At 44.7% G+C, this 72,089-nt stretch overlaps 1 protein-coding gene and 1 long non-coding RNA gene across 2 annotated transcripts; both read left to right on the top strand.

Annotated features, from left to right (window-relative positions):
- The first annotated feature begins 35,780 nt into the window (after positions 1-35,780).
- Positions 35,781-37,122, top strand: LOC132469800 (uncharacterized). Its single transcript, XM_060067870.1, has 2 exons — positions 35,781-36,711; positions 36,748-37,122. Exons 1-2 carry the CDS (start codon positions 36,405-36,407, stop codon positions 37,110-37,112), a joined length of 672 nt encoding a protein of 223 aa, XP_059923853.1. The 5' UTR covers positions 35,781-36,404; the 3' UTR covers positions 37,113-37,122.
- Positions 37,123-54,333: 17,211 nt separating this feature from the next.
- Positions 54,334-58,399, top strand: LOC132469123 (uncharacterized). The gene is made up of 3 exons (XR_009528360.1): positions 54,334-54,596; positions 55,608-55,812; positions 58,034-58,399. It is a non-coding gene; the product is annotated as an uncharacterized LOC132469123 (long non-coding RNA).
- Positions 58,400-72,089: the final 13,690 nt, after the last annotated feature.

Below are 72,089 nucleotides of genomic sequence, written 5' to 3'. Positions count from 1 at the left end.
TCTCTCTCTCTCTCTCTCTCTCTCTCTCTCTCTCTCTCTCTCTCTCTCTCTCTCTCAGGGCTGCAGCACTCGCATTGGGTTGTCATGCCTTTTGATCCATCATCTATTTTTAAAACCGTCTCTTTTCTGACTCTTCCTCTTTCTTTAGATATGGGGGCGGGAGGGAGGAAAAAACAAATGTCTTCAACAACCGCCTGTCGGATGAACCGCAGAAACGTCAAAGGAAAACTGAGGCTAGCCATCTTGGGAAGGTGACAAAAAGAATACATTCAGCATCATGACATATTTTTAAAAATGGCTATCCCACGTCCGCCAAATTGCTCAAAGATACAGTGTCCCAGTCCTCACTGTGGCTGGTCTAACAATTTTCCATTAAGATCTATGTGTTAGCAAATTATAGCAATGGGGTCCCTATCACAACAGGCCAGTGTTGGAATACAATGTAGGATTCTGGTTTGGAAAGAGTACGGACTCTTTCTTTGGAGACATGTTTGTGCCTGTACCCTGTATGACTCCCGTTAGTAACCTCAATGTGTCTTCTTCTTCTGTGACCAGGTCATCACAACACAACCGCATTATCTCAATTATTATAAAAAGAAAATGGTGAACAAAGCAATAACGTAGACTAATGGGTTGCTGTGGAACTGGAAGCAATTGCTGTCCATTTTCATTTGATTTAGTGTTGATTTTTCCATTGACAAATGTGTCGTTGGATTTACCATCAGGTCATATCATGCAGGAAGGTTTGAAAACAGACTTGTCCCACATATTTTTCACAGTAAATTCTCAGGGCCCGTTTACACGAGGACGTTTGCGGGTAAAAACAACAAAATATTTTATCGGAAGTGCCTTTCGTTTAGACAGTGTTTTTGGGGCTTAAAAACGCTAAAATCTGAAACCATCCTCCAGAGTGGAAACTTCGATACGCTCCGCCGTAGCGTTTCCGTCTACACTGCCAAGACGCAAAAAACTCTGCTCAGATCTGCTCACGGCGCGTACGCGTTTACGTCACATACATGCGCCAGTACAGGGAAATAAACAAACATGTTGGATTATTTCCATGCGTCGGACCGTCAACCTGCAGAACCAAAAGTGAAGATGCGACGCCACTTCTGTGTCTTCTGTTCAGACCGTCATCATGTCAACATAGGCTACGTTTACACGATGACGGTCTGAACAGAAGACCCAAAAGTGGCGTCGCGTATTCACTTTTTATTCCGCGTTTAGACAAGCGTTTTCGGGAGGAAATCTGCGTGCATACGGTGACGCAAAAGTGTGTGGAATTCGATTGGGTATGCATGCCAGGCGGCTAGGTGGTGCTGTGATACACTATCACACAACACCGCCATGTCTGAGCGCATGCGTAGAATCTTCCTTCTTCTCTTATCCGTGCCGCAAAAACCAAAAAGATCCTTCTCTGTTCAGTAATTCTGTCTGTACATATCCTGTATATTTCGTGGAAAGACTCCTGTACGCTTGTTAAAGCTGCCAGAGCAGCTTGAAGGTCCGACGCATGGAAATAATCTGACATGTTTGTTCATTTCCTTGTACTGGCACATGTATGTGACGTAAACGCGTACGCGACGTGAGCAGGTCTGAGCAGTGTTTTGCGTCTTGGCAGTGTAGACGGAAATGCTACGGCGGAGCGTATTCAACTTTTCCACTCTGGAGGGTGGTTTCAGATTTATGCGTTTTCATGCCCCAAAAACGCTGTCACTGTCTAAACGAAAGGCACTTCCGATAAAATATTTTGTCGTTTTTACCCGCAAATCTTGTTTTTGATCTGTTGTGATATTGTGTTTTTCACTAATGGCATTGCGTAACTGTTCCACCAATCCAGTTCCCTTTGTTATGTTTAAATTATCCATGGGTTAGAGTCAGTGTAGCATTTTGGCAAAATAGAGACTACTTCCAACGAGTCTATAGGTATGGCATGTGTTTGGAGAAAAATGCAGCTAATTATAATTTATCTACTCTGCAGTTCTGTAAGGAAAATGGTGTGTACTCAGGCAGTGTGTAGAATCTTTTAACGCCTCTCATCCGCAAGAGCACAGCCTCTCCGTCTCCTTCTCTCTCTTTCTCTCTCTTCCTTTGGGTAGCGCCGTCTCATCCATCTTTCCACTCTGCCATCTGTAATGAGCTAAGCAGCCGAGTGTAAGCAGCTTCATAGATAATGAGGCCCGATTCCCCTAGTGCGCGCCAAACAGAGCCCCGCGACTTTAATTCCGCGCCATAGCTACTGTCTGGAAATGGAAGCCAACAGGAAATGAAAACAAGTGGGGGATAGATAGAGGGGAGGGGAAGGGGTGTTGGGAGAGAGAATGAGGCCTCTTGTCTTACCCAACACAGATCACATTGCATCCGAAAAATTAGATTCAGAAAATGACATGATTCAGGGAAAACTTACCACTGTTTTTCCCAAACACCTAAAGAAAGACTTTTATCCAAAGAGGCAGTATTGTGTGCACATAAATACAAACAAACGTGTTTGAATGGCTGCAGATTGGAGGCTGCTGGTTGGTTGCGTAGGCCTCTGTGCTTGTTTTTTCTTCTTGGAGGATATCTCCTTAATAGCCTCATTATTCAACACCACGGCCTGGCTTGAGCACCCAGCAGGCCAACGTAATGAGGCCATGACTATATACTGGAATATCATTTCACCATGCTACTGGCTTCATGTATTTATTTATTCATGCTTTGGATTCTATTGTGATTATTCAGTGCTATTATAAATTATGTATTTGTTCTGAATCAATATTAAACAGCTTTTAAGGACAAATCTGCTTGACTGAGGGTTGTGCCGTTAATTAATAAGGGTAAGGAGAAGGCAGCATCTCTCTCTCTCGCTCTCTCCTATTATTTATGTGCTCATTGCTTACACTGAAACCTGCAATGCTTCTTCAGGTTCTTCCTTTGTTCCTGTGGTTGTCGTTGTTTTCTGTTCTATTTCGTTACCGTGAAGCTCATCAAGTGAGCTCATCGGGTGGGGAGAATGTCTCATAGAGCAGCGAGTCTGCCATCCTTTCCAGATCTCATCTCTGAGAGCGCAGTACTGGGAGAAACATTTAGTTATTCTGTTTGCAGCAAAAAGGAATCTCTCTCTCTCTCTCTCTCTCTCTCTCGCTCTCTCTCTCCACTCTATGTGTGTGTAATGCGTGGTATATAATTCATGCTCTGACTACATTCGCTAGAGAGGTGATGAGCAGAGACTCATTAGGACTGTGACATTATGGGATGTATTTCCCTCTGACTGATTTGACTGGCCACATTAATGAGAGGTTTATGGAGAGAAGCGCTCACAATAGAACATGGCTGTCTTTGTTTCATGTGTTGGATTTATTGTGGTGGGGGGGTGGGGGTGAGACTATCACTGTCTCACCTTCACCCTCTCTTGTCCGTCTGTCCTTTCATCTCGGACCCTGTCTACCTCTACAGCCTACTATAATCACGCAACCCGGTATCACGCGATTTCGTGCTCATGCGCACAAACGTTATTAATCTATTGAATCGTGTCCCAGATTACGATTGTCCGACTTTTTTAGTGCTACACAGAACGAAATGTAAACAAATGCATTCTGAATGGGAGCGTTCTCCGACTATTGACGTGCTCCACAAAACGAAACGAGAGAGAGAAAGAGAGAAAGGGATAGTAGGCTACAGTGCACCCTCTAGTTATATATCTGTATATATTATTATCTAGTTATATATATGTCAACATTTCTGATTTGTAAGCAGACCTCCTCAAAAACGACGTTAATTGTCGGAGAACACTCCCATTCAGAATGCATTGGTTTACATTTCGTTCTGTGCAGCACTAAAAAAGTCGGACAATCGTGATCTGGGACACGATGCGCACAGATTAACGTTTGTGCGCATGAGCACGAAACCGCGTGATACCGGGTTGAATCACCACGGTGTAATCACAGCACGCAAAATTATATCAGTATTGCACCCCCCAACACTTGCCACACTTTTTCCAAAGGACTAGGGACACTCTTTTGATTTTACATCACCCCCCCCCCCCCCCGCAAGACAATCACACATAAACTTAAACACTTTCACACTGACACATCAGACACGTACCGTTCGACCCTCCTGTCTATAAGTGTCACCCATTTACATAGCCTGGCTCCGGTGTACGTCGCCATTAGCGTGCGAGCGTGTAAGTGTGAGGAGCGCAGGGGCCCTAGCTGTCGCTGGCACTCCAATGGCGTCAATAAAAAAACAGAAAAAAAACCTGGGAAACGCCATCTGCCACCTGTTTGTGCTGCTGTTGTTATGGCAATGTGACAGATAACATGGCTGTCAAGTACCCGGATCTCTTTTGAAACAGACGTAGATCAGCTCAAAGACCAACCCCCCCCCCCCCCCCCCCCCCACACCAGCTATTCTCGGCTGACGCAGAAATAAAACAGGAAACTAATTTCAGTAAATCCTGATCAGGCTCTCAGGCTAGGGATGGTGTGCGTGTGTGTGTGTGTTTTTGTTTGTGTGTGTGTTTGTGAGTGTTTTTGTGCGCGCATGCACCCTGGGTTGACAAAAAATAAAATAATGCTGCTGACTACTAATGGGTGTTTTGAAGAATTTGTTGGTCTTTTTTCGTGTTTTGAGAGACTCAAGGTCATAATCACGGATATGTGTTAAAAAATGCATGAATGTTACATGACTGTGTTAGTGTTACACGTACACATACTCCCACCAGATGTCCCATGTGTCTCACGGTGGGAGTCCATGCTTCACGGGCCCCCCGTCATCTCTTGATAGACAACTCCTTTCCTCCGTCCGTCCCTCCCTCTCTCCCTCCTTCACTCTGTAGCTACCTTCATGCCTCCCTCCTTCCCTCCCTCTTGCTGTGCAGACCAGCATTTCACCCTTGCTGTATTGATCCGTAAAGGAAGGAGACAAAAGGGTGTGTGGATGCTGTGCTGGGGGTGGGCGGACTTTAATGTGGATATCACAATCAAGAAGGTGGCAGAGATGGGAGCATTCCCTCGCTGTCACTAAGCTATCAAATTTGAGCATAACCGCGATGACCCTCACAAAAGATGCCATTGAACTGCTGTTGTGTTATCACATCCCCCCCCCCCCCCCGGGCGATATAATTTCCTTCATCAATACTACAAAATGTGTTGAGTAGAGCACAGACCACTACCAAGGAATCAGCTCTATTGAAAGGGGCCTGGCTTGGAGGGAGTCAATTGGTTGAGTCTGACACCCCACAAAGGCCCCAGTAAGAGACTTTGAAGAACAGGAGGTGTGCAGGAATGGGGGAGGTCACCAAGCAATCATCATGAACCCTTAACAAACCAGGATCATTCAGGATGTTTTTGTGTTCTACCGCAAATCAATGAGAAGTTATACAACATTTTGGTGATCGTCAGGTTAAAAGTCACACTCCCTTCTGGCAGATCGGCGTGAAAAGTAAAAAAAAGTCAGTGCTTAATTGAGGTGATATCACAAGGCTTTAAAAATGATAAACTGTGGCATTTGTTTGTTAGATGGAAATATTTGTACCGAGGAACTCGGGTGTCAGCTGGTGGATTTCATAATTGAAAAGGATTTAATAAGGCTCAATTTTAAACAGGAAAATCCAAGGTGCGTGTCAAGGGACACATTTTTTCACCTGGATCAGTATGAAAAACCTTCCTTGCAAGGGCGTAGATTTGCATGGGGACCAGGGGTCGTGTCCCCACCAATGTCAAATGAGGACTGAAATGTCCCAAACAATATTCAAGTTGAAACGGAAAAAAAAGCACCTCATGCGGTGCACAAAGGGTTAAATTCCCACTTCGGTACCGCCTCCCAACATTCTTCTTCCTTTTTACACTGCCCAGCCGGTTTGGTCGCGGCTTCTCGCAAGGAAAATTCCTCTGCGTCTTTCTCGTATGACGCATCATCTCTCCCCGTCTTCGTTTAATGCGCCTGCATCACCTTCTCTTCCCATGATGGTTAGCAGCTCACGGTTTTCACTGTCTTATCTGGTTATCACTGATTATCACTTGCTTGCTACATCCTATATAATCCAGATAACCCAACAGACACACGCAACCACGCATGCACAATCAGGTCAGTATTCAGCGCATGAATTTGGGGAAAATAGTGAAATGGCAATTATAAAAACAACAATCTATCGCTTGTCTCTGTCTCGACAATGCAGCAACACCTCTAGGCAAGCCCCTCACATACCTACAGCAGCAGGTATGTGAAATGCTTCTTCGCTTAGGCTGCAAGGTTTGTAATTCAACTTTCTTCATCGTTATTACAATTGTATCCCCGTCATTCAAAAGAAGGGGGTGTAATCTATTTAACTCCCCCCCCCCCCCCCCCCCACACACACACACATATTCCTAGGCTAGCCTACTTCAATTTTTTCCAGATGTTTTTAGGTGTTAGCTAAAGCAAAACGCTTCCATTAGTGTGTTTCAGCGTAATATGTTAAAATTGGGGACTCCACAGTGAGGTGATTCCTTATAACAAATGCATCGGGGAAATCTCTGAAGGGGGGGAAATCGCTGTATCTGTGTCACAGTTCTCTGGAAATTGTGACAGATGGAAGCAATTTCTTTAGGTTTCTGAGAAACCATTTTTTACTCCTTGGATGGAGGAAATAAAATTACTGCCTCCAGTACACAGCCAATTCCTGGTAATGTGGAAATATTGCGTGAGACACACTCCATTTCAATCTCCCACATGCAAGCGTATCTGTGTGACAATACACACATTATGTTGTACCTTGTTTCAACACATGTGGAGTTTTCCATATTAGGATGTTGTTGCCCCCGAAAAGACAGATGTGTCTGTTAATGCTCTTGAATTTCATGCATAGGCCATGCATGTTCTGGATCATAGGCAAAGCAACTAAACCATATGGAAACACAACCAACTCCACATAGAATTATCGAAACAAGGTCTAATACATTATGCTATTTTAGGGCACAGATATATCACATAAAGCAAATGATACATAGGGGCCACATGAAAATTCCCAATTATACCTCTGCTTTTCAAGCCGGATGTGGACAATGTTTGCTTCCTTCTCCTTTTAAACCTACACCAGCCATCTGCCTACATATTTGACGTGCAGTACTTTGTTTGAACAACTTATGCGCGACTCATGCTCCAGGTCAATTGCCTCTTTGGACCCAACTCTATAGTATTAACCTGAAAACATCCAAGTATTCTCTTAAGGGAATCGTAAGGTTTCTGAGTTTCTTTTGTTCATGCATTTTTTTTATCATTTATGTGCCATCCCTCTTTAATATTCAAAGCGTGCCACGTATCAAGGGTCCTTACCGGTAGCTGTACTGTGGGTCAAGACACTCCAGGTTGGAGTGTACATCATTATCTATTGATGCATGCCTGGCCTGACTGAAAACTGCTTCTCACTGCGGCTTCCTAATCTGTGCTGCCCAACATAGTTTGGGTGTTGCCTGGGACAGAGCACCCAAACACCTATTAAAGACTTTCACAGCTGCACCCAAATCCTCACTGGCTCTTATTTGGACAGTTACAGATGACCATCAGAGGCCGATGCAGATGATGAATGTACAGCCAGAACGTTCTGTTTTAGGTCTCTCTCCCTCTCTCCTTCCAGATCTCTGAGAGTGCAACGTGGGCACTGGGGAGTAACATTTACTCATTCTGTGTTTTCTCTCTCTCTCTCTCTCTCTCTCTCTCTCTCTCTCTCTCTCTCTCTCTCTCTCTCTCATTGTAATCCTATCTAGGCCAGCAGAAGACACTGGAGATTTGGCTCCCTCATCTTGGTATGCATGGGTAAACATGAAAACAAGGCGGGTAGTGGTACAAGAAGCAGGTTCCCCCCTGCACACCTTTTAGAATGACTGCATCCCTGCACCCCGCAAAACCCTTACACTATATTTTGTTTCTTTGACAAAGTTACATTTTGTCAATTTAACCCTGCAGTGCTGCAGCATGCAGAAAAAAGTTATGTTTCTCTTATCCAAATGGAAAGGACTGTTCCCAGGGCCTTACGTTCCAAGGGCCCTACGTTCCCAGGGCCCTAGGTTCCCAGGGTCCTAGGTTGTGATTACCGGTCAGCGGTGCTCCCATTTGGCTGTCCTTGGGATTCCAACAGAAAATAGGTCATTTTTATGTTAATGCATTTTTTATCAGTTTGCAGATTGTCTGAACACAGTAATTCCACTTTATGGTTATTTAGTGTTCTTTCAACCAAAGATATCAAAGGTTAATGTTTTTGCTGGATATAACTCCAATAAATTAGAACTGTTGATGTCAGACCTATTTCCAAGTTAATTATAGAAGTTGTCATTCCTGCCATTCGTTCACGTGAGTTCAATCGCAGTAGTTTGCGTCTTCTCATGCTCACACAAGGTGTATCTTGTGGTGGATGTACTTTTTCTGCTCTGACTTAGCCCCCCACTTGGGAGGTCTTTTGTTTTCTTCTGCACATAACTTTGGCATCGCAGTGCCATTCAGGGCTATGAAAAGGCTTTTTCATTTTAATCACCTCACACGCTTGTTTGTCACACAACCAGAGAGGAAAATCTCCCAGAACCTCCTGAAGAGGAGTTGCAATAAAGCATATTGAACACTATGTCTGCAAAAAAGATTAGAGGATTTACGTAAGCTTTTTATAAGCAACGATATAACAATGGTTTTTAGTAAGTAATTCTAGCAAAGCTTTTTGGCAAGTTTGGTTTGAGATCTTTTATTTTTGGTCTCATAAATGTATCCATGTTTTCAAAATGATATGATCACCATGTATATCATGTTACAATTTTAGATTTTGATTATTACACTTCATGCAGTCTTTGCCTTTGTGGTCACGGATATTTTTAAGTTATTGAAAGTTATTGAAAACAAAATGTAGGCTGTTACAAAACAAAAATGTAAATTTATGTCAATGTACATTAATTTGTAAAGCACATTTAAAAAAACAACAGTTGACCAAAGTGCTAAAAAACAAAAAAACAACAACAACAATAAAACATGTAACAATCATACATTTGTGACGACGATAATAACAGTAACAATAGTGATAACAATGATAATGGCTAGACGCTGCCACAATGCAATGAATCAATGTGCCATCAGGATCAAAAGACTAAAAGATGAGGTAAAAGAAAGGTTATACTGAATTAAAGGCAATAGAGTAGAGATGAGTTCTAAGATTTGATTTAAAAATAGCTACAGAGGGGGACAATTTAACATGCAGTGGCAAGCTATTCCATAGTTTAGTGGCAACAGCAGCAAATGCCCAATGTCCTCTACATTTGTGTTTAGGTTTGGGAGCAGCCAGTAAGTGCAGGTCAGAGGATCTGTAGGACAGCTACAGTCAGCAAAGCAGGGCAAACAAGATGCTAAGTAGCATCATCAGTATGAACAAAGGCACTGATTTGGTTCCCTGCTGTGACCCACATTTCCCTTTAGTGGGTGTATTCAGATACGAGACAAATAACAGGAAGGAAAATTTTTGTTTTACATTGTATGCAATATCTTTACATTTTTGCTTTTAAAAAATCGAATTTATTTTTCTCGTTTTTGCCAGTTCAAAACGAGCTCATTAATGCTTCATGTCTTAGTCTGACTAATGTGGTGTCATGCGTTTCACATCAAACACTGAATAATAGCATGAGTCACATGCTTACATCCTATACTGGTAATGGGTTGCAGCGGTTTTGTTCACGTTGCTGTATATGTCAGAGAAGGATATTAACTCCCAAATTAGTTTAAAGCCATCTGCAGGGAGTCGACAGATTAACACTGTGTGGATGGATGTGTGTGTCTCTGTGCTTCCTTCTTTCCACCTTCTTGTGACTGCTTGACTGCTAATCAATATCTCCCCCGCCAGCACTTAAACCATTAATATCACTCCTGGTGTCGGTGTCACAAAAACTGAGGCGAGGTGTAAGAGTTGCATACTTTCTGGTTTAACGGCTGGGTCGGGGTAACACATGCGCAAGGTGTCATATATTGAAATGAGATCACAGAGCTGTTGCTGCATGTCTCGTTAACCTGAGGCCATGTTAATACCATTATTCCTTTGCTGGTACTTCCTTCTTCATTCCGTCGCATAATTGTGTGTACGGCACTCTTCGTTCGTAATGTTAGAAAGACTAGGCTACATTGAACCTCTCGATAAGAAATGGCTAGATGAAATGTGCAGCCAGAACCTGCCCCTATAGTCTCCATACATTGTGTGTATATGTGATTATGTGAGCACTCACAAATTAGGAAATGTGTGTGAAGTGAGATTTTGTGCGCGCGCGTTGGTTAGGGAGTGAGAGCAACGAGTCTGTGTTTAAGGCCCCGTCCACACGAAGCCGAAATGGGCGAAAACGATCCGGTTTCGTTTGATGCGGTTCAGGAATATCTCCGTAGAGACAGAGTCATTGGGAAACCACATTGAGCTGTAGAAAAGCTGTAGTACTAAATATTCAAGGCGCTGGTTCTCCACAGAAAAAAATTGGAGCACATCAAGCCTGCGCACATCCAGCCTGCGCGCTGTATACAAACATTCAGTCACGAGGAGATTCAACCTATTAAAATGAGCAAAAATACTTTTTAATGTACAGTTAGTAATTACATTTATCAAGGGGCTTTATTTAAAGCTACAAAAATAATACAAATAAAATAATCAATAAAAAATTCAACGCAACTCTGACGTCCCCCAGCTGGTGGGGGGCTAATGACATCATCGTTTGCGTTTCAGGCGTCCACACGACTCCTAACACTAAACCGCGTAGGTCCTGATAGATTTGAAACAACCTCCGAGGGTTCAGAAATGTGCGGTTTTGGACACCGGATTCGCCGACTCCGTCTCGACGGTCAGCCGAAACGCACAAGACTTACGCCCCGTGCCCACTACCTCCGTCAGTTGTCCGTTGCCCATTGACTTTGAATGGGGACGGACGTGCAATGCATTGTGGATCCGTCCGTTCGTTTGGAGCATTCGCCACCGTCACGCCTCGTGCCCACTGCACCGTCAGTCAACGGACGTGGGAAGGCGTGGCTGACGGATGGGGGAGTAGTCTTTGCAGAGGCATCCGTCAGCCAATCAAATCGCTTCGCCGGGTTCTTCCCGCTTCTTCCTGCTTGTTGCGAGGCAAGATGACGCGCTTTCCCGCTTTCCAGTATCGTCAGAGCCCGAGTCGCGTCACAGTGCTTAAATTTGCATACGCGATCTGATTGGATGACGGAACCGTCGCTGCCGAAAAAGTTGAAAATTGTTCAACTTTCTGACGGTGGCGAACGCTCCAACTGAACGGACGGATCCACAATGCATTGCGCGTCCGTCCCCATGCAAAGTCAATGGGCAACGGACAACTGACGGAGGCAGTGGGCACGGGGTGTCAGAAAGTTGAAAAATGTTCAACTTTTTCGGCAGCGACGGTTCCGTCATCCAATCAGATCACGTATGCAAATTTAAGCACTGTGACGCGACTCGGGCTCTGACGATACTGGAAAGCGGGAAAGCGGGTCATCTTGCCTCGCAACAAGCAGGAAGAAGCGGGAAGAACCCGGCGAAGCGATTTGATTGGCTGACGGATGCCTCTGCAAAGACTACTCCCCCATCCGTCAGCCACGCCTTCCCACGTCCGTTGACTGACGGTGCAGTGGGCACGAGGCGTTATGCGGTTTCACCCAAAAATCGGGTCCGTGTGGACGGGGCCTAAATGACAGTTAATGTGTGTGTGTGTGTGTGTGTGTGTGTGTGTGTGTGTGTGTGTGTGTGTGTGTGTGTGTGTGTGTGTGTGTGTGTGTTTGTGTGTGTGCGCTCCCGAATGCTGAAACAATCGAATCCAGCTTCTGTAGTTTTTCTCCGTCAGCGATATTTACAGAATGAATGCAAGTAAACAACAGAGGGAGACGGACGTCCTCCAGCTCTGATTAACCTTTACGATATGATGCCTCTGCCCTATAAACAATAGCAACACTGGGCATATCACATACCGGTATATCACATACCGCAATACCTTTTTTTCCCCTCAATTTCATCTCACACACACACACACACACACACACACACACACACACACACACACACACAGGCATGCACACTCATATTCCTTCTGTTACTTATTGATATAAATGTGTGTAGTAGACGTAGAGGGCTATAAATCAGCGAGAGATGATCGCCCAGGCAGGAGAGCTCGGTGCATAGCTTGGAGGCTCATCGGGGATGGCTGATTGTGGTTCCAGACAGCCAACGTCTTGATCCCCCTCACATTGTGTGAGGGCACCTGGCGCCGCCTCACTCGAATATGCTCAGATTCCGCTAAATGAGCCTTTTTCCCCCCTTCTACAACAATACAAAGAGGGGCCTGCCCATTGCAGGCAATTTCCCCGGGAATGCAGCTTAGTATTATTACCAGACAACCGTCCCTGAGCCCGGGCCAACGGGATGGTTATCGGCTCCAGCAGCTTCTTGTTTTGAGTATTATTCATTCTGATTATTTTGCAGAAGACTTTGGATTAAAATAGGGCTTTTATTGTCAGCTGGGGAGGGGGAAGCAGTGGATTTACCACATCTAGCCATCTCTCTCTCTCTCTCTGGCTCTTTCTCTACTTCTCCTTTTCGTCCCTCGATCTCTCATCAATGAGAGCCGTGCACATGTCAGGTTGAAATCAGAGCATCAACGTCCCGCTGCCCAAAAAAAAGGCACCAGATTTGTTAGACTGTGCTGCACCGCGCCACTGATTGCAAGCCCATCTGTGTGGCAGCTCGGCCCCCACTATTCAAGCTAATCACCATGACTGGCGGCGCTGCACGGCCAGGAGGGGGCGATCTGCAAGGCCTCAGACCGGGATGGAGGAACAGATGTGAAGCCTTAGCTTGGATGACAAGGGGATAGAAAGGAGCAAGGAGGCTGCTTACACCAAAAATGAGAATAGAGTCAAAGAAAAGCTGTGTAAAAGTTTCAAAGATGGTAGTTACAGACGGGGGTGGGCGTTAGATGACGATCGTTAGATTTGGCACAATTGCATCTGTTTGAAGGCAAATTCCTTTGACCCCGTTAAAATGCACCTGGCTCTACTGAAGCATATTCACAGTTTGTGCAGGTTCAGAAATTCCCGTTGGCATCTTATAGTAACTACATGATACAAAACGTAGACTGCCTTCGCACAGATATTGCACGTTTAGTGGCATTGGTGTTATTGGGTTGTGGTACAACTTGAAATTTAATTACTTGGAGTAATTTTATATTCATTATGGGGAATGATGAAATGTGCTTTTTTTTTAAAAAACTATCCCTGACAAAGTATCCCACTGTGATAATACACTTTAAGAAGGATTTATCAGGTTTCAACATTACTGTCTACACTGGATAATACAAACAGTTGCTCATTTATTTAACTGATGACGAACAGTGCAGAACAACATGGAGCATTTAGCTCATCTCAAAAAAGTAGGTATTAAGAATAGGCTGAGCCATTGAAATGTTGGCGAAACAATGAAAAGAGAAAATAAACGTTCTTGTAACGACAGAGTTTGAGTTTTTTTCAAATATTTCTCATCTCGACGGCTCACATTATACCATTGTTCCTCCTCTTATCTGTCAGGTCTTCTGTCAAATTGTAATCCTTGTATCTGTCCAAGGACAGCCGAATGGCTTTCTCCCAAAGGCTTTGATGTCATTCCTGCCCTTTAGAGATGTGTGTGTGTGGGGGGGGGGGGGGGGGGGGACGACTTCCGGAAGCAGACTGAGGCAGGGAGGAACATAAAACATGATTGTGAGTACGATTGATGCATTAGAGCCCAGCCCTATATCCTTTCATCAACCCCACCCTCGCCTTTTATTTTTATGTTTCACTCAACCTCCTGCTATAGGTGTGCTTGAACGACCTCCACCTGAAGATGGACACACACACACACACACACACACACAGACACACACACACACAGCAGTCCCTCTCTATCTCAAGAGACGGCATGGCCACCCTGTACTATGTAAAGAGTTTTCATCTGAGCAGGGGTATGCAGAGGCATGGCCTACCAGCAACACATATGATTAAGAGCAAGGAAGAGAACGGAGAAGAAGGGGTTGAATTAGTGTCCCATTAGTGAGAATTCATTCCATGGCTGTGTAATGGGCTTGAGGGGGACCAGAGTCTGGAGGTTTTAGGAGGACTAGAGTCTGGGGGTTGCAGGAGAACTAGAGTCTGGAGGTCGTAGGGGATCTAGATTATGGAGGTTGTAGGGGGAATAGTCTGGAGGTTGGAAGGGACTATAGCAGAGGTTAATAGGCTCTGTGCACAACTCTAGAAGCGAACTTCCGGTGTCGCCAGGTGTCGGCATACTAGTTTCCGGTCTACTTCCCGTATCAGTTACCACGGCAACTATAAATAGTAAAAAGATGGAAAACCCAACCAAACAACGGAAATTTAATGTTGGAAGACTTCACAAGCTTCAACGGAGTGAAGGCGGATCAAACCAACACTGCTGTGTACCGTTGTGCTCAGCTTCCAGCTGGTATAATGGCAGTTTAAGTTCGGGCGCAGTGGATACAGAAGATCAGGAGGACGGGGTTTGAAGTCACCAACCACACGAAGGTGTGCAGTCGGCATTTCGACAACAAGTTGATCACATCAACTGGAAAAGGGTTACGGGTCCTTTTGCCCAACTCAGTGTCTTCTTTGTTCAACTGGAACAACTTCATCGCAAGGCAAACACGGGCTGGTGTGTGGGAGCGAAGAGAGAGACCGGCGAGTCCCGAGCCTTGCTCCGACCCCGAAGAGCCTGAGCTACCCGTTCCGTACAGTGCTACTAGTACAGTGTGTGTTGACCGTGAGCACTACAGTGCTATACAAAAAGAGACATTTTAGTGGAGTTTGAGGCAATGTGAAGCTGGTGTGTTTGTCTGTGTGCGGCTCACGTGCCTGCACTGTGTTGGGGCCGTGGTGGGCGCTCTCGGCTGGAGCTTTCTGCGTGTTGTGGTGGCTGACGAGGAAAGTGCGCTTGTGTGTACATTTGTGCTGTTTTTTTTAAATATACATGTTTGTATTGATTATTTGATTAAACATATGACCTCAGCTAAATCCCCCCACGGACACTGTTATAAAAGAAACAGGCGTTAACGGTTTGTTTATAACGGTTGGTTTATCGCTGGCTTTAACATACACTCAAGCTGTGAGGCTTCTCTGATTTCTTCATGGACCTGTGGCACAATGCTCTGATAATCACCTCCGATGTTCCCTTATCTTTGCTAGAAACTAAAAAATGGACACACGTTAGTACAGTTAGTACAACAACGGCAGTTAAATGTCCCATGACATGCTATTTTATGTATTCTTTAATATAGGTATTAGTGGGCAACTAACACAGTATTCAAAGACGTTCCCTAAATTCAGCCGTGGTGCAGAGTTACAGCCACTCCGAGCCAGTCGCACATTGAGCTTCCCCCAAATGCGCTGTTTCGGTGGGCGTGTCAAGGAGGAGGGTGGGGGTGTGGCCCTGAGCAGCTTGCAGCCACCATGCGCTCTGTTTACAGTGGATGTATCGCAATGGCGAGCCGCACACAGCCTTTAGCCGTGTTCTGTAAATATTCTAGAACACACGGGAGTCCTGGAGCTCTATATCTAAATATTATCATATAGCCTACACAGATATCTATATCATATAATATATATTATCACGGCCAAAAGCTGTGTGAGCCGATATTATGAATCTCAAACGACCGCGTTGGGTTCTCCGACGTTCCTGGTTCTTCAACGTCCACATCAATGTGAATACACACACTGTAACGCAAGTGTTTCTTGTCGGTTCTTTGACGTGTCTTGTATTTCCACAACGAGACTGTCGCGGGGGTTATCTGAGCCATGGTTGAGAAGGAATTGGGGGGAAGGAACTTTGATTTGACTCGCTGAAGTACATGAACTGCGACATGCCGCCGGTTGCCGCGAGGCACCATCGCCCGGCAGCGGGCAGCCGGCAGCGCGCGGTTCAGTCGACTTCAGGTTGATGTGAAAGTGGAAGAACCAGAGACGTCGCAGAACCCGACAAAGTCGTTTGTGATTCATAATATCGTCTGGAGGCGCACACAATATGTTATATGATATATAGATATCTATTATTTAGATATAGAGCTCCAGGACTGTAACGCAAGTGTTGTACACTTCCTTGTTATTTGGATAACCGTTCTGCTGTTGGTGTGATGGCGCATAACACGTCGGACTCTCGTATCTGGTATTTCTACAACGAGACTCGTATTGGGGGTTATCTCAGCCAAGGTTGAGAATGAATTGGGGGGAAGGAACTTTGGCTTTGACTCCCTCAAGAACATGAACCACGACATGGAGGAGAAAGGGATTGTTGGCGGCGAATGTCTCCCGCTTGAGCCCCGCTGAGGGACATAAGCGCTGCCCGGCAAAGATCCCTTTCTCCTCCTTGTCGTGGTTCATGTTCTTGAGGGAGTCAAAGCCAAAGTTCCTTCCCCCCAATTCATTCTCAACCTTGGCTGAGATAACCCCCAATACGAGTCTCGTTGTAGAAATACCAGATACGAGAGTCCGACGTGTTGCGCCATCACACCAACAGCAGAACGGTTATCCAAATAACAAGGAAGTGTACAACACTTGCGTTACAGTCCTGGAGCTCTATATCTAAATAATATCATATAATACATAGATATCTATATCATATAACATATTGTGTGCGCCTCCAGACGATATTATGAATCACAAACGACTTTGTCGGGTTCTGCGACGTCTCTGGTTCTTCCACTTTCACATCAACCTGAAGTCGACTGAACCGCGCGCTGCCTGCGGCCGGCTGCCCGCTGCCGGGCGATGGTGCCTCGCGGCAACCGGCGGCATGTCGCAGTTCATGTACTTCACCGAGTCAAACCAAAGTTCCTTTCCCCCAATTCCTTCTCAACCATGGCTTAGATAACCCCCACGACAGTCTCGTTGTGTGTGTGTGTATTCACACACACACATGTGGCGCTCGCACGGTCGAGTCTCATTGGCGGGCCAACGTCTCTGGGCGGGCCAGGCAGAGTAAGGGGAGGAGCTGAGATTCCTCATGACGTCATGAGCACAGATTTCCAAATCAGCGCGCTTGAGCCTCCGTTTTTTCAAAGGCGAGCAGAACAGCTAGTGCTCGTTTTACACCAAACGCAAGTTTTAGCCACTGGGGGACCATAGGCAGGCTAGGGGAACTCATATTTATGTTAGAAAACCTCATAAATTGAGATTTTCATGTCATGGGACCTTTAAGTGTTTTAAATACAGAAAAAAATGTTGCGAACAAAATGTTGTCGCGAACAAAGCTGGTAGTCTGTTACCTACCCTCAAAGTTATGCAAATAACTCGAAATATAGAGCTTAAATCATTTTTCCCGCTTGCTTGTAGGTGCAAGGGAACTAGCACCAACAATGCGGTGAACATCGTTAACATTTATTGTCGGTAGGTCTTGGAGACATCTAGAAAAGCCAGACATGTTCACGCTATGGACTGGGTCAGTAAGTAGACTAGAATGCCGACACCGTCAGTTGACTTCTGGGTTCTAGTGCACAGAGCCTATTGGAACCAAGAGTCTAGACTTGTAGGGGGACTAGAGTCTGGAGGTTATAAGGGACTAGAGCAGAGGCTATAAGGGACTAGAGCAGGTCTTGTAGGGGGACTAGAGCAGAGGTTATAAGGGACTAGAGCAGGTGTTGTAGGGGGACTAGGGCAGAGAGTATAAGGGACTAGAGCAGAGGTTATAAGGGACTAGAGCAAATGTTGTAGGGGGACTAGAGCAAAGGTTATAATGGACTAGAGCAGATGTTGTAGGGGGACAAGAGCAGAAGTTATAAGGGAATAGAGCAGAGGTTATAGGGGACTAGAGCAGAGGCTTAGGGTACTAGAGCAGAGGCTATAAGGGACTAGAGCAGAGGTTGTAGGGGACTAGAGCAGCCCCCTACAACCTCTAGACATTTTCATAAACAATTTTTTCAAAGCAAACCCTTTCATGTTAGATATGAATCATGGGAGCCCGCCAAACATTGAATTGCACCAACGTCTAAATAATATCATTTACTTTCATCTAGTTTCCCCGAAAATCTAATCATTTATCGAATTTGGCTATTTAATGAAAATCTGGTTAAAAATTCTCCCCAGAGCTGTAAACCCCAGTCAGTAAATGCAGTCAGGTGCACACCAGGTGTATAGAATAATTACCATGGCTGTATGGACGAGCTAGCACTTCTGCTGAAGGATTGATCTCTAAAGCTGCGCACACACTGGCTGACGGCGCTCAGCTCATCCTGCTCTAGTTGCTCCAGAGGGGCATCATTGAAATGTCAATAATTTCAGTCTGTTTCACAGTAAAGACACCACGATCCGCCTGATTGTATTTACTTAAAGGGAAACTTCACCCATTTCCATTAAGCTTTGTATCGTTAGAAACCCACTCATATTTTTGAATGGTCATGCATCATTCCCTTATTTTCTGGAGAGACTGGAGAGATCCGTATCGATCTTCAACACTTCCTGTTTAAGATGACACAATATGACGATTTTTGCGTAGAAGTAAATAGGAAGTGTAAGAGGGGAGGATTCTCGCAAGACTACAACCACTAGTCCCACCCCTCTATAGGGGGTGGGACCCACTGACGCTACAGACCTATTAGCAGTGTTGCCAACTTAGCGATTTTGTCGCTATATTTAGCTACTTTTCAGACCCCTTTGGTGACTTTTGGCGACTTTTTGAGGTGAAAGCACTATCGCTATTACCTCTTCACAACGAGCACCGGGTGCCTGCGCGGCCCCTCCCCGTCTCAAAGCACTTACAGGCAGCCCAGTCCTCGTGCAGCAGTCCCTCCCAGCTGCTTTGTTAGCAGGAGCTAACAGGAGACGTTCACGCCTCAGCATCCAGACTGCAAATGAATCCGCGTCCCGGCCAGCAAGCCGCCGCCGACTGATCCCGGACCCTGACGTACAGTCAGAGCGGGAAAATGTTATATTTTCGTTGTATAAATAAAATAATAAATCGCTTTGTTACATTGACTCACACTGCCTCCGGCTCAGTCACTTCACCTCACCTCGTTCACTGTGTGTGTTTGTGTCTTTACCATGTCGCAGTCAAAACTTTACCAACAAAAATATTGGAAAGAGTGGGAAGCAAACACTGCTTTTAAGGGCTGGTTAAAGCCGTTTATTGTAGACTATAAACGAGCATACTGTAGCTATTGCAAGGTCGATTTCTGTGCCAAACTCAGTGATGTGAAGAAACACAGTTCAACCCAAAAGCATATTCAAAAGGCAAAGCCTTACAGTTCAGCTCAAACAACGCTGCCATTTATGGTAAGCAAAATTGGGACTAAGCAAAAAAAGAAAATTGTGTTTTTTTTATACTTCCAGTTATGCAAATTAGGCAATGACGTCATCTAGCGACTTCTAGCGACTTTTAGGAGAGCCAATAGCTACTTTCCTTCCTGAAGAGTTGGCAACACTGCCTATTAGAGCCAGTGGCGTGGCGTGGGGATTTTTTTTGAGGAAGCCAAGTGAGGCCAAACCTTTAGAGAAAATAGTAGCCTCCGTTGCAGCTTGGATGTATTTAATGCAACTACAAGAGCTATTTGAGCGCCTGGTCATTTACTAGGACTTACACATGCCTGTATCTGACACAGTACAGACACACACACACACACACACACACACACACACACACACACACACACACACACACACAGTAAGCCTACTCCTAAACATCTCATTAAATTATGCATTTTATTATAAATGCAACCCCTCCCCGACCGAAATGCACAAGCCGCTAGTAGTCAAAGAATCGACAGCGCGGCTGTCGGCTATTTCAAGTTTCATGTTCACGTGTAACACGACTCACACAATCACACTATTTGATAATATCAAATCAAAAAGCCACATGTTATTTATCATATTATGATAAATAACATGTGGCTTTTTGATTTACCGTGCCTCTCGATTGCCCGGGACAAGTTGGGAAGGTCCACGAATCCTGTAGTGACCCAGGGATTGTTGAGGGAGCACGAATCCTTGTCAAAAAGAAGACATGGCCAGCAAAATAGTCGCTGAGGTTTGCTGCTGCCAGCTAGCCACTCCGTTCGTGTATAGTTTTCTTCATTGAACGTCCGAAAGAAGCCTTGCTTTCTCTCCACGCGCAGTTTCAGCTTCGGTGTTGGCCTGCCATCGGATTTTATTTTGATTCGCTGCTGTTGTGGTAGTTTGGTAAAATTATTATTAAGTAAATAATCTAAATCTCCACCCTCCATAACTGCATTTGCTAAGTAGGCTACTCAAAAATGAGAACAATTCAAACATGCTATTTTCGCGCTATTTGTTTTGTTATTGATTTTTCGGTGACGTTGATAATGATGCTTTGATTTGATTGGTGTGAAGCCAAGGGCTTCACACCAATCCTTTGGCACCCTCCTGACACCCTCCCGACCAATCAGAGGAGGGCAGTGTCATGACGGTAGCCTCACCTGATTGGTCAATTCTTTCTTTTTTTTTCACCAAGGGATGCCAGCTCGGTCTGGCTTCCTCGCAGTGTGCAGTGTTGTGTTTCGCCGCGTCTTCAGTATAGAGTGGCGAAGTCACGCCCTTTCCGGTAGGGCTCATGGGACCTATGAGATCGAAAAATATGAATGGGTGTCAATGGAGAGAAAATAATTATTTTCTGGTCCCGGTCTTTATATGCCCTGGATTACACATATGTTGTTTGTGGATTTAAAGGATAATTTTTCATGCAAAGAGTTCGACCGTTTATTGTGCAATTGTTCAGATAAAGGCTGTAGAGAAAACACAACGAGAAAGACTACACGGCTCGTATGTGACGTCACGCTCCCTGCGACTGGCGTGGAGAAGACCGACAATCTTCCCATCGGCATAACTGAAACTCTGCACGTGCCCCGATTTATAATGGTTTTCACCTCTTTCGATGCTTTTATCCTCCCCTTGGAAAAAGCGGTGAAGTGGGGCAGAGAGATCGCCATCTCTGTGCCGAGTTCCAAGGGCGGGTGTGGTGACGTATATCATATGCGTCGAGAGCAGCGAAGAGCTGTAGTTCACAAAGCGGCCTCACATAAAACCTAAAATTATCAAACTTCTTCACGAACATTTTTAGTTTTCTTTGCATTAAAAATTATCATTTAAATCCACAAACAACATATGTGTAATCCAGGGCACATAAAGACTGGGACCAGAAAATAATTATTTTCTCTCCATTGACACCCATTCATATTTTTCGATCTCATAGGTCCCATGAGCCCTACCGGAAGGGGCGTGACTTCGCCACTCTATAAAACAGGGGCGCAGTATCGCGCATTGTGAAATTGTCAATGAGAGGAGAAAAATGGGGAAGAAATGACAGCAACACAGCAAAAAATAATTGACGAAACTGTTAATATAAATGTTTTTATTGGATGACAACTACAGCCTAAAAAAACAGGGAAGCCTGGCTTCCCTTGGCCTCCGGGAGAAAACGCCACTGATTAGAGCAGTGCCAGTGGGTGGGACTTCACCAGCAGAAACTAACAACCACAGCGTCTGAAGCTAAGCTAAGAGAGGCTGTTGATAAAACTGAAGTACAATGGCGGAGGGTACTGGATCTGACATAGAAGATGGCACCATGCAAAAGTTCACCATTTCGAAAGAAATACAAACGAGGACTACCGTATTTTCCGCACTATAAGGCGCACCGGATTATAAGGCGCACCTTCAATGAATGGCCTATTTTAGAACTGTTTTCATGTATAGGGCGCACCGGATTATAAGGCGCATAGAATAGAAGATACTGTAGTCAAACGTTTGACTGGGGTTGCGTCATGCATCGACTAGATGGAGCTGTGCTAAAGGGAATGTCAGCAAAACAGTCTGATAAAGTCAAACTTTATTAAGCGTTCCGACAACTCTGTTCACTCCCATGGTAACGATGTTCAAACGTTAAAGGCACCCAGTGCAACTTTATGTAAACATTCAATGAAAAATAAACATTCAATTTCTAGTCTTTTTTACACGTAGTAAGTTTCAATAACTCCATACCATTACATATCGACATTCAAGGAGCAAAGATGAGACGTCGTTGTGTGGTGAGAACTGATAGAAAATCGTACACAACAACAATCGCCGGTGGGGAGAAGCCATTTTTCCATTGACTGGAAGCCTGCTTTATTTATTGTAGGTTACAAAAAATAAAGAAAATGGCGGCATTGTTGTTGTTATCGATTTTGTATCAGTTCTCACCACACAACGACGTCTCATCTTTGCTGCTTAAATGTCGGTATGTAATAGTATGGAGTTATTGAAACTTACTACGTGTAAAAAAGACAAGAAATTGAATGTTTATTTTTAAGCCTCGAAAGTTGCACTGGGTGCCTTTAATGTGCATATTAACAATATCTCCCAGCCTTGTTCAGTTGCAAACACGTAAAAGAAACACAGTCTGATACCTGCATAACTCATGTTCAGTTACGTATAACACGTAAAGCTCACTTCTTCAGTTCATTCCCCGTCCACGAGTCCCTCGAATTCTTCTTCTTCAGTGTCCGAATTGAACAGTTGGGCGAGTACGGCATCCAACATGCCCGGTGTTGTGCCGAATTTCGACCCCCCCCGCATATTACGACCCCCCTTCGCGTGAACGCGCATTAGCTTATTGTCAACGCCCCATACTTTCATTTAGTTCGAGGCGCTCTTCCTTCCGACAATATTAGTCTAAATTAGTGTTTAAATTCTATCACAACATCACAAGTTGAGCAACTTATCACAGAAAGCGATGGCGTATTTTAGATTGTAAGTTTGAAGACGAACACATGTACGCTACAACATTCACGATAATGAACTACGAGAGCACTTAAATACGTAATAGTTAAAAGTAATACATTGATGCATTATGTTATTTACTCATATTAATTTTGACAACCTCTTTGTAGCCTACCCTGGAAAGCAAATTTAACTGTGACTGATCCAAAACTAAGGAAATCCTTTACTAGGTACAGACTCAGTGAGCACAGCCTCGCCTTCGAGAGAGTGGATATTGGATATATTATATACATATTTTCGATATATTGAATACATACTGTATATACTGGATATATTCAATATCCAGCCAATTTAGCCTGCCATATTCATCACCCATCTCCTATTTCTTGTTTGTTATCACCACAACCGTACTGTGCCTTTTTTAAATATTACCTATATATAATGGATTACCCGTGCATCGACCTGTTTGCCTGACTAACGTAGTCTCCGACTCCTAGCCTGCTCCCTGCCTGGACTTCGCCTACCCATCAAATTTCCTGTGTATGACCTCCTGCCTGTCCCTTGACCCATCTCCAGCCTCCTTCTTGGGAATTGTGTTAATAAACATTCTATCATGCTCTGCGCTTGAGACCTATTCTTGACATCCTTCGTATTCATTACAGTCAGGTTATTATCACAAAAATGTAAATGTATACGTTACTTTTGTACTTGCACCAAACTTTACTTCTTGTCTTCTGGTATTTTTGGCCACAAGACATTGTGGCTACTTTACAAGGGTGTGGGTTTTTTCTACAGGGAACAGTTGTAGGGCTCATTAATGTAATGTGTGTTCAACTTTGATATCTGTTGATGTTACATAGGATTTCTGAAAGGAAGTCTATTCTAGAATATTCCTCAAAGTCAGAAGTTGTTAATTGCAATTACTTCATGCATACATATACATATGTACATCCATACACATATTCATAATATGTACTGTTCATTATATTGACATGGTAGGCATCAACACTGGGAGCATTTTGAATGAGTGAGTAATTCTGCCTGCATGAATTGGCTGTCAGAATACAACGCCCCCCCCCCACCTGCCAAATGTCCCCTGTTATGATTACACGTCTGACATTTCTACAGTCACATCCAGTGAAAAAAAAAATTGAAGTGTCTCAGACTTTGCAAACAAGAAATAGGAGGGGAGGTTGAAATACGGCAGGCTAAATTGCCTGCCAGAATACAACCCCCCCCCCGCCAAATGTCCCCTGTTATGACTACACGTCTGAAATTTCTACAGTCACATCCAGTGACCTAACGATGTAACCCCAAGTGTCTCAGACTTTGCAAACAAGAAATAGGAGGGGGGTGATGAATATGGCTGGCTAAATTGGCTGGATATTGAATATATCCAGTATATATATATATATTCAATATATATTCAATATATCCAAAATATATATTGTATATATTGAATATATATTGAATATATATTGAATATATCCAATATCCTTCACAGGCCACCACAGGCCTGTGAGTTGTCACTCACCTAAACTCTCGTGATAATTGGAGAAAGGTCACCTGAAGTTCCAAGCCGAAGACTTCATAACGAAGAAATAGGAGTGGGGTGATGAATATGGCAGGCTAAATTGGCTGGATATTGAATATATCCAGTATATACAGTATATATTCAATATATCGAAAATATATATTGGATATATTCAATATATATCCAATATATCCAATATCCTTCACTCTCTCGAAGGCGAGGCTGTACTCACTGAGGTTGAATCCCATTACTTGGCTCGCTTCAAAATCTCAGCCCTAACCCTCAGGGGGCAGGCGAGGCATGAGGAGAGCGAGGCAAAGTTGGCGGAATGGTGGAGAAGATGTGATTCTCCACCATTCTCTCAAAAGCTGAGAGAGAGTGTGTGTGTGTGTGTGTGTGTGTGTATTTTTAGGTGTGCGTGTGTGTGTATTTTTAGATGCGTGTGTGTGTATTTTTAGATGTGTGGTTCAGTGTTTCTTATTTAAATAAAGTGTTTCTTCTGAAGTGTTCTTGTTCATAACCAATTATTATCTAAGGGTGCACTCACACTAGGCCATCTGGCCGTGGCCGTGGCCGTTTTAGCACCTAACCGTGCTCAAATCTGCCAGTGTGAGTGTGGCCAGTCTGGCCAGGCCGGGCCAATTTGGCCACTTGGGAGAGGTGTGCTGCTACGGCACGGGCCGCTACGGTACAGATGCTAATGAGCCGACACGCGCTACGCAACCTGAGCTGGATGACGTATAGTCAATGCGACGACCACGGACATAATAAAGGCGACAAGCCTTCTTTCCCATTAAACGGTAAACATCGCGTCAAGCGGTTCAACTGTTGGCTTGTTCTCTGTGTTGTTGTCCATTGTTGTTAAAACTCTGACTGGCGGCAGACTTTATTATGGTCCATGCAGCGGACGCTTGGTGATGACGTGTTACGACGTGATGACGTATGTACAAGAGCCTTCCGTGGCCAGGCCACAGCTGCGACGGCCAACGGCCACGGCCAGATGGCCTAGTGTGAGTGCAGGCCAGAGAACAATGGGGCCATTTGAGCACGGTTAGGTGTGAAAACGGCCAACGGCCACGGCCAGATGGCCTAGTGTGAGTGCACCCTAATACCACCTTTAACATGTAGCTAAGTGACATTCAAAATAAAGGTATATTACGAGGGACAAATAGTATTTATTTATTTTTAACACTTAATTTAAACATGCCAATTACAAAATATAAATACAATTTCAGGTTAAACATCTTTACAATGGGTCTTGCTCGTTGCCCGAGACAATGGCAGCCAGTCTGTCTCTTGTAACATTACCAGGGGTCTGGTTATCTGCTAGGGGGCACGGGGAGGCCATGATGACGTCACAGGGTAGGGTTGTCCCATTTGGTAGGGGATCGGTTAGGGGTAGCAATGAGGGGTAGCAATGAGCATGAGCAATGAGGGTTAGGGTTGAGATGTAGGGTTGAGACAGTGAGCAAAGAAACGGGATTGGGCCTGAGTCTGTACCTAGTAAAGGATTTCCTTAGTTTTGGATCAGTCACAGTTAAATGTGCTTTCCAGGGTAGGCTACCAAGAGGTTGTCAAAATTAATATGAGTAAATAACATAATGCATAAATGTATTACTTTTAACTATTAAGTATTTAAGTGCTCTCGTACTTCATTATCGTGAATGTTGTAGCGTATGGGTCGTCGGAGGCTCCATTGCGATGTGTTCGTCTTCAAACTTACAATCTAAAATATGCCATCGCTTTCTGTGATAAGTTGCTCAACTTGTGATGTTGTGATAGAATATAAACACTAATTTAGACTAATATTGTCGGAAGGAAGAGCGCCTCGAATTAAATGAAAGTATGGGGCGTTGACAATGAGCGAATGCACGTTCACGCGAAGGGGGGTCGTAATATGCGGGGGGGTCGAAATTCGGCACAACACCGGCTCCTTCGTCATTATCCGAGTCAGTGTCGCTGCTGTTGCCTGGCAGTTCAGTGATTATTCCTGCCTTCGTGAAAGCTTGGACCACAGTTGAGACTGATATATCAGCCCAGGCATCCACGATCCATTGGCAGAAAGTGGCGTAAGTCGCCTGGCGCTGTCTCCCCGTCTTGGTGAACGTGTGTTCGCCTTCTAAGGCCCCGTCCACACTAAGTCGATTTTTTGGTGAAACCGCATAAGTCTTGTCCGTTCGGCCGACCGTCCAGACGGAGCGGGCGAATCCGGTGCCCGAAACCGCACATTTCTGAAACCACCCTCGGAGGTGGTTTCAAATCTATCCGGACCTATGCGGTTTCGTGTTAGGATTCGTGTGGACGTCTGAAACGCTTGATGGCATTAGCCCCCCACCAGCTGGGGGACGTCAGAGTTGCGTTAAATTTTTTATTTATTATTTAATTTGTATTCTTTTTGCAGCTTTAAATAAAGGCCCTTGATAAATGTAATTGCTAACTGTACATTAAAAAGTATTTCTGCTCAATTTAAAAGGTTGAATCTCCTCTTGACTGAAAGTTTGTAGGCCTATACAGCGCGCAGGCTTAATGCGCTCCACTTTTTTCTGTGGAGAACCAGCGCCTTGAATATTTACTACAGCGTTTTTTACAGCTCGATGCGGTTTCGAAATGACTCCGTCTTTACGGAGATATCCCTGAACCACATAAAACGAAATCGGATCCTTTTTCACAAACTAATACTCTTCACTAGAAATGTTGTGTGAAATTATTTTCAAGCAGTCTTGCGGTATCAGCTTGGTAGATGGAACAGCGAGGTGTCCGATAGGCGGAGATCTAGATCAGCGGGAGTGGCCAGCGAAGCTGTGCATCGTGGTGCATGGTGGGAGTTGTTGTCTTCAATCCACAAGCGCCAAAAAGTCACTTTCTGCGTCTTCTCGGTCAAGACGGCACCAAATTAGAATTTTATTTTATTATTCTACATATAGGACACAATCTCAATACATATGCATGCCTCCACTGGTGAAATGCTCCTTTAAGTCTTAACTTTCTTTACTGAATTTGAGCGAACAGCGGCTCACTTGCCCCAAAGTCATCAGTTAGCGGATCGATAAAATAAATCTAAAGAACAACGTCCATTGTTATGTCTTGACAGATAATGATTTATTTTGGGATTATTATTTAGATTTAAACTTCCCATTATAGACAACTCATAACTGTTTTGTCTCTGAACAACAACTAGAAAATGCATATCCTGCAGAAAATGAGTGATGAGTGCTGTAGTCAAAATATTTTTTAATAAAGCCACATAGATTAAGACATAAAGAAATGTTAAATGGCTTAAATCAAGTGAAGGGATTTGAACAAAAGTTCAAAAGTCTAAATGGAGTAAGCAATTTAAACACACCATCATGAAAAAGTAAATGGTTGGAAACAAATAAAAGTTACAGCTGAATGAAAAGCGCAAAGGATTGCTAAAAATGCAGAAATGTAAAATGAATTGAACTGAAGAATCTGAAATGTCAAATGTATTGCCCTGCAATGTGTGTGTGTGTGTGTGTGTGTGTGTGTGTGTGTGTGTGTGTGTGTGTGTGTGTGTGTGTGTGTGTGTGTGTGTTTAGCGACGGGAGAACTGGGAAGCTAAAGCTAGGCTAAAAGGGAGCTAAGCTGAGCTACGGAAACAAAAAGCCGTGGCGAACAGAAGCAAGGCCATGTGGCCCACGTTCGACGAGCTGGACGGGAAATGAACTGAAGAAGTGAGCTTTACGTATGAGCTATGGGAAGAAAGGATGCTGTGCTGCATGCACGGAGTAGGACTGAAGCAGACAATCCTGAACGAGCCTCCTGGACCTCTGTCAGCGGACGAACAGGCCGAAGATGACAAGCTTAATATTGACGCATATTGCGTGTTGGCGCCTTTACTCGACAATACGAGCTTGGGACTGATATTCAGAGAAACTAAAGACAACGGCCGAGAGAGTCTCAGGGTGCACTCAAACTAGGCCATCTGGCCGTGGCCGTGGCCGTTTTCACACCTAACCGTGCTCAAATCTGCCAGTGTGAGTGTGGCCAGTCTGGCCAGGTCAGGCCAACTTGGCCACTTGGGAGAGGTGTGCTGCTACGGTACGGGCCGCCAGCAAAGCAGCAAAGCTGTCTTGGCTGACACAAACTTGAGGGGCACCCGGTCAAGAGGCTCAAATGGGGCTTTAACCAGTGTGCGCAGCACCAGTGTTAAATCCCATTGTGGAGTGAGAGAGCGCGTCACGGGTCTCTCTCTCCTCACACCCTTTTAGGAAGCGCTTCATTAGGGGATGACTAAAAACAGTTTTATCCCCGAAGCCTTCGTGGCATGATGAAACAGCAGCCGCATACGTCTTAACCGTGCTAAAGGCCAGCCCTCTTTCCATCAGCGTCTGGAGGAAAGAGAGCACACGTGGCAAAGGGCAGGAGATGGGATCACAACCCCTCTCCGTGCACCATTTCTGGAAAGCCGCCCATTTAGCCGAGTAACACGCTCTGGTGGAGTCAGCTCTGGCACCCTGGATGGTCCGTACGACCTCCTGGGAGAGGCCGAGACCCTTTAGGCGCTCGCGTTCAGCAGGCCACGGTCTGTGAGCGAACGCATCCACCCCGAGTGGGGGATTGTCCTTCGCGCTGAGGGAGAACCACAGCTCGCACTGTGTGTTCTCCCGCGTGGCGAATAGGTCGACTTCCGCCTTCCCAAACTCGCTCCATATCTGATTGATCAGATCGTGGTGCGGAGTCCAGTCTCCTGGTTGGGGACCTCCCCTCGACATCATGTCGGCCCCTCTGTTCAGGACACCGGGGATGTACGCTGCTCTGATGGAGAGCAACTGCGTGTGCGCCAAGCATTACAGCTTTCTCGCTATGCTCAGCAGCTGTGCCGAGCACACGCCCCCTTGGCGATTTATGTATGCTGCTGTCGCCTTGTTGTCCGTGCGAATCATCACGTGTTGATTCGTCAACAATGGGACAAAGTGTTGGACCACTTTCAACACAGTGAGGAGCTCCAAAGCGTTTATATGCAGGGTCACGGGGGGGGGCCAAACGCCGCCCACCACGTGAAACTCGCATGTTCCTCCCCAGCCCGACAGAGAACCATCCGTGAACACCGAGATGTGTGACGTTGCTCTGCCCAAAGGCACCCCTCTCGCGAGAGTTCGGGGATCGCCCCAGTGGGTCAAATCGGGGCCCACTGATAGGGGAATGGTCACTTAGTGCCGCCGTTGACGGCACAAAGTCTACCCCCAAAGCTCTACCCCCAAATACATCACACTCTGTGAGGGGAGGGGGGAGCTTTTCTTCCAATTTATGGCGAAGCCTAAATTTGACAGGTGAATCACCAGCTTTTTTGTTTGAATAGCTGCATCCTCCTTGGAGCGAGCCATCAAAAGCAGATCGTCCAAGTAGAACAGTACTCTCATTCCTGTTGCGTGAAGCGGCCGGAGAGCCGTCTCCACGCACTTGGAAAACGTTTGTGGGGCTAGAGAATAGCCGAATGGGAGACGGTTGTACTAGTAGTGTGACCCTTGGAACGAGAAACACAGGAATTTCCTGTGTTTGGGGATCACTGTGACGTGGCAGTAGGCGTCCTTCAAATCTATTGAGGTGAACCAGTCGCCCGGCTTTACACACTGTAACACTCGTCTGATTGGTAACATGTGAAACGGCCCTCCTGTTTTCTTGGGTACCAGGAAATAACGGGAATAGAATCCCTGCATTTCCTCTCCCTTCGGGACCGTGGAAATCACTTTTTTTGCTAGAAGCTGCTGGAGCTCCGCCAAAAGTGACAGCTGTTGATCCTTGGATGACAGCGTTGTTTCCACAATCCCGTTGAATCGCGGCGGAACGGAGGTGTACTGCAGGGTGTGACCCTTGCTGATCAGCCTGTCCATCCATTTGGCCAGGGTGCATGCGTTCAGCCATTCTGAGTAATGCTCTGAAAGTGGCTGTGCAGCCTCTTGTTTTGATGCGGCTGTCATGGAAACGAGCCACGCTTGAGCCCCTGCCGCCGCTGAAAGGGGAGGAGCCCTCCCCGCAGCCCATGGGGGGCTCTGCCCGAAAGGGCTGGGTGTGTGTGTCATTAGCAGAGGCATGCCCTGCCTGCTCAGCTTGTGACAAGCGTGTAGCTTCCTCTCTCCTGAGCGTTGGGACGCGAGGAGGAATAACACTGTGACTGGGCAGCAGACTGCTGACACTGTGAATGAGCTGCGTGTCATTCCTAGACAGAGAGCTTGTTTTAGCGGTCGTCTCGCCACGCGTCATGCCAGGCATGACGTGGTGAGGGGAAAAAAATGTAGGGCTGGCTCGATCAATAATACAAGGTTTATTGACGGCCTGCCTATGTGTGGGGGGGGATGCGTGTGAAACAGTTATGGCCGAGCCGGTAGGCTCCGGCGTTAACTGTGTGGGGAAAAAACAGCCGTCTTTAGTAAAGAGGTGTTTCTCGCTGTCACACGCTTCTCCCTTGCCCCGTAATTGCCTTCGCCGGCGCTTGTGGGGCGGGACATAGCGGGCTCCGCCGCAGCCCCACTGAAGTACGGGCTGATGGCGGGAAACATCGGCCAGATCGGGTCGAGACGGGCGGGGTGTGTCGCGGCCTCGAGCCCCCAGATGCCACGGAGCTGGTCCGGGCATTGGGGGCCCTGAGGCATGGGCACCGCAAGGCCAAGGTTTGCGGCTGCCCTGGCGATAATGCCCGGTAGCTCGTCCACCAAAGCTCCAACCACTGGAAGTGAGGTGGCGGCAGAGACGGGCAATGCTGCTGCCCCGGGCCTCTCCGTTCGGAGAGGGGAAGCCGGGGGAGACGCCCCCTCCTCGTCGCGGTCGGGGTCGTCTGACTCCGAGCTCACAAGGAGAGAGAGGGCATCGTCGAGCGGGACAGTAAAGTCGTCCGCCCGTTCAGCAATGGCGGCGGCAGTGTCGGCTCCTCGCTGTCTGGGCAACGCAGCATAATGCCGACACAGGCAGGGCGGCGGGAGCGCCAAGACGGCATGTTCATGCCCAAGGCAGCCCTCGCACACCTCATGGCCGCCATACGCAAGATGTAACCCGCGTTACATGTCTTGCAGATACCGTTCGCCGTTGAGTCCATAATATCTATTTATTTACTTCAGTATGCTACAGGATCGTCCTGAAGAAAATGGGAGCAGAACGTCCGCCGGCGCCCGACTATATCTGTGAAATGCGGACGTCGTTGAGGCACGCGGACGTAATTGAGGCCCAAGCTGTTGGTGGGCGGGGTTTACAAATTTTTCAGTGCTACGGCTCACACCTAGGGATAACCCAATAGCGATAGCCTTAAAAGGCAAAGCCTATACGACATAGAACCTGCTAGGAGAAGAGATCACTGGTGGAGTTGAACTGCTGTCCTGTGGGGTTGGCCAAAGCCTGAAGGAGGAATAGCTCACGAACTCCTTGTTGTTGACGTGAGCCTTGTGGGGAGCTATTGCCAAGCCTTAACAGAACAGCAGTGGCAGAGGACAGTAATGGCTGAAGACCTCCTGATGACATCCCGTCGAGGACCAGTTTGCAGCGGAAGGGCCGGTACTCAGAGGCCAAGTTATCTGCCGGATTTTGCAGCACAACTGACTTGCACAATATTGTAACTTTTTTATCTAATGCGCTTGAAACTGTGTTTGCAAGCTTAAAAGAGGGGGAAGGTAATGTGAAGATGTGAATGGCATCTTCACTGTGTTTAACATGTTTTAAAAGATTCACGTGTTCCTGTCCGGCTGTTAGCCCTGTAATAGTCTGCAGCTGTGGCTGCATCATTCTGGTGCTCCTTAATAGGGCCAGAGTTCTAGACTGGAGGGAGGCTTGAGTTGTGCAAGTGACTCGACAGTTGTGGTATTGTTTTTAAGTAAAAATATGTTTTTACCAACAACATTGTGCGTCAAGGAAACGGTCAGTCCCATCTCTATTGAACCTTTGCCTGAGGTGAATGTAACAGCAAAGAGGATCGTAACAGTTTCACACGCTTTGGTAAGTTTCCTGTTTTTCTACTTTTTTAGACAAACAATGTCAATATTCCTTCGTTATTGATTGAACTTTTTAACCCTATTTATCCAAAATGATACTTTTTCAACCATAGTGGGTCAAAATTGTGTATTTCAATTATATTGAGATGGCTAGCAACTGGGAGAAAACTAACTAACTAACTAAAAAAATCGAGCTATTACTTTCCCAGTTGTGCCCTCGAGATTACCACCTCTGTCGATACAAGTTTATTTCTTATAATTCCACCCCAAACATAGCCCTGTGGCAGCATCAACCCCCCTACGCTATAGCTAGCTAGCTTACAAGCTATCATAGGGCAATGGATGCTCGGGAGTGACTGCTGCCACAGGGCTAGATTTGGGGTAAGGAATTATCAAAAATACACTTGTGTCAACAGAGGTGGTATATCCTTAAAGGCCATACCAGTCATGAAACGTTCATGTAACATTCCTTCATTTTCCAATCTACAGCTGGGATGGAGCCATTCAAAAGGAGGCTTTCATATGTCTGAAGCATTGAGAGTGTAAGCTGCGACTTTTACTTCTTTAATGTTATTCTTCTTTGATTTTGCTTTTCAGCTTCGAATGGATCCAATAACAAACCTGAGGCCGGTAGATTACAACATTGTCTGCCTTTTTTTGTTTAAGCAGCAAGGGGAGTCTTAGTAATGCATCTGACCAAGGATTGGCAGAAGATAGGCATGCAGAACCAGGAGAAATGTAAATTACTCAAAGAACAGTGTTTTCATTGATCGTGTTGCAGATGTATTGGACTCCGCTGCAGCCCAGAGTGTTGTATGGCATAAAATGTGCTATTCCCACTTTACTGACAAAAGCAAATTAGAACGTTTGCAAAAGACATTGGGGTCTGAACATGCAGGTAGCAGCAGTCAAACTGCAAAAGCACATGATTTTGAACATGCAGGTAGCAGCAGACAAACTGCACAAGAACATCCCTCTGAACTTGCAGGTAGCAGCAGACAAACTGCACAAGCATATGACTCTGAACATGCAGGTAGTAGCAGACAAACTGCACAAGCACATGACTCTGAACATGCAGGTAGCAGCAGACAAACTGCACAAGCACAACCTTGCAGAAGCAGGTGTTCACTGCGAATGCAAATAGATCTAGTAGATTGGAGTTTATGCCTGTTCTGCTAAACAGATGTTTTGAACAAACCATGAAGATCAGTAATGACAACAAAACTGAGTGATCAAATCATTCAAGCTTCTTCTTTAGACCATAACATTTATGTTCGGCTGGCTGGAGTGATTGATCTAATTGCAGCTGCGGCAAAATATCACTTAACATGTTTAAGAGCATTCATCAGATCTACGGACAAGACAAAGAAGGCCATATAAGAACACTCTGAAAACTCAGACTACCCAGACCTTGCGATGACATGGCTATGCAAAAAGCTGCAAGTGGCAGCAGATAAAGAACATTTGCTTCTTCTTGATGATGTCTGGGAACAGTATAAGGTACTCAGTGAAAAATCATCAACCACTCTCTTGCAGTAGAAGGGCAACATTTCGTGAAAAGTTGCACTCACAGCTTGGTGACATCTTCAACTTTTTTCAACCTCTTGATAGGTGTTCATCCGAGCGAAAAACCATACTAATTCCGACAAAGTACGCAAATACCGTGGCAAATACGGCAGTGTTGGAAATGATTGATGAGGATGAGAGTGAGAAAACATTGCCTCCATATGTGTCTACAGATGACAGTTTCTCATCACTTGTACATGTAGCGCTGAAAATTTGTCAAGAGTTGATAGAAACCCCAGTGCCATACAGGTTTCTCGGTAAGTGAGGATGACGCTATTGCATGTGTCCCAGATAGTTTACATATGCTACTGAGACTAATCGTTGGTGGTCATGAGGCACTTGAAAATGACAATTCTGAAATGAATGAAGACCTTCTCCGTAGAAGAGTGCAGAGCATAGCACAGGACCTGGTTAACAGTGTCAGTCGCGGCAGATATGCCAAAACATATCTGACTGGCTACTACACTATCAAAACAGCTAGTAGAGTTATTCAACAAGGCCGGCCACTGTTTGAACTATGAGCAGGTGATGAAGGTAGACAATGCCCTTAGCTGAGAGTACCTAAAAATCTATGGACCCAGCAACCGGTGCCATTATTCCACCAAACATAGAAGCAATTCACTACACTGCTGACAACATTGACATCCTTGATGAGTCCTTAGATGGAAAGAACACCTTTCATGCAACCCAAATGGCAGCCTGGCAACGGGGGAAAAAAAAGATGTAGAACTTGACATGCTGAAGCCCTCAACTAGCCGTATACTGGTTGTGCTAGATATCCTGGAGAACCTGCACCGTACGTCAATGTACATTCTGACACAAGCAAGCCAGTATTCACATCACATGTTAACAAGACCTGGTTTACAAAACCTAAAGGAGACAGTGAGTGTGTGAAACAAGCACAAGCAACAGACATGGCTTTCTTCCTGCGACGTCAGGATTCTGAACCCAAACCTTCTTGGACCATATTCAATCAGTCAGTCTCGTCAAAGGAACCAGAGCAGACAGCAGTAGGATATTTGCCAATAGTCCTTGCTCCAGCTCATGAGTATGATACGCTCAATACAGTTGTGAAGAGGTGCATGGCAATATCATCACATTTTGGCCAGGAACATACTGTCATAACAGTGGACCAAGCTCTTTACTGCAAGCTCATGGAACTGAAGTGGTGTGTTGAGGAATTTCAGGGCAAGTTAATCCCTCGGCTTGGTGGACTTCATATTGCAATGAAATTCCTGAAGACTATCGGAGATCACATGGCTGGGTCTGGTCTAGCTGAAGTGTGTCTGGAGAGTGGATTGCTGGGGGAGGGTGCTGTGCAGCTTTTCATGTCAGGGAAAGCATACAGCAGGGGTATGAGAGCTCACAAACTGACCTTGCAGGCCCTATGGCAGCTTTTGTTGCCAACATTCCTCGCGTTTTGCTGCAGAAACAAACAAGAAATGCCATGATGAGATCTCTGCTATGGCTGCTGATCACAATCCTGAAATTATTCCTCAGTTGATAACATATCTGAAGTAGAAACAGTTTGGCAGTCTCCTCAAAGATTTCATCGCAAGTAAATCTGAAGATGTCAACTTTGTCTTCTGGTGGAACTGGATACATGGATATGGTCTCAACACTGTTGCAGTTTACACGAGCCCAGCGTGATGGACTCTGGGAGCTTCATCTTCACTCCTTCAGCTGGATGATGCCGTACTTCATGCAATATGATCACCTGAATTACGCAAGATGGGGGCCAGTGTATATTGCTGAGATACACTAACTCCCAGAACCTGTACCATCGGAGTTCCAAAGGGACAACTTTGTTGTGAAGCGGTCCGTTCAACGATTCAACCAGGTCGATCCAGACCAAGCAATGGAGTAGATCAACGGAACAGGGAAAAAAGGAGGGGGATCATTGGCATTACTAAGACACCTTCAGCCCTTTCCAGATGGACACTCTCCTACAACATGAGGTCCTATGTAGCAGAAATTGGTGATCTCACAGCGGAGACTCAAAGATCTTCTGAAGCTTTTGTCTGCAGAATATATGATGTGCATAAAACAGACTCTGTTGATGCAGCAAGGCATATACTTTTCTCCAGGACAGGTAAACCAGATGGAATGCTGCTGACAAGCGATGTGCTCCACTTCCATCTGCTGAGAGTACACATCCAGGCAATGTTTTGGAGAAATGCTCACTATGCCACACCTGAGCTTCCCTCACCCCTGTGATCTGGGATGGAAACATGGCGATTCAGGACTACAGCCCATTCTTATGACACAGAATCCAATGCCTGAAAGTTGCCTGGAAATGATCCTGTGTGCCTGTAAAAAACAATGCACAACACGCCAGTGTAAATGCCGAAAATCTGGGCTGTTATGCACTGCAATGTGTGCATGTCAGAGTGATGACCAATGTCCTTGTTTAAATGTGGAATTGTAGTCCTCAAGCATACCAAGGCAAGGGGTAACCAAAGAACTTGGAAAAGGACTGCAGAAAGAAATACTGATCAAAATGAAATCTCAGACAACTTGCACTGGTGTTTTTCTTAGTTATTATGTAATATGGAATACATCACATATCATATATATGTGTATAATCCCTTTACACCCCCGACTGCGTGGCTACACACGGATCCAATGCAGTGATCAAGTTTGCCGATGACACGACAGTGATGGGCCTGATCACTGATGGTGATGAGACGGCCTATAGGAGCGAGGTCGACTGTCTGGCTCAGTACAGCCAGGACAACAACCTCATTCTCAACACCGATAAAACCAAGGAGCTCGTAGTGGACTTTAGAAGGAAGAGACAGATTCAACACCCCATCTCCATCAATGGGTCTGCTGTGGAGAGGGTACACAGCATTACGTTCCTGGGGGTCCACATCACCAGAGACCTCACCTGGGAGGAGCACACCAACCAGGTGGTGAAAAAAGCACAGGGGCGCCTATTTCACCTTAGGCGTCTGAAAAAGTTTGGTGTGGGGCCCATGATCCTGGGGGCCTTCTTCAGAGGCACAACGGAGAGCATATTGACTGGATGCATCACTGCCTGGTACGGGAACTGCACTGCCCAAAGCCGCAAATTGCTGCAAAGGGTAGTGCAGACAGCTGAGAGGATCAGCGGATGTGAGCTTCCCTCCATCCAGGACACGTACAAGGCCCGGTGTGTCAGGAAGGCCCTCCGAATCATAGGGGACCCCAGCCACCCCAACCAGAAACTGTTTGAGCTACTGCCATCAGGGAGGCGGTACCAAAGCCTAAGGGCCAAAACCCAGAGGATGACAAACAGTTTTTTCCCCCAAGCAGTCAGACTCCTGGAAAAACACACTACCCCCCAACCATCCACACGCACACTACAACAACAGACTGGTTTTTAACCATCTATTGTATTTGTCTATTGTACAATAACCCTACCTGTGGCTGCTATCACTAACACTTACACACTACACTTCACACTTTATTACACCTCATTACTTTTTAGTATTATTGATGCTGCTACTTACTTATTTATTTTTATACTTATTTTATATATATATATTTATTTATTTTACTTCGTTCCTTTTCATATGGTTTCTTATTCTTATTTATTTTATCTTTTACTGTTGCTGCTATGTGAATGTTGAGGAACCAAGCCTAAGATTTTTACTCTTGTGTACTGTACAATAAGATGTAATAAAGTGATTCTGATTCTGATATATACACTGGGAACATTTAAGATTGATATTGATTGAATATTTACTTCGGCCTTAAAAAATGACACAAATAATGCTTAATTTCACCTTTAAAAAAATTATTTTGCATATATATACGTAAAAAAACCACTGAGCCTCCACTATATCCTTCCTCTGACCCTAGACTATATAGATCTAGAAACTTAATTTCCTCATCTTTGATTGCCTACTTACAAAAACACTAGGGGAAAATGGTCCAACAACTGAGCAAGATAGGCAATTTGGCAGCCATTTTGATATGCAAATTAGAAGGTCAAAAACTCACAATTTCGCTTGGGTACCATTGTTTTTGGTTTCAGCAGCCTTGAAATATGTAAAGTAGGCCGGTTCCCGACTTGTACCCATAAATGCTCCTCACTTTCACTTTTCGGGTACATCCCGTCTAGACGGAAAAATAAGGTTGTATGGGTAAGAGAGTAGAGGTTGTAGGGGACTAGAGCAGAGGTTGTAGGGGACTAGAGCAGAGGTTGTAGGGGACTAGAGTCAAGGTTGTATGGGACTAGAGTATGGGTTGTAGGGGACTAGAGTTGAGGTTGTGTGGCATTTGCCGGCTGACCTCACACACCGGCTTTCACAATGTCTAGATGGTAAACTGATAACCTTGTATGCAAGCAATGAATAATTGTCTATACGATACAATAGTGTACCTTTCCATTACAAATACGTGCGCATGCACTCACGCACACACACTCACACTCATATGTAGCTCATATGACTGAAACTCTGGGTCCATAAATCTTACAACACAATGGCTTCCATTTCGCCTGGTAGGGTAAGAGCAGATTTTATTTTATTCATTATACTGGCAAGAATCCTAGCAATATTTCTCTTGTCAACATGTGCATTGCATATAGTTTCTTCGTGCTCATTTGCATGAACCTTGGGGCTGTGTTAAAATTCAAAAGGTTACCTGCACCTAGATTGGCAGAGCGGTAATGCATATTTTATTACTATTTGCATTTATTACCTTTTGCCATTTGTAGCTGCAAGGGAAATTGAACATCAGATCCTTTTAGTGACTGAGAACAAATGCCTGTGCATTCAAATGTCATTCGCACGTAACCCAAATGGCAATATGGTGAACAACTACTGTGTGTCATTTAGTTATTGTTACTGTGTGTGTGTGTGTGTGTGTGTGTGTGTGTGTGTGTGTGTGTGTGTGTGTGTGTGTGTGTGTGTGTGTGTGTGTGTGTGTGTGTGTGTGTGTGTGTGTGTGTGCGTGCGTGCGTGCGTGCGTGCGTGCGTGCGTGCGTGCGTGCGTGTGTTTTAAGTGGCCAAGATCCCAGGAGAGAGTATCAGGTTGTTTTTATATATATTGGTATGTATATCTACCAAATGGAAAGCATTTTATGTGTCTCTTAGAGACTTTTCGTCTTGATCATGTTGTCATTACAAAGTCAAAGAAATGGTTAATCTTAAGTATGTAAGAATGATACACCATAAGGACAGTCATAAGCTGAACGCTTTTGGCAGGAAGCATTTGGATTTATCTAACTTGGATTGTATTCTTCGTTTTGGCTGTCATACAACTATCTTTTTTTGTATTTATTTTCTAATGTACCCTTTTTTATGTTTGGCACTCTATTCCTTTTTTGCCACACTGATATTTTCTAGTCTTCTAAAAGCTGTGACCTGTCTGGCAGCTGCAATCAGCATATGTTTGTGTTTGATACAGCAAGATGGCGGCGCGCAGGAGGCAGCATTTCTTACGGCTCCCGACAAACTATGCCATTGCCAGTGCCTTGCACATTAACCTGACCCACCAGGGTCATAAAAACACATATATCCGGAAGCTGATCATAGATTACAGCTCTGCTTTTAAAAGCGTCATCCCGGCAAGTTAACCACCAAACTCCTCTCCCTTGGCCCCCTCTCTCTGTAGCTGGAACATGGACTTCCTGACCAAAAGACCACAGTGTCGCAGGTAAGGTGACCAACCCTCGCCCTCCACCCTGACCCTCAGCAAAGCTGCAGATGCACCATGCAACACTAATAATGAAGTTTGCAAATTACATCTCAGTTGTAGGCCAAATCAGAAACGATTATGAGATGCGGGTGCAGGAGATCCTGCATCTCACATCTTGGTGAACCTCCAACAATCTGGTCCTCCATGTGCAGAAGACAGAGGATCTAACAATGGCCTTCAGGATGGCGAAAAGCTGCAGCCACTCCCACAAACACATCAACAGGGAGGAAGTGAAGCAGTTCCCTAGCTCGAAGTTTCTTAGAGCCCACATCAACGAGGACCTCTCTGGACATCGAATACCCGCTTCCTCATAAAGAAGGCCCAACAACACCCCATCTCACCACCGTCTACTGATGCTCAATTAAGAGCATCCTGACACACGGTCAGTGTGATAGGGTAACTTCCACACAAAGTCTGGCCGCAGGTCGTCAAGGTGACCCAGCATGTCAAAGGTACCTAGCTCAAAGCCCTAAAGGACATGTACCACAAACACTGCCTACACAGAGGGCATAGCACCAGCAGAGATCCCTGGACTGTTCTCCCCCTGCCCTCTGGGGGGCACTACAGAAGCCTCAGAGCCTGTTAATGATGCTTCGAAACAGCTTCGGTAACCTATCTGAGCCTAGATACCTTTTGAACTCAACTAATGCACCACCGCCATGTTTACTATGCAACTGCAGCTCTTTTACAGCTCTCCTCTTGCAACACTGCCATAATGTAATTTGAACAGCTCTATTAAAGGCGTCTTTTGCACTACTTCCCTGTTTAAAATGCCATTTGCACAGCTCTATTAAAAATATCTACCTCATTCGATATATTTTGTGCTGCATTTATTTTATTCGCGTGATATAATATATACATCATATATATATATATATATATATGTAAGGAAAATGTATAGAACGCCGGCCATTAAGCCCCGACAGGGCGAACCAGACCCAGACGCTAAGCAGAGGGGTCTTGTTTCGCCCTGAAACAGTGAATTACGCAAGAAGAATTGACCACCAAACGTTGGAAAGGCCTCTTCAAATGAATGGAGCATTCTACAGCATTAAGAAGAACCATGTAAAAAATACCATATTTTCCGGACTATAAGTCGCGGTTTTTTTGTAGTTTGGCTTGCCCTGCGACTTATATTTCGAAGCGACTTATATGCCAAAATTGTGCGTACATAATCCTCGGCCGCAAGAGGGCACCGTCATTCATTAGGCCTACAACTGAACGCTGCAAGCCTACTGCACCACCGAATAAATTATATTCTCGTCCTCAATGTCCTCCGGTTCAACCAAAGCTACCCCAGCCTTAGCTGCAATTTTGTGCAACATAGCTGTCACACATATCACAGCGCATGACTTGGCCGGCGAAAACTGGAGCCCTCCGCTGGACTTGTGAAGGCATCTGACCGCGGCGCATACGCGTCCGGTGGAATCCCGGTGTCACTGAATTCGGTATACTCTCAGAACTACGAGGGACCGACACACCTATATTGCTATAGCAATTTCATTCAGTCTCTCCAGACTAAACGTTCTTGTTGAAATGTTTAAAAATAAATGCGACTTATACACCGATGCGACGTATATATGTTTTTTTCCTCGTCATGGAGCATTTTTTGACTGATGCGACTTATACTCGGGAGCGACGTATAGTCCGGAAAATACGGTAGATATATTATATCCCCCTCCCCCTGCATGGTCTGGTGAAGCTGAAGCCTTGCCTGCACATTGTGTTAAGGACAATACAGCATGCAACCCATATAAACTAATGATTATGATAATCAGAAATAAATGTCAGGTATAAACAGACAATGGGAGTGTTGTGTCGGGATATAATGCACATGTTAAATTACCCGTGCTTGGACATAATTTCCTTCCTTTTTCCTGACGGAACTGTCCCGGTTTAAATACAGTATGAATCAGCCCACAAGCTTTAATACGCAACAGAGTCAGGGAAGGACTCATTTTTTAAGTTAAATTACAACCAATTTTGTGATTTATGCAAGTCCAAATCCTACATGTAGTCACCTAGTCATAGTCAAAAACATCCCAAATAAGTAATTGAGGGTGGTGATCATTATACAATTGACTAGTAACTATTATCCACATTTTAGCATTTAGCAGAAGAGATAATACAAAGTAATGAATGGAAATGATTGTGACCCTGTTGTATAATTTTGTTTTTATTGACATAAATGTTATTGCGCTACAAAGCATATGTTAATTCAATCTGTTTGGTATAAAAGAAAAACGATTTTTTTAAGAGATGGAATAGCATTAACTTCCACAGTGCAACCCCAATAAAATACATTGGTAATGTTGTGCTTCAATTATTTCTAGAAGACAAAGATAAAGAATTATTCAAAAACATGCTCAAAACATGATTAAATACAAAACTTTAAAATTAAAAACGTACACATACACCCAAAATGAATGCATGTATGGTGTACATTACAGTAACTATCTTTTTAGTAATGTGCATTAATCCCAATTGTAAATGTGGCTATTAAGAGTGATTGAATATAAGTGCATCCAAATGCTAACGTGTGTGCGCGTGTGTGTGCGTGCATGCGTGCGTGTGTTTGTGTGTGCGTGCTTGGATGTGTGTAATCTGCTATTTGCAAACCTGTGTTCGCCTGCGCTATGCTCCGCGCCTTTCAAAGAAATTGGAATCCATCAGCTGTCCTCTCCGAGAATCCAATGTGTCGTACGCAGAAATGTTAAGCCATTTGACGGCGTTACATAAAAATCACAGTTTAATCCCCTTTGCAGATGTAATCGGCTGAACGGCACACAGGGCAAATCTGACGCCGGTGCCGGGCCGGGCTCCAAAGTACACCCAAACGATCTGGCCTTTATTTTATGTTACTCCTGTTTATTTCTTTCCTGTGATGACTGGCTGGCAGCACACAGCTGTGTGTCCTTGTGTGCCAAGCCACGCCACGCTATGCTATGCCACGCGGGTTGCATGGGGCCTGTGGCCTGGAGACAGGGCTCTATTCAGGTTCCACATAGGCTAGGCCTTGCCATACCACACCCTGGCACCTCAGTTATTTCGATTGGATTCTCATTTTCATTCATGCAACCAATTTAGTCAATCTTCACTGTTGTTGGATGGGAGGCCCTCTGTCATCGCCATGACTGTTTCTGGTCCAGAGAAAGCTATCGTGAGCTGTGACTTCCGCCAAGGCCTCCATCTCTCTCCTCGATGCCCTGCTATGCAAAGCAATGATGCTCTAGTACTTGAATCTCTAAGTCTGGTTGAAAAGACTGCACAAATCAATCAATTAACGCTATTAATGAAATATTAGATCTTCAAGCCTTTTTCATGTCATTGTCATTCAACATTCATCTATCCAGCATGGGTCCACTGCAGTAAGAACTCATGTTGCATGCCTGCCAGAGTTAGGGCTGGACGAGAAGAGGGACTGCCACCTTTACAGAGCTGAAACAAACGGCAGGAGGTTAAAGGCTAAAGATAACCCAGACCCATACCCATTTGAGGAACACTGGGGTCTGAGGATAAGGCCCAATCACCTGGGACTGTGGCTGGACATCGGAAGCTGGACATTCCTCAGAAATCCTTACTGAGAAGGTTTTCTGGCAAGCGGCATGGCTGTGCCACAGCCTAAATCTTTTAAATGCCCCCAAAGCATACTGCTCTATTATACATCCCTTCAAACACCCAAGCAAATACCATTTCGTTTGTATTGAATTCTCATAGTTTGAGTGACAACACAAAACTGTCAAGATGTACATTTTTGGACCAAAGCATTTTGGTTCTTACTGGGTCAATAGGAGATTGTATTTCACCAGGGACTACTTAGGAGTATTTTCTTGCGTCTCAAAGATTTCAGGAGGCCCATGACACAGGGACGGGAAACATGTGCAGCATAAGCCGACCTGAGTCCAGGCATGTGTCCATCAGGCCTTTAGCCACCTGTGTGGAGCTCATAGCGTCCCAGCTGTCAGCTGTCGGCCCTGCCTGTCCTCAACAGCTAGTCAAGAGTAGACAGGGAGCACACTCGAGTGAAACCACCAAGGTCCCCATGGCAGTTTCCATGGCAACTGCAAGTGTACCGCCGCCGCTATTTGGCTCTTCTAATACTGACGCGGCCTGGAATTATGAACGCTGGTGACATTCTCTTCCTTTCCTTTCTTCTTTCAAGCACCTTCATCCATGTTTAGCCGTGTGTGTGTGTGTGTGTGTGTGTGTGTGTGTGTGTGTGTGTGTGTGTGTGTGTGTGTGTGTGTGTGTGTGGCCACCCACTCACCCAATTTATTTCCCCTGGATCCAAGGTGTGTGTGCATGTGCGTTTGTGCCTGCAAGTTTGTGTGTGTGCGCATCACCACCCACTCACACATTTCATTCTCCGGGATCCAAGATGAGCCTTTTTTAATGAACAACCGGACCTCTGTCAATACGGGCATCCCATAATGAAATCCTGCCCCCCCCCCCCAACCCCTGCATTTACCACTCAACCCCCCTTTCACTTATATGTGGACCAATCAGTCATCAATTGGTGTTACATTTGTGATTGTAAAATGCCACCATATGGCCACACAAACTTAATGCAGAAGGGGGGTGGGGGCGGTGGGGAGATTATGAGCAGATATTTAAGCAATTGCCTTGCTCTGGTACGGCCGTAAGCTAGCGGTTGATGTGCAGCTAAATGAAGCCAGGCTGCGGTGTGAGAGGGAAGCAATTTCCTTCCCTTCTGATAGACTAAACATTTAGCAGAGAAATAATTGGACAGGTAACAGTGAATAAACATGTGAAAGAGTACGAGACTTTGATCAGTTGCCGAGGGCCAGCCTCCAGCCCGGAACGTGCCCTACGTGGGCTGGCTGTAGGCAGTGTTCTGTGGATCATGAAGGACGCGGCTCTTTGACATCGTGTCGGCCCTACTGATTTGTCACTTCCGCTTCACCAGCTCTTGCACTCTTGTCTATACCCATCGCCCCTTAAAGCAAACGCTGGCTTTGCGATATAAATTTCACGAGGCCTTTTAATGTCTCGTGTGCCTTGTCCCTCGCCACCCTCCTTAGATTACCCAGAGCGGATAATTAGCGAGGTATCACAGCTAACCCCTGTCAAGGTGACACGTGTTCAGACCGCATGATCGGTTGAAATCTGACCAGGGGGAACGCATCACCAGAGTATTACAGCAAGGGTATTTACAGCAGCGATGTGTTTTGGATAGAAAATATCTGTTTTACAAGATGCTCATTTAAGGGGCCCTATCTTTATCAATAACGTTCCTGAGTCATTGCTTTTGATAATCATGTGTGTGTTTTTATGTGTGTGTGGGTGTGTGTCTTAGAATAACATTGAGCACAAAGAAATGCACCTGCAAGTCGTTCATTAACATTAATTTGCATAGATACATATATTACAAGACCTACGGCGGGGGGTGGAACTTACATTATCAGAGATGATGGTGTCAGACTTTGACGCCCGGAGAGACGCCCTCCGGCTGCCCTCAGCATCTGGCCGACACACACACACACACACGTTGAAGACATACACACACAGACACACTTACTCATTCACCAATGCACGCATACACACACATGTACAAACATACACACGCACACTCACAGGAACACGTACGGGCGAACACCAACACATAGGTTGTGACATGCACATTGACATACATCTTCACACACTCCTCCAACCGCACCCCTGCACTCCTCAGTGGATCTCCAACATCACACCTGGGATGTAAATAGAATTGTATAGAGAGCGTCTATACCTCAACAGGTCTACAAGTTATGTTTTGTTTTTCTCTTTACTTTGTGTTTATTTGTTGTACAGATTCTCTCACAGATACTATTGAGATTTGTACTTCAAGAAGTACAAGCGTGCGTGATTACCAGTTAATGGTGACACTGTGCCTCAAACTGTTTGCACGCACTGACATTGGCCAAAGATTTAGGCGTCTTTTGTGTGTTTGTTAATGCTTATTCACATGACTAATTAGAGGATTAATTGAGAGGCATTTAGAATTAATTACAAACTGCTCTCCCAGATGAAAAGAAAGAGTTCCATTAAATTCACTTCTAAATCCAGTTGTAATAGTACCACTTAGCTCCAATAAGCATTGAATGAAAGAGGCGGACAGGGAGCGTGTTTCCAAAAATGTATCGGCACTTTATTTTGAAAGTATTACTTACAAAATTAAAAAATTGAACATTGGTACAAATGTACATATATTGTGACATTTGCCTGATAATATACTGTTACAAATCCTTGTGTACAACTGTAGAATTTATGTCACATTTTATCTTGGGCAAACCTAACGTTGCGTGGCAATGAGATACAGTCGGAACAGCTTCTAATACAGTGGTGTTATATGATGTCTGACAATAAAGTAATATAAAAAATAAACAAAAGAAGAATAAAATATCATGAAAAGGTCTCTCTTCCTCTAGTGTCTGTGCATTTAAACTGCTTATGTCACCCCAATGTCCCTGGTACACATTGTTCTTGACATCTAGAAAAAAAAAGAGGAAACAGAGGGGAGACAGGGAGGAGCTAGGGAGAAGTAAGGGGGGGGGGGATTTACTTCAGTCCAAGGTTAGCCATCTGGGATTTCGGGCGTGATTCGGGACACTCGCCCCAGCGGTAAGTCACACTTAGAAGTTGGGTTATAAAATTCCTCTGCAGTAAGGGGTAGAAAAACCGTCCACAGCACAAAAGGGGAAAACAGCATTGAAAACGGCTACCTGCTTCTTAACAACTTTGCTCTGCATTTACCACCGTGATTTCTACCATAAAAGGAGAGGAATCCTTAGTTTTATTGTTGTGAGCAACATGACTGGGGTTGTGGTTATCAAGGGGGTCTTCAGAGGAGGAGGAGGATGGCCGTGGAGCGGTCCCGATGTAGCGGATTTAAGGTCCTGACCTGGCTGAGACAGCAGCTGGAAGGCCACCAGAGGTTTGCAGCTCTGAGGCTTCCTGGGCCGACCTCCAGGGGGGGAGGGATAAGGAGGAGATTAGGATGCAGGAGCCAGGAGCTTCCGCACCCCAAGCTTGGAATTACTGCCGTCAGCACCACACTGTCGGGGACAATCCTGCCGGAAAGTCAGGTTATTTATTTATTTTTGCCTTGTCCTCAATATGAATAAACTAAATCAAACATATGTTCCTACTTGTGTACCGTTCACAATACCCCTTTATTGGTAAAAAAAAAAAAGTTTGGAAATGAAATGGTGTCAAATTATGTTCATGACCATTTAGCATTCATCGATTAGCTTCACACATATACAAAGAGAAGCTTCCCTTTTCCTCTGTAGCCGAAAACTTTTAATCCAAAAGAAAAATCGATAGTAATTAATTAGAGGTAACTGCCTCTAGCAGCTTTACAGAAGTCGGCAACTTTGCTCCCCTTTCCTTAGATCTGTACTATGTGGGTTTATTGCAGTGAGGTCAGGAGAAGTCGACAAGATGTAGGAAGTGGGAAATGTGTTCAGTCACTGGAACATGAGTAAAGGTATGACCTTTCCACAAACACACACACACACACACACACTGTGTGTCCTTGCATGCATTCACCGTGTGCATTCTATCTCGGAGAGTGAACCAAAACACACCTTCACACAACTACCCTTACAACACCCGATGTTACATTCATATTGATCTCTTGTCCTAGTTGATCGTGAGTTATCAATTGACTCACACACGGCTACAGGCACCACCCATTACACATTCCCACACAATAGTTGATTTGTATTCAAGAGCATTCCTGGGAAGAGGGAAAGTCTGCAAAGTTATATATTTAGGTTTTACTGTACCTGCAATGCTCATTAGCATTTACTTACTAAAAATGGAAATTATGTAGAAGCACCATCAGCACAGTTCCAAACATATAATCAGGATGTGTAGGACCTCAACTCTCCTTCTCCCATGGTCCCTAATTAGCATGGCTGTGTGTGTGCGTGTGTGTGTGTGTGTGTGTGTGTGTGTGTGTGTGTGTGTGTGTGTGTGCGTGTGTGCCTGCGTGCGTGCGTGCGTGTGTGTGTGTGTGTAGTTGTATGTGTGTGTAGTTGTATGTGGGTTTCTGCACGTGTTTATCCATGTGTGCCATATTGCTTCCAGACTGTTAATGAGCATCCAGGGATGAAACTAAAGATGAGGAGGCACCAAAGAGATCATTACTGGACACATAGAATAGTCAAAAGTGTAAACAAGTTGGACCAACAATGAAAATAGCTCCAAATGGGTTCTGCGAATTTGCTTGTAGTTTATTTATTGCCACATCCAAACATCAGGGCTTTGCAAGGAGTTGACAACAAACTATTAATCTATTGTGTCAGTTCTATTTTGAGCGGTCTATAACTGACTAAGAGAACAATGAGAGAATAATAGAACCTGGAAATGAATTAATATATAGGATAACGTATACAGTACATTTACAGTTTTTCCCTTTTTTTAATTCTTAAAATAGACGCATTAACAAATATATGAAAAAAATTATGGATCGCCATAAATAAACTATAAACATTGTTCATATTTATAATGTCTTGTTATTATGTCAAAACACTAGTTTATCATTCCATCATCGCTTTTTACATCACATTTTTTTCTTTGTGTTTGAAAAATAAACCTAACGAGAGCATCCGCAATGCTGCTGACTTTTTCTTTCCACAGTTTCCCACTGGCCATGGCCTTCTTGCAGTTATAAGGAAGTATTAAGAGAGGGCATTCTTTGCTCAGCCATTGCATGTGCATTAATCCATTTTTCATGTGAAGATATGACGTTGTCTGCAAAAGTTATAGATTACAATTTAGTCGTACACAAAAAGATAAAGGTTGGGGACCACTCAACCTGACAGTTGGATATACTTTATAATCAGGGTACTTAAATAAAAAGTAGTTATGGCCGTAATTAGCATTATTATAAAGCATAGGGGTTAGGGTAAAAATGTAGGGGTTAATTAGGATTAACCCTAGCCTGATCAAATAATGTATAAATAATTACCTTAGTTTTACAAGAACACCATTACTCAACATAGAAAAGGCCTTTTCTTCAACAATTGCCGAGTGAATGCTGGCTGCGAAAGGCTGCAAGAAGTTTAAGAGTTAAAAAAATGGCTAGCTTAAGTTAAACAGGTTGAACCTAGGCCTATTATTTTATTATTAGTCGGAAAAATAGTAGACATAGTATTAGTACGATGCGTATCAGTACTAGAAGTGCACTGATAAGTGTGGAAGTCCTCCAGATACGTAGTTGTAGTACTATGATACATAGTTAGCATTGGAATGATTGATGATGATGAAGTAGTCGCATAACTATCATGAGTAGAAGTAGCATCCGTATCATACAGTATCAGTACAATAAGTATTAGGATTAGAATGATCATAACAAAGCTAAGAAATGTATGGTTGCTAGTTGGACATTTTTCACGTCTAGTTTGTCGAGTTTAGGTCATAGAATGCAAAAGGCTTTTGCTGTTGGTATCTGTGGAGGCTTTCACATGACATATCGTTTGTGTAGATAACATGAATAGATTGTTTTGAAGTACATTAGCAGTAAGAAACATAGCCTTACTCATTGTGTTCTTCTATCTGAAGCAGACAACCAGCCATGTATGAAGAACCTAGCCTCCTAACAAATGATTCTAGCAACATTAAAAAAAAAAAAACGGAACCACCATGACATTGCACTGTTTCTAGGTGCAATATTGACATCAGGCTCCAGACTGTTCGATATGTTTAGCTTTTGTAAAAGCCAGCTTGGTCTAGAGTGGGGGTGACAGTGGGGGTGACGTCACACACTTCTAAGCAAGAATCAATATGAAGTGTGTACAAAACTAAAACTCTTGAATCACAACACGGATAAATCATAGATTTGATTTGTTTAATATTCAAAGGTTAAAGATTGAACGAGTTGTGAAGTCTCACAAAAATATACTTTAATGATAAAATTTGAAAGTTGAGTACTTTTAAATGTATATCTTAATTTTAGTAGAAAAGTAGTAGCAAAATGTTTAATGGATTCTCATGGTGGAAACCGGTGGAATGAGTTAAAGTCCAAAACAAAGTGTCAGACAGACTTTGATGAAAAACATAATGCTCTGAAAGCATTAATATGATCGATTACTATATACATAAGATAACTGTTTATTAATGCTTATTATTGCATTAACTAATGCTAAATCATGGTTTGGTAGTGTAGCCTTATTGTAAAGAATACAGAGACCGTTTTAAAGCAGGGATATAACAGTTTTAATGATATTCGTAAACCCACGTTTTTGCTTTATGTTTGCGACAGTTATTTATTTCACATATGATGAAGTTCAAAAGCACATTCAATGCCGCCATCTTGGTCCTTCTTGACAGAAAATTCTAGAATAACCAAGCAACCAGTTCTTTTTTCTTAAGCTATAACAAGTGTTAAGATGGCGGCTTTAAATAGTTTGTGACATCGCAGGAAACCATCCTAAACCATCAAAAGAAGCACAGAATCACAGACTCCAGATGGATTGATTCGCATTTGCTCAGCATATCAATCTGGGAACCGGAAGGGGCGAAAATACTTGTTGGCTGATTGGATAAACCATCTGTCTATCACCGTGATGGATGGGCCGAATCAACCAATCAGATCAATGGAAGCCTTTGAACGTTTTTAGACTGAACAGTCGCTTCTCGTTGCGTCACACCTAAACCCGCCACAAAGCCATAGCTGATTGGCCGGTCATTTAGCGATCGGCTCCAAATTTTCTCTTTCGCAGGTTACCAGACTGATCTGCGAGTAAATACAATGGAGCTTGCGAGATCAGGCAACCCTGTCTCGTCAAAATTACGTTCCCAGAAAACTATTCGGCATTCTCAATTACGTTTGTCATAAAACGTATTTTGTCCGCGATTACGTTTTATTGAACGTATTGCAAATACGTTCGTCCTCAGCCTATTTTTTGCCATTTATTAACCTCTATGATTATGTTTGGTTGAAACGTATCCCAGATAGGTTAAATGTCAACGTATAGCACATTATTGTCATTAAGGCATATCTCCCTTTCAGAGAACGTTTCATTTAACGTATTTTGTCTGAAAAACGTATCTTGGCTGTGGATACGTGTTATTGAACATATCGCAAATACGTTCGTTGTCAACCTATTTTTTGCCATTAATTTACCTCTAGGATTATGTTTGGTTGAAACGTATCCCAAATATGTTAAATGTCAATGTATAGCACATTATTGTCATTAAGGCATATTTCCCTTTCGGGAAACGTTTCATTTAACGTAATTTTGTCCCTGATTACGTCTTATTGAACATATTGCAAATAGGTTCGTTCTCAACATTTTTGTTGTTATTTATTTAAGCTACCTCTTGGATTACATAGGCTACATTTAATTGAAACGTATCCTTAATAGGCTACGTTAAATTTCGATAACACATTATTGTCAGTATATAGGCATAGGCCTACCTCTCGGGGAAGCGTACGTTTGATTGTAATGTTAATAGTCCAACGTTATATCAACATGTCACAAGAGGAGAAATTATAGATGCTGACGGGGTAACTAGGAGCGGGGGTTGCTTTGTTGATTTCTTTATCTAGGGCTATAGCTGTGGTCAAAGCGGGAAGTGTGCGTTGTCTGGGCGGCTGCCTGAACTGAGCTGCAGGAAATTATGTTCACATGTTTCTTCATTCATTCATGAAGGCTATACCGGTGAACGGTGACGTCAGACTCACGCCCACCTACAAACCAATCAATGTCCAGTATCAGCCTGTCCTCTCGGAAAATACGACCACGTAGGTGGTTTGTTCCGCCACAGATTACGACCCATTGGAATTTATCCAAAACGAGAGGTAATAGGATATTTTTCCGTGAAATGGCGGAGGCGGACAATAGGATATTTTAGTATTTGGGTTTGATAGTTATGACGAAGAATATTTTAGCTCTCGACAGAAAAACATGGTTGCTATGGTTGCTATGGACGCTGAAAACAGCAGCTCGCATGCCGTTTAAATCATGGCTATAAAACCTTTTTCTTTGCTGATTATGCTATTTTACGTAACCGTGTAACGATATTTAATTTAACAACTTTAAAACAACTTTAAGCCCGGAAGGAAAAGATAATTCACCGCCGGAAGTCGGGAAGGCCCATGCAAGTGAACGGAGCGTTCCACGGGATTGAGAAGAGCCGTTTAGTAAATAAATAAATAAATAGATTTATTTATTTATTTATTATACGGAGACCACCAGACTTCCTCGAGGTAACAAGAATGGTCGATTAAATTCAAGATGGGAGAATGGCGATAGGGTGGCATACGGTCCATGGCCTTGCGTCTGAATTTCATTCATAGAATTACCGAGTTGATGGTCAATGGTCAGATACAGATCTTGTTATAACGATAATTGAATAAAAGCTATGGTCAACTTATAATATTTTAACTAAAATAATTATAGAGAGAGAGAGAGAGAGAGAGAGAGAGAGAGAGAGAGAGAGAGAGAGAGAGAGAGAGAGAGAGAGAGAGAGAATGTATATTTTAATATTTAATGAATTAAATAAAATAAAGGCTTTAAACATGTGACATGCCTACGTTTTTTTGCCACGTGACAAAAAACGCGTCACGTGACTCTTACGTTCGCTAAGGTTGTTCTGCTCGCAACCCTTTCTCATCAAAATTACGTTCCCAGAGAACTATTCGGCATTCTCAATTACGTTTGTCTAAAAAAAGTATTTTGTCCGTGATTACGTTTTATTGAACATATTGTAATGACCTCGCCGGTGACATAACGATGTCGAGTCATTAGTAATTGAAGGAACTTTTAAAGGTCCCATGACATGAAAATCTCAATTTATGAGGTTTTCTAACATAAATATGAGTTCCCCTAGCCTGCCTATGGTCCCCCAGTGGCTAAAACTTGCGTTTGGTGTAAAACGAGCACTAGCTGTTCTACTCGCCTTTGAAAAAACGGAGGCTCAAGCGCGCTGATTTGGAAATCTGTGCTCATGACGTCATGAGGAATCTCAGCTCCTCCCCTTACTCTGCCTGGCCCGCCCAGAGACGTTGGCCCGCCAATGAGACTCGACCGTGCGAGCGCCACATGTGTGTGTGTGAATACACACACTGTAACGCAAGTGTTTCTTGTCGGTTCTTTGACGTGTCTTGTATTTCCACAACGAGACTGTCGTGGGGGTTATCTAAGCCATGGTTGAGAAGGAATTGGGGGAAAGGAACTTTGGCTTTGACTCCCTCAAGAACATGAACCACGACAAGGAGGAGAAAGGGATCTTTGCCGGGCAGCGCTTATGCACCTCCGCCTCCGGCGGTGGTCCCTCAGCGGGGCTCAAGCGGGAGACATTCGCCGCCAACAATCCCTTTCTCCTCCATGTCGTGGTTCATGTTCTTGAGGGAGTCAAAGCCAAAGTTCCTTCCCCCCAATTCATTCCCAACCTTGGCTGAGATAACCCCCAATACGAGTCTCGTTGTAGAAATACCAGATACGAGAGTCCGACGTGTTATGTGCCATCACACCAACAGCAGAACGGTTATCCAAATAACAAGGAAGTGTACAACACTTGCGTTACAGTCCTGGAGCTCTATATCTAAATAATATCATATACATAGATATCTATATCATATAACATATTGTGTGCGCCTCCAGAGTGACGATATTATGAATCACAAACGACTTTGTCGGGTTCTGCGACGTCTCTGGTTCTTCCACTTTCACATCAACCTGAAGTCGACTGAACCGCACGCTGCCTGCTGCCGGCTGCCCGCTGCCGGGCGATGGTGCCTCGCGGCAACCGGCGGCATGTCGCAGTTCATGTACTTCAGCGAGTCAAATCAAAGTTCCTTTCCCCCAATTTCTTCTCAACCATGGCTCAGATAACCCCCACGACAGTCTCGTTGTGGAAATACAAGACACGTCAAAGAACCGACAAGAAACACTTGCGTTACAGTGTGTGTATTCACATTGATGTGGACGTTGAAGAACCAGGAACGTCGGAGAACCCAACGTGGTCGTTTGAGATTCATAATATCGGCTCACACAGCTTTTGGCCGTGATAATATATATTATATGATATAGATATCTGTGTAGGCTATATGATAATATTTAGATATAGAGCTCCAGGACTCCCGTGTGTTCTAGAATATTTACAGAACACGGCTAAAGGCTGTGTGCGGCTCGCCATTGCGATACATCCACTGTAAACAGAGCGCATGGTGGCTGCAAGCTGCTCAGGGCCACACCCCCACCCTCCTCCTTGACACGCCCACCGAAACAGCGCATTTGGGGGAAGCTCAATGTGCGACTGGCTCGGAGTGGCTGTAACTCTGCACCACGGCTGAATTTAGGGAACGTCTTTGAATACTGTGTTAGTTGCCCACTAATACCTATATTAAAGAATACATAAAATAGCATGTCATGGGACCTTTAATGAACCAAAACCAGGTCACTGAAACCCGTAACCAATGGCAGAAATCCCACCCAAAACAAACCCTGGTTACCCCGGCAACCCCCAACACGGTCTCACTCATGTGCAGGCCCCCACCCTCGTGTTCTTCCAAGGCCCTCCCCCAGCTGACCTAATGATTCGCCCCCACATTGATTGACAAGAAGAACACTACAATGAACAACTGGCATAACGGACAACGAAATACAATGCAACACATAACACACAAACTATTTAACTGTCCCAGGGTCGCTACAATATCGTAAATACGAATTCGTTCTCAGCCTATTTTTGCCATTTATTTACCGTGTTACTATAGCAGAATAAAGAATAAATTCATGCATTCAACTTGAACATGTGTTTTTACGGTTTTTACAGTATAGAGTGGTGGAGAGGGATGACGTATGATGGCAAACCCGGAAGTGAGCGTCGCCCTCGTTTCCCTTGACAAAAAGCCAACGGGTTTTCCATTGGATTTTTGATTATAGGGATGGCTAGTCACTACGTCATCATATCCAAAAACGTCACTTCCGTGTCCACTCGTGTCCACTCGCTAACATTCTAACAGTAAAATGGTGCAGTGCTGTGTCCCGTGTTGCAATAACCGCAACGACGTCAACAAAACAATCTCTTTTTACCGATTTCCCCTCGATGAAAAAGAGAAGAAGAGATGGCTGAAGTTGATACGGTAAGTTGGATCTCAAATGATGAACAATAATAACAGGCTAGTGGTTACTAACGTTATGAGCTAGGTACTACTAGTGGTGCCGAGATGATGCCTCATGAAACGTCAAAGCCTCAAAGCCAGATGAACCACCAAAGTGGTTCGTGCTCGAAGCTTCAAATGAGTACGCTAGGGACATCTAGTGGTGAATGAAATTATGACAACCCAACCCAAAATGTGATTTTTGCTTCGTGTGCCGATACAACATTAAATCATTTGAGAATTGAAGTCATTTCAGTGATACATGTGTGTGAGTGTGACATTCATAAAATGGCACAGAGCTCATGCTAGAAAATAAATCATTTGGCAAAAGTGTGTCTTAACAGACGCTTTTATCCAATGCGACTTACATCGGTAAATACACACATTGACACACCGACGGCAGAGTCAACCATGCAAGGCGACAGTCAGCTGTCAGGAGCAAAGTGACAAGGTGAAGACAACACTGAGCTAGGAGGAGCTGGGGATTGAACTAGCAACCTACTGGTTACAGGTCAACTGCTTTACCACCTGAGCTAAGCCGACCCACACTGCATGATAACTGAGAAGGACTCATTAATTTAATAGCCATTAAAGTGTTCTGGACAGTGGTTATTGAATTTTTTTGGCAGAATGATAGAACTGATTTTGTAAAAGGGGAAATGTGGATGAGATGTGGGGGACAGTGTTTTGTGTAACTTTGGAGGGAGGTGCAGGGGGGGTAATGTTTCACGTAGCTCCCTACGTGATGTTTACACAATGTGTGATGTTTCGATTGATACTACAGAAAATGCAATGCTCAAACTACTACGATCACAGACTAGTGGTATATTGAATATACCACAAGGTTGTGATCGTATACGGGACATCTTTATAGTCGAAATCTCCCGCCAATACTGAACCCATATTTCGAAGCAGAAGCCCGAGGCGAAGCCTCGAACGTCACACCCTACGTCATTTTGCCAACGTGAATCCTACTCGAAGCGGAGCTTCGCTGGGGGAGGAGCCGAGATACTCGACACACGCCTCGATGCCTCGACGCAAAACGTAACATCACTAGGTACTACTAGCGAGTGCTAGCTTTGTTTGTTTTGTCAGCACTTCAAAATGCTTTCAAGGTTATCGTTATCGTTCTTGAACTGCTACCAGTAATGTTACATATGCTAAGGAAGACAGCCAGTGTCTGTGCTGCATAGGAAATCATAAAACTTCGAAGTGAGACTGACTTTTACTCTAGTAGACCTAGCTAAACAAACAACGCTGAAGTTGGCATCCGATTCTGTCAGGGTGTGTGTGTTTCCCTGGTTTTCCCTCCTGTGTTGATTACTGTTCCCTCCCCTAATGTGTCTCAGCTGTTGCTCGTTGTGTTTGTTATTTAAGCCCTCGTCTTTCCTTTGTTCCTTGTGCTGTCATTGTGGTTTATTGTGGTTTGCTGTGGTTGTTGGTGGTGGCTAGTCCTGCGTGTTCCGTGTTCCCTGTCGTCTCCCGAGTTCCCTGTAGTCTCCCGAGTTCCGAGTTGTCTCCCGAGTTCCGAGTTTCCTGTGCCTTAGCCTTTGGGTTCGAATAAAGTGCCGTTTCCGTTCAATACCGTCTGCGTTTGGGTCCTACCTGCCTGCATGCACCCGCAGTTCCTTAACAGAATGACAGCACCACTATGGGACCCAGCGGACGCTCAATTTGACCGTAAGTTGGAGGATTTAGTAGCCAAAACAAGGAAGACAATGGAGCGCTGTAAGGGTTGGGGGTGCCACCCGGTTCCTCCTGGTACTCTAGCTTCCGCATTGACTCCGGTCCCCGAGCCCTGTCCGGTTCCTCACCCCACTCCTAGCCTTCCAGAGGGGGACCGGCCTCTTCGCCTGCTTGAGGTGGTCCGCCCTCCGCTCCTGCCTGAGGGGGCCCGCCCCCTGCTCCTTCCAGAGGGGGACCGGCCTCTGCTCCTGCCGGAGGGGGTCCGCCCTCCAGACCGTCCAGGGGAGGCACGCTCCCCGCTCCTGCCTGTGGGGGCCCTCCTCCACTCCTTCCCGAGGGGGGTTCCCCTTCAAGGCCTTCCACCGGAGGGGACCCGCCCTCTACCTGGCCTTCCACCAGAGGGGACCCGCCCTCTGCCTGGCCTTCCACCAGAGGGGACCCGCCCTCTACCCTGTCCGCCGGAGGGGGTCCGCCCTCCAGACCGTCCAGGGGAGGCACGCTCCCCGCTCCTGCCTGTGGGGGCCCTCCTCCACTCCTTCCCGAGGGGGGTTCCCCTTCAAGGCCTTCCACCGGAGGGGACCCGCCCTCTACCTGGCCTTCCACCAGAAGGGACCCGCCTTCTGCCTGGTCTTCCACCAGAGGGGACCCGCCCTCTACCCTGTCCACCGGAGGGGACCCGCCCCCTACCTGGCCTGCCACCAGAGGGGACCCGCCCTCTGCCTGGCCCTCCTCCTGAGGGGACCCGCCCTCTGCCTGGCCCTCCTCCTGAGGGGACCCGCCCTCTGCCTGGCCCGCCTCCTGAGGGGACCCGCCCTCTACCTGGCCCGCCTCCTGAGGGGACCCGCCCTCTACCTGGCCTGCCTCCTGAGGGGACCCGCCCTCTACCTGGCCTGCCTCCTGAGGGGACCCGCCCTCTACCTGGCCTGCCTCCTGAGGGGACCCGCCCTCTACCTGGCCTGCCTCCTGAGGGGACCCGCCCTCTACCTGGCCTGCCTCCTGAGGGGACCCGCCCTCTACCTGGCCTGCCTCCTGAGGGGACCCGCCCTCTACCTGGCCTTCCTCTTGAGGGGACCCGCCCTCTACCTCGCCTTCGCCGGCCTCCTGAAGGGTTCCGCCTTCACCGCTGCCGGCCTTCTGAGGGGGTTCTGCGCCACTGCAGGTCTCCTGAGGGACTGAGCCCTCATCGTCCTTGCCGCCGGCCTCCGGAAGGGTTCCGCCTCCACTCTGCCTCTGCTTGCCCCCCAGGCCGTCCGCCTGAGGCTCCCTGCCATGCCCTGGGGCAGTTTTCTGGCCGCCCGCTTGACGTCCCTCGGCTCTGCCCCAGTCCATTTATTTTTTTTTGATTCCCCCCTCCTGGCGCCCCTCCACCCACCCGTTTTGGGTTTGACTTTCTTTGTTTTTTTTGCTTGTCGTGGGTCGCCTGGGAGTCGACCCTTAAGGGGGGGGTACTGTCAGGGTGTGTGTGTTTCCCTGGTTTTCCCTCCTGTGTTGATTACTGTTCCCTCCCCTAATGTGTCTCAGCTGTTGCTCGTTGTGTTTGTTATTTAAGCCCTCGTCTTTCCTTTGTTCCTTGTGCTGTCATTGTGGTTTATTGTGGTTTGCTGTGGTTGTTGGTGGTGGCTAGTCCTGCGTGTTCCGTGTTCCCTGTCGTCTCCCGAGTTCCCTGTAGTCTCCCGAGTTCCGAGTTGTCTCCCGAGTTCCGAGTTTCCTGTGCCTTAGCCTTTGGGTTCGAATAAAGTGCCGTTTCCGTTCAATACCGTCTGCGTTTGGGTCCTACCTGCCTGCATGCACCCGCAGTTCCTTAACAGATTCGGCAGTTGCTGGTCCTTAAATCGGTCCTGATTGAAAACCACTACACCTAGACTCTTCAAATCTGGACTAAATTATCACAGTGAGGCTATAAATTATATAAAACATAGTTACAGATTTGTGAAACCTTTTTTCTATTTGTGAAAATGCAATACAGGCTCATTGTAATGCTTTTTAGGGGTCCAGCCTGCATTAGAACGGGTCCTGATTGAAAACCACTACACCTAGACTCTTCAAATCTGGACTAAATTATCAGTGAGGCTATACATTATGTAAAACATAGTTTCAGATTTGTGAAACCTTTACCCTATTTGTGAAAATGCAATACAGGCTAATTTGAATGCTTTTTAGGGGTCCAGAGACAGCATTGCATTTTCACAAATAGGGTAAAGGTTTCAAAAATCTGAAACTATGTTTTACATAATGTATAGCCTCACTGTGATAATGTAGTCCATTATATTTTATTTGTTACTAAAATATATATTTTAGTAACAATTAACAAATATTAACAAAGGGTTAGGTGATGACTAGTTTGCTATTTATTATGGAACTTTATTATAAAGTGTTACCGTAATATGTTAATTGCCACTTAGTTAGTTTATTTTGTTCTCTTTTTTTTGCAGGCGTGACAAGTTCCCCCCCGAACTACAACTCCAGGGTCTGTGGGTGGCATTTTCCTGATGGCAAAGCAGCTGGGCCAACACGGTTTGCATGGAATGACGGAAAGGCTTTCCCCGACCACATCCCCACCAAACGTAAAAAAAGAATGGTCCCTGCGAGTGTGGAGGATGAAGGAACAGCTGGACCAGGCCCAAACCACCTTGGCATTGCTCCACAGACCCCTGGTACTTCAAGTGTTGTGCTTGAAATTGAGAATGATATGCTCAGAAAAGAAAATGACCAACTGAAACGAGAATTGGAGAAACAAAAACAAACATTTTCATTCAGTCAAATCTCCTCACACCCTGACAAAGTTAAATACTACACTGGCTTGACAGATGCTGCCACTGTCTTCTTTTTGGAAGCCCTTCTCTCCAAATTTGATCTCCAGTACCACTTTAATTGGAATGTCCAAATTATGCCCCTTATCGATCAGCTACTCCTGACTTTGATGAAGCTCCGACTGAATTGTGGCATCCTAGACCTTGCAACAAGATTTAATTGCTGCCGTGCCACAGTCACCAACATCTTCACCACAATCAGCAGTGCACTGTATGACATTTTGTATGTTGGCATGATGGAAAACAACATCCCCTCGAGATTCACGAACCAAACATCCCTGCCAGATTGCTTCCAGCCATTCCCCGACTGTCGGATTGTGCTTGACTGCACTGAAGTGGCCGTCTCCAATACAGAAAGACTGGACACCCAGAGTCATCTGTACAGTCATTACAAAGGACGCACCACACTTAAAGCTCTGATCGGTGTGGCTCCCAATGGAGTTATAACCTTCGCCAGTGACCTATACGGTGGAAGTACCTCGGACAAGGCGATAACAGCTGACTGCGGAGTACTCCAACAGCTAGAACCAGGTGACATGGTGATGGCAGATAAGGGATTCACTATTCGTGACATTTTGCCTGAGGGAGTGTCACTGAACATCCCAACGTTCCTTGTCAATGGACAGTTCACAGTGGAGGAAGTAAACCACAACAGACTCGTTGCCTGTGCAAGGATTCATGTAGAGCGTTCCATACAACGTCTGAAAACATTTGGCATTTTGACCTACATCCCGTACCAGCATAAGAAGCATGCCAACAAGATCCTAAAAGTATGTGTTAGTCTTGTGAATTTACAGAAGCCCATTCTTCAAGAAATTGCGTGAATAAATGTCATTGTTTTACTCGTGTCTATCTCATGTCTGTCACATCAAAATCATTCAGTTTAAGCCACCATCAGTTGGGAACTACTTGGACATACACTTTGACAGGCTAGGTGCAAAACAAGCTGAACTAGCAGACAAATTTGAGTCTTCACACAGTTGCTCCCACTCCCAGTCAGTTTATTGTTAACACAAACAATGTAACAAAACAATAATATAGTGAATGAATAGTGAACATGAATGAGGCCTTACCCATAAAAGGTCCCATGACACGGCACCAGGTGTTGTGTGATTAGCTTACAAGCTGTTTTGGAAATCTGCCCCTTATGACATCACATGTGGGCGTGTCCACCTAGATGTGTGCTGGATAGATCAGTCTACCAGCCAACACAGTAGACTGCAGCAAACGTTGCTCATCTATCCGTCATACATCTAGGTGGACACGCCCACCTGTGATGTCATAAGGGGCAGATTTCCAAAACGGCTTGTAACGGCTAATCACACCACACCTGATGACATGTCATGGGACCTTTTAAAGAGACTAGGAGACTAGGTGTATCAGTGTAAATGGCATCTGACTATGTGTAGTGTGTTATGTACTGTGTGATGAGAATGTACAACAAAACAAAAGGATAGATACCTTGGTGGCCCGGCAAGCTGCAGAAGAAAGAAATCCTTCACTAGAACAGGTCATGAATGCAGAAGTATGCGAGGAAGGAAACAATCCTTATAAAATGTTTCCAGAATGTTAATGTTGCTAGCCCATGCTGGGTCTTTAGGGATGAGCAGGATAACAAGGTCAAGAGGAGTCCACACCACAAGATGACAATTGTTGGCTCCTGTCAGGTGCAGATTGCCCTGAATCTGATGCCAGTGGTTGTGTGTTTGCTTGAGCTTCAGTAAGCCAGTGACTTCATCCAGTTCTAGAAAAAAGTCCTTCCTCTCCGCTGCCTGCAGGTTGGTCTTGGTTCTGGCTGAATAGGGACATTTCACCTCAATGATGAAGTCATCAGCCACCGTCCCATCTGGAGAGCCACCGAGCAGGCCGCTGTCAGAAAGGAACACTCCCCTCTCCTGGATGGTCACACCAGTGCGCTCCATGTATTCCTGCTTTGCCTTTGGCTCATGGAGGATTCCCCAATCACAAGCCTGGGGGCAGGGAAGGAAAAAGGTGTAATCGTGAAGACTATCCCTACATTCCGTATCGCATTCTAAATGACACAAAAGTGGTGGCTTTGCATCCTACAAAATTTGACTGGACGTAGTATGCATTCCTATACTCTAGGCATAACATTGACATAGTATTATTATTAATATTAATTTATATATTCATGTATTTTCAAATGCATACAATTATATGTATAATATGGAAGTATGCTTCAATTCAAAACACTTAGTGCCCACCACTTACATGAGATCCTTGTTTGAGGTTGTATTGGCCAAGCAGGGTTTTGAATAAGGAAGGAGGGTAAGAGTTCCGCTTCAATGCTGCCAACACCAAACCGAAGTTGCTGGCTGTGATTCTTTTGTGGCGATATGCCATCCTGTTAAAATAAAACCATAACAGTTAACCTCATGCCACTTGCAACACAGGTGCATTTTGACCATGTAGCACACAGGGATGTTTCCAGCACTAATGGAGAGAAAGCTAGTCAATACCGTACACCTGAAATCAATAGAGACTATCTTTGTATGTATCACCATGAGGCATTCTTAGTTTGCCCAACTGTGGCTCTCTCAATGGCTTCTTTCTCTTGTGGGCTGACAGCAAGCGATGAAAGCACATACAGAGCTTTGTCCTCTGCATGGCCATAACCTGAGCTGGTCACTACCCCATCAAAGGTCTTGATAGGGACGGTCTAAGTAAAACAGACAAATATCATGAAATTAGACAGAAAATGTTGGTTAATGATGTTCAGTAAGTCATGGACCACATATGCTGTTTGGCAACACAGTACAAACAAAATACATTCAAAGTGTGAACAGTTTGATGTCTGATTTACAATGGTTTATATCTATGGGTATGTAAACTTGAATTGATCATCAGTTGAAATGGAGTGTGGTGGGATAACTCAATCAAACATATCTAATTTGTAACTGATTTAATGTAGTGTACTTGTCATGTTTCTCATATAGCAGGACGTGACAAATCAAAAATACAAAGGACAGAAGTCAAACCTGAGGTGTTTCTGGTGCCAGAATCCAACCAAGACCTGTAAAACGGCCCAGCTGTGCCAAGGAGTTCAGTGTCCATTCTCTGTCCTCCTGGGTGACGGGTCGTTTAATTCCAGCTGAAATAATAGATTATAGTGTTCTCACTTGAAACCATCTCCTATCTCACATACCTGCTGTCAGTAGCATCACCATTCATTTATAACACTAAAGCCAGACAGTGCGTAGCTTTTAGTATTCAAAGAAAACCTGACCTTGAGATGTGGAAGGTGCTATCACAGACACCCTCTTCGCTGTGACCTCATCTGTTTTTGGTGCTGGGGCCCTCTTCCACACACACTCGACATCCGTGCGGGTTAGGTTCTTTTCAGCCCAAATCAGCAGGGCTGCTACATGGTGACACTTGGCCCTCCCGATAGCACAAGAGCAGGTACTTGCCTTCACCTCCTGTCCCTCAACGTGTACCTGAGTGAAAACAACTCAACTAGCTAACCCTCATCAAACCCTAAGACAGCTAGACAGCTAAAGGACTATCAGCAACGCACACCCTGTGTTTACATTAGATAGCTATCGCTAGCTTCCAATGCGAAATTCACTAACCTGTCTAGCTATGTTTTAAAGTTGTATGTTATGCTATTACGCTGAAAACAACTAATCTAGATAACCCTCACCAAACCCCAACACGGCTAAAAGACAGCCCTGTGTTGACATTAGCTATCAACACCCTTAGGGCCCTTACATAGTCGACGCGAGCGACGCGCGTAAACGACGTGAGTGACGCGAGCGTCGCGCTTCCTTTCATAGTCTACACAGCATACGCGAACGTCGCGGGCAATGCATGACATGCAATACACCACTCACGCCATGGGTGGCAGCAGAGTCACCGGTGTTTTCGCGGGGGGACGTTCGAGGTGACGTTCCGATCAAAGTGGCTACGGAAGAAGAGTGATGAAGCGCAGAGATAGGCGGTGGTATGTGCGCCCTTTAAATAACACACGAGATCAGGATGGGGAATTTGTTTCTCTGGTGCTTCCAATGCGAAGTATGGACGAGGAGAGGCATTTCCAGTATTTTCGGATGTCGGCACCAAAGTTTGATGATCTCCTTTCGCGAGTCATCCGATATCTTCCCGACTCTCACCAAAACCGGCCCTTGTCAGGGAGCAGCTGGCAGATTATTTTTTGTCAGATGCTGGCGTGTTTCCCCACCAGTACAATGTGCTACGATTGGGTATGCGCACTGACCAATAAATGTATATACATTGGTCACTTGGAAGCATGACTTTTGATTAATTAGTTATGTTACACAAGTTACCTAATTTGGTTTACGTCAAACTCATTAATTCATATCCATATAAAATGTTTATACAACGAGCTATTGCCTTGACGGATGAATGAATTATTTAAGTGTAGGCCTATAGCCAAAGGCTTTAAGCTATAGCGCATAATGTCCACAGAAATTATATGGTAGCCAACATTATTAGAGAAAAGGGGTTTATTTATCAAATACAGAAAATAGTCCCACCATACACGCACGCATTTTTCATTCACTACACACTCACGCTTTCAAATTTCATTCACTCAAAGAGGCTACTGAACTTATGTTTCAAATTGAACGTGAACACAAAACATTACGTAATTAATTCAAATAGGCTAACAGTAAAACAAATAAGGCCAGTAATAGAACGAATATCGGGTGACAAGAAGATCATTAAAATGGCTCACAATCCCGCATCAGCTGTTTGATGTTGCGCATCAAAATAGCACTTTGACCCTGTGGAAGGGTTCGCATAAATTGGCACAGATAATTAGTAAAAGAGACGTCAAGTCATTCTTATCACGTTCCCGCATCCTCTCATATATTCTTCTGTAAATATAACCTATAGTAGTAATAATGTACAATATTTGCAGTATCGCCCCCACCGACTACGCTTGGTATTGCATGGATCGGCGCGTCGCGTATCAAAAATTTGGAGGACGCGTTTTGCTACGCTTCGACGTTAATGGCGGCCGAAGCGTCGCGTCGCGTAGCCTTTTGGACGCGTAAGCGTAGCGTTGCGTCGACTATGTAAGGGCCCTTACTTTCTCACCTCAACATCGTAGCTTTTTTTTTTCATTGACGCCTGGACATTCCCTGTCAGACTTCCACCTGACATTAGTACTGATACTACCCGATTCGAATTGTAAGAGTTAAGACCCTTTTGGACAGACTTTGGGATGTCGGTAAAGTACGCCGTCACTGTATAGAACGTGACCGGTTCCTGTGCTGCTGTAGCCATCGTTGTTAGCGAATGGACACGGTTTAGCGAATGGACACGGTTTAGCGATTGGACACGGAAGTGGACGTCTGACGTCACACTAGCCATCCCTATTGCAGAAAAATCCTCAACTCCTCAAAAACGGAAAATAAATAAATAAATAAAAATAACCGTGCTCCAAAGAACGAAGTGTAAACCATGCATTCTGAATGGGAGTGTTTCTCAGATTTTTCCATGCTACACAACAAAATGTAAACCCATGCAAATAAAGACTTCATGGTCATAATAATTTAAAGATCATTAAGCTACTACTGAGTGTGTAGGGAAGTATTCTATTTTTTTCAACGGGGCTGAATCCAGTCACTTGACCGTCATGGTTGCTATGGTGGTTGCTATCGACCACCCCCACTAATACTAGTGGCTCTAAAAACCACGCGGCAAAGGAGCTGCCGTCAATTGGGTTGTTTTTGTCGTAAACTAGAGTCCGATGGTTGAAAAATAGACAGATATTCCAAGGCAGCTTGGATGTGTTTATTTTCTGCAGTTTAGACTTCTATAACAAATTTTTGAAAGCAAAACACCAAGCTCATTGATTTAACGAGGGAGGGTTATTTGAAACAATTTATTAAATAAATATTTGTGAGAGGTCATTCCTTCTCCTGATTTGACTTCCTATTTATGTCTAGGGTAAACCCCTACTGTCCACAAGCATCCCCCCTCCCCATATGGATTTGGAGAATTGTTGCCACGTCCCAGTGGTGGAGGTATCATATATATATGAAACTCCCGAAACTTGGCCCGGTCGGACCCCGAGGGCAGGAAGGGGGGGCCCTTCCTGCCCGAAACTTGGCCCGGTCAGACCCCGAGGGCAGGCCCCCCCTTCCTGCCCTCGGGGTCCGACCGGGCCAAGTTTCGGTGCGGAGGTCCCAGTAAGGCCCTAGAATAAGGTATTAAAATTTCAGGGCGGTAGGACCTTCCTATCTCAAAAACTGTTTTTCCACCACATTCTGAACCATTAGGTCTTGCAGGCTACACTTCTGAGGGGCTTTGTCCAAATGACACTCCATTTGGGAAAACTTTTTTTCTCTAGGGGCTAGAACTCCAAATCTCGGATATGTCGTTCACGGGGCCCCGGGAAATGTGTGTAAACATTTTAGCATCCCTAGCTATCTCGAAAAGGTCGGCAAAGGGGCGTGACCTCCAACAGTACAGTAAATGTACATAAGACAGAGGTTAGTTTCTAGTCCCCATTCTTTGTGGGATGGAGGTGTACATTTGTGGCTACAGGTGTGTAGACACAGCTGGCCTGTGGCCACGTTTTTGAAGTCGGGGGTCAAAAGGTCAAAAGGAGCCGGCACCACGCCGCTTATGAGATAACAAAAAGTTAATGTGTTTCTCTCATAACTTTTTGTCATTATTAAAGAGAGGCCTGATTCTCAGATATGCATGTTGGATGGCTAGGGTGTAGGTCTGGGAAGAACTTCAGGCCAAAATCTTGCAAGCGAGCCGTTGGGTGAGTTGCGACGAGATGGAGCCCTTGCTGAGTCATTTCCTGTAGTGCTGGAGCCACAGGTTGAAGCGTATGCGTCCTTTGAGACCCCCTTTGATATATAAGAGACCCTATACAGCTTACTTAAATGTTGTCGACTCAGTCACCTATTGCATCACTTCCTTTAGGGCTTCGGCCTCCTAATCGATCATTGTAGTAGGCTATAATTGAATGCCCTCTTTCATATATATATGATACCTCCACCACTGGGACGTGGCAACAATTCTCCAAATCCATATGGGGAGGGGGGGGATGCTTGTGGACAGTAGGGGTTTACCCTAGACATAAATAGGAAGTCAAATCAGGAGAAGGAATGACCTCTCACAAATATTTATTTAATAAATTGTTTCAAATAACCCTCCCTCGTTAAATCAATGAGCTTGGTGTTTTGCTTTCAAAAATTAGTTATAGAAGTCTAAACTGCAGAAAATAAACACATCCAAGCTGCCTTTTACGGATACCTTGTAGGGATGGGCACGAGTAGTAAATTCCAAACTCGAGTGATCGAAGGAATTCCTCGAGGATCAATCAGTACTCGTTAAATCAAATCTATTTTTAGAATGCAACGCATCTGCAGCAGGAATAGGCCTGATTATGAACGGCAATATTACCAACCAAACATGTAGGCCTAATGCTTATTCTCCATCAAAACAGTCAGAGTTATCAGAGTATTCATTATTTATTTTTGCAAACGTTCAAAACACATTTCCCTTACAAAAATAAATATGCGTCTCACAATTTAAATCACGTCGAACCAAGGCCTGTAACAGTTTAAAAAAAACGAAACAAGTAGCATAACCATTGCAAATAAATGCTTAAAGCTGCAAATAAAACGGCAGCAAATGGACTATGGAAATACTCAGCGTTGTGATCTTCTCTACACGCCCGGGATTACAGCTGCGTCTTGCGGCGGTGAAAATATAGCCGACACACTTTCACTTTCACCGTTGCTGCGGGTCTGCTTTCCCGAACTCACTGTTGTGTTTCAGGAGCATATGTTGCCGCATAGTACTTTCTGGTAGCTCGATTTCGCTTGGCATATTTTACATTTCACCTTATGATCTCCTATTTCTTTAAAGTATTTCAATTCTTCGCTGCGGTTTGCTTTAACCGCCATCTCTTAACTTTTTTAATTCTGGCGTGCCTCCACGCCATGGAAATGGATGCATTTAATTTTCTTTGTGCCCACGTCATGCGTTAGTGGCGCCGACAGAAAATTGATACATTTGCTTCGGAAAACTTTGTTTGTGTGTGTATATGCAAACTCGAGTTTGCCTGCCCACCAACCAAGTTCATTTGTAACGAGTAGTACTCGAGTAATCGATTCCTCACGCCCATCCCTAATACCTTGGAATATCTGTCTATTTTTCAACCATCGGACTCTAGTTCACGACAAAAACAACCCAATTGACGGCAGCTCCTTTGCCGCGTGGTTCTGTGTGCATGTATTGTAATGTTCTTCTTGTCAATCAATGTGGGGGCGAATCAATAGGTCAGCTGGGGAGAGACGCCGAGATCGTTTAATGGCCTGTGGCATGTGCCACCACGACCACTGACCACGACCACTGTTCCAGAACGGCATATGCCGTTCTGGAACGGTAACTGCCGTTCTGAAACGGTAACTACCGTTCTGAAACGGTAACTGCCGTCGCGACCACTGACATACCATGGCATATGCCGTTCTGGAACGGTAACTGCCGTTCTGAAACGGTAACTACCGTTCTGAAACGGTAACTACCGTTCTGAAACGGTAACTACCGTTCTGAAACGGTAATGCCATGGCATATGCCTTTCTGGAACGGTAACTACCGTTCTGAAACGATATCTGCCGTTCAGGTGGAACGGTAACTGCAGTTCCCAACAATGGTATGTGACACCAGCATAACTCCTCCGTATAATTTCAAGACAGGTATTGCCATAAATGTAAAGGTATATATATTTGGTATTTATTGACACAATATCACAACATAACGCCGTAAATAAAGGGATTTACACGTTTCTCTCGTCCGTGCTGTTGTTATGATATTTCCGATCTGTTTGTTGTTGCTTTTGTAATGACAGATGCTTTTGAAAACAGCCGGACTTGCTCCGGTGACGGTAGTTATAGCCTATCCTTCTAGGTGGCCATAGAGCTATAGTCTATTGCTTTGTTCCAATATCCATACTATCCGCAGTCATTATACTTTATTTTAGTATGACTTCTTTTTTATATAGTTTGAGTACGTAGTGCGTTGCAATTAAGATCAGGGCGAAAGGAAGTGTAGTGAAAGGACCCGGATGGTATACTCAAACGGTCAAACCGATGAGTGTGGATTGATGTACACCTTTCGTGCTCCACGGCAGCGATCTTAGCTACGTAGCTGAAGAGGCGGAGCCAGGCTGAGCCAACGTCGGCGCATTTTCTTTAATAGGTCCATGCATTTTCCACGTATCCTGCATTAATGGAGTCATTTTGTTGTTTTAATAGCTTTATAACTACTATGTGTAAAGAGTTCACCGTTCAAAGCGAGATGTTTATTGCGGTTGCGATCGTAGTTTCCGGTTAGTGCACCAGAGCCAGGTCCCTTTAGGGGTGGCACTGTAGGCTATGGCTAGACAGTCATCCATTTTTCCACTCGTGTTTTATCAAGATGTTCTAGTAGCGTAGCCTATAATAAAGCCTACTGTATGACTGCTTCAGCTCATAACTATTCAATAGGCCAAATATTAAGTTTGGCATTTGTTGTTATTGGTGTTTAACCAAATAATTTAAGCAGGCCTATAGGTTCCTATCATTTAACCCTGGTCCAGTGTCGTAAACCTTTCTATATCGACATGATCCAGTGGTATCATGGCATACAGGCCAAAAGTTTTTCCGCTGGCAAGCCAATTATGTTAATCGGAAGTTCCATTTCCTAATGGAACCACCGTTTTTCCGCTGGCATGCCACTCATGTAAAATGGTATTACCAGTTTCTACTGGCACCTACCGTTTTTCCGCTGGCATGCCACTCATGGAAAATGGTAATTACCAGTTTCTACTGGCACCTACCGTTTTTCCGCTGGCATGCCACTCATGGAAAATGGTAATTACCAGTTTCTACTGGCACCTACAGTTTTTCCGATGGCATGCCACTCATGGAAAATGGTAATTACCAGTTTCTACTGGCACCTACCGTTTTTCCGATGGCATGCCACTCATGGAAAATGGTAATTACCAGTTTCTACTGGCACCTACCGTTTGCCAGTAGATATTCCTTTCCTGTGTTATTTGCCCGTTCATACACACATACCACTCATGATTCACAGCTACTCAATCATTCTTATAAAAACGGTAGGTGCCAGTTTTAGAGACCGCTAACTAAAATCCTTCCTGCGGTAGTTTTTTTGTAATAAATAGTTGTGTTTTTTGTCTCATGCCATAATAATATGACTATACAACAGATGAATTAGTACTTAAACCTGTGTTAAAGTGTGCGATGTCAGAGTTTTGAAGTTTAGAGGTAAAAAAGGTTTAAGTGTCAGTAGTCGCTGTCGGGACGATTGAAACACTTGTTTCAAACGCAACAGGAGTCATGTTATCCGGTTGACGTGGTAGTTTTTGTTTAAATAAATAAAAGGATGTTCAACTGTGTATCCTTAAACATGACTTAGGACAGGGTAATAAGTAAATTTAATGCAAATTTAGTCGTCCAAAAGAAGAAAGGTGAGTTTTAATCGAAATGTGCATCTTGACAATTACGCACAATTACGCACGGGCCAAAAATATATTTTAACCTATTTATATTATGCGGAATTATGTGAAATTTTAGCAATGACGAATACACTACTATGTTGTCCGGTATATTGCATAAAAACAAGAGTAAGTTCAATAGTTTATTTTTAAAATATGCTGTTTCATTCGTCCCGCATGTGTGTTTCAAACGTCCCGACTAGGCGGGGCGTTTGAAACAGATGTCAACTTACTTTCAAAGTTAAAAAACAGCTCGATCATCCAACATATGTATTAAATTACACTTGAAACTAAGATAACACACATGTGAGTTGTTGATCACATGTTGAAATTATTTGTATACGTAACGTCATCTTTGAAAAAGACGTTTAACTGAAAAGTGTTTCAATCGACCCGGCTCTCCCCTACTGACAATAATGTGTTATCGAAATTTAACGTAGCCTATTAAGGATACGTTTCAATTAAATGTAGCCTATGTAATCCAAGAGGTAGCTTAAATAAATAACAACAAAAATGTTGAGAACGAACCTATTTGCAATATGTTCAATAAGACGTAATCAGGGACAAAATTACGTTAAATGAAACGTTTCCCGAAAGGGAAATATGCCTTAATGACAATAATGTGCTATACATTGACATTTAACATATTTGGGATACGTTTCAACCAAACATAATCCTAGAGGTAAATTAATGGCAAAAAATAGGTTGACAACGAACGTATTTGCGATATGTTCAATAACACGTATCCACAGCCAAGATACGTTTTTCAGACAAAATACGTTAAATGAAACGTTCTCTGAAAGGGAGATATGCCTTAATGACAATAATGTGCTATACGTTGACATTTAACCTATCTGGGATACGTTTCAACCAAACATAATCATAGAGGTTAATAAATGGCAAAAAATAGGCTGAGGACGAACGTATTTGCAATACGTTCAATAAAACGTAATCGCGGACAAAATACGTTTTATGACAAACGTAATTGAGAATGCCGAATAGTTTTCTGGGAACGTAATTTTGACGAGACAGGAGCTGTGTTCGAAATCGTTCCCTATCATGGATGTAGTGCACTAAATAGGGTGCACGCCATTTTGTAGGGTGTTCGAATTCTCAGTGGTCCACTATATAGGGCACTATATAGTGGACTTAAAATAGGGTACATACGATGTTCCCTGCATGTTACTCCCGTATACCACAATGCAATGCGGTCGTGTTTTTCCGGAGGAGAAGAAGAAGCTGAAGAAGAAGCTTTCGTTTAGAAATGTCAACAATTTATTTGGGATTTAACATAGAATATTTAACATTCAAAATTAATCAAAAAAATACTTGAACAAGGAAATGTAACATTCAACATCAATACAACCTCCAGCTTTCCTCGTGAGTGCCCGGTTTGTTTACATGATGTGGGCGCATCTGTCTGCGTCACACAAATACCCGGCGCATTTACTGACGCAAATGACGTTTAGAAATGTTCAGCGTAGTGTCCGAATTCTCGTTCCCTATTCCCTATATAGTGCACTAAATCATGTACACTATATAGGGAATAGGGAACGAGTGTATAGGGAACGATTTCGAACACAGCTAGGGTTGGATCAGGATGGTCTCACGAGGCTAATAGGCTACTTGCACAAACACTTCCTGATTCGCCGTAATACAGCTCATCAGCTTCCGGTTCCAAGATGGCAACGTTCTACACCCGGTGTTTAAGGGAGCTGCCGACAATAAATATCACAGATGTGCATCGTTTATGTCGGGAAACAAAAACTCAGACAAGCAAATTGGAGAAGGGGTTTAGGCTGTATGCTTCAACCTACATTCACAGCTACGAAGGTAAGAAAACGACGCTAGCTACTGTCAAAGTCTAATCTGTCAGTCGAACAGGGTCGGACTGGGAACGATTTTCGGCCCTGGCATTTTTCCATCTACACCGGCCCCTTATGGACCGACCGACCGACCCCCCCCCCCCCCCCCCCCCTTAGCGCAAATGAGCCGAACCAACTTCAGCGAACCTACTTAAAGGTTGGGTATGCGATTTGCGAAACGCCAGCAGATTTTGAAAATACACAACTCAAATGGTCCTACCCCCTCTCCTTCAACGCTGACTCTGACTCCACCCATTCCAAGTACCTGGACGCGCAATCATGCACGAGCGCGAACAGAGATGCGCGAGAGCGAGCCAGGCTAGCGTAGGTTTTCGTTTAACAACATGGCACTACATTCAGCTGTAAGTTGCACCCAGTACCGCGGGAAGTAGGGGTGCTGGGGGTGCTGCAACACCCCCTGTCCGAGGCCCTGTCTTATCACAGAAAACGATCATTTCTAAAAACTCCGGCCAAAGTGGAGATTTCTGAAAACGCCGGTTATCTGTTGTCGTGTCAACGGGGAGAAACGGGATTTTAGGTTCTGAAGCGTCACATTATGCACCAGGAAATGCTTAAAGGGACACTATGTAATATTTTGAGTAATTTATTACCTCAAATCAACATATTCATTCATAAATAAGTCCTCATTGGTGTAAAATGATCTCTGC

Source organism: Gadus macrocephalus, chromosome 12 (assembly GCF_031168955.1).
Source record: "Gadus macrocephalus chromosome 12, ASM3116895v1".
NCBI lineage: Eukaryota > Metazoa > Chordata > Actinopteri > Gadiformes > Gadidae > Gadus > Gadus macrocephalus.
This window is presented reverse-complemented; position numbering and strand designations above follow the sequence as displayed.

Bases quoted from the DNA above. Each gene is read 5' to 3' on its own strand.
- LOC132469800 (XM_060067870.1), top strand. From the start codon at position 36,405: ATGGGCCTGATCACTGATGGTGATGAGACGGCCTATAGGAGCGAGGTC. The intron at 36,712-36,747 runs GTGTGGGGCCCA...CCTTCTTCAGAG, and splicing joins TAGGCGTCTGAAAAAGTTTG to GCACAACGGAGAGCATATTG.